Consider the following 71820-nt stretch of genomic DNA (forward strand, 5'->3'; position numbering starts at 1 on the left):
GACTCCGCTTGCTGTGAAGGTGGCTTTGTGGGCACCAAAGATGAACCTAGTTGGCAAGATTTTCCTCGAGGGTGGCAGGCAGTGTCCCTGGGCTTATTCATTTTCCTGCGTCCCTCATGAAATGACCCCAATAGTACAGTCTTCCCCAGGCCCTCTCTAAGGAAAAGCTTTCCAAGCTCTCTCCACGGGAACAGTTGAGACAGGGTAGCTGTGTAATTTTGCCCCTGAGGCTGTGTGGTGTGGCACAAGGCCGCCCACCCAAGAGGCGCGGCCCTCTTCCTTGGTGGTCATGTTGGGGGAAGAGAATCTGCACTTCCAGAATACTCACATGCCCAACAAGAGGCGTGTGCCCTGGCCTCCCATACAGAGCCGACCTCTCTCACCCTCTCAGGCGGTGGGACCCACATAAAAATGATGTGTTCCTGGTGAGGCGGCCCCCGCTCCATCTCACTGTGACCTCTGGTCTCACTTTCCAAGTCCTACTTATCTGGTCTGACTTTGAACTTTTTCCTTTCATTTGTGCAACTGTCAGCTCAAGGTACTTTCTGTGAACTGAGATTTTCAAGAGCCCTGCAAGAACTGTCCCTTTCCTCCCTTTTTGCATCTTGGTAAATTTAGACCTTTCTTTCCTCTTGAAATTTCACCTTCACCCATTCTCTTCTGAGAACCCATTATGGGCTTGACGTGAAAAATGGACTTCAGTGAAAGCTTATGAAATCATACTATATTTATGATTTTTCCCTTTGATATATTTAACCATTAGGCCATGTAAAGCTGTAACAGACTCGCAACCTGCCTTATAAAAACATTTCCTCGCAAGATCATGTTTGCTGAGATGGTTTCCTGCCTCTACAAGACAGATTTTTTACATGCCTTCACATTTTGTAATAAATATTCTTCACTCAGTGTTTTCGCTTCCACGTGTGGTACTGACTCCGGGGGATGTTTTCCAGTTAAGTGTGTTTCAGGGTCTTTATTCTCATGTTTCCCATTAGACTTCCCGTGCTTCTCCTGGCAGCTCATGCTGCGTGTTTTTAACGAGCGGAGTGTTGGTGGGAGCTGATCAGTGAAGTAAACCCACCCAGAGATCAATTCATCGGCCTGCTTTTACTTACTTAACACCACAAACCTAAACAAAGGAGACACCAATTTCAGATTTTCTGGCCTCATTTTAAGGGTGTTCGTGATACTCTGCACTCGGACGTCAGTCCTTGGAGACAGTGCACCTCACCGGAGGTCATTCAGAAGGTTTGTGATTATAGAGATGTTTCAGCATGGGCAAGCCAAGCTTTGGGGTCTGCTTGGAGCTTTCAGCTCCTAAAATAATCCTGTGAAGTAAGTAGAAAACAGATCTAACAAGGCTAAGTGATTTGCCAAGAGTACAATAAATCAACACGAGCCAGGGCTAGGTGGGTCTTCTGGAAACGAGTTCAGGGCCTCAACCACCTGAGGTGTGGCCCCAGGGCCTTCCTGGACCTCCCAGCCAGGTGTCTCCGATGAGCACTTGAAGACAGCATGGACTTCTCGGCTGGGAGGCCCACAAGGCACAAAACCAGCCTTTTGCTCTGGAGTGGATGCTGGGTCTGCGCACTCGACATGGAACCAGAGCTGCTTTGGCCGTGATCCCCTGACCCCCTTCGAGAGCACGGAGGAGGAAGGACGGAGAAGTGAGTAAACCAGCCTGACCCCAGTGAGCTGGACTCTCCCAAGGACAGTCTGTAACTGTGACATGAAACCCAGGGGACATGTGGCAAGATGGAGTGTCGGTGACTGTTTGGTGTTTAGAACCATGGGGAACCTTGTTTATTGTTTATGTGATTAAATTCTTTCTCTTCAGCTTACCATCAGGAAAAGTGCGCACATGCACATACACACACACTCACACGCGCACGCACACGCATGCACGTGCACACGCTTAATTAAAGACCAGCACGGCCACTGCCTCCACCGCTTCTGATGTGGAAATTAATCTAAAGACAGAAGACAGGACATAAATAAAGGGACCAAACAGACACACGGTTGTCACATTTGTTTGCCTCGTTCCTATTTACTCCCTGTTTCTGACTGTCCTGGAAAATTCCTCTGATCAAAAGGCTATCAGGACAAACCATCGTTATAGTGATTGAGTTTTCAAGTTTCCTTTGAATAAAAGTCCTGGAGGATCCCATGCGCAACAACCTGGACAACCTAGAATAAATGGATAAAATCCTAGAAATATACACTATTTTAAGACTGAATCAGGAAGAAATAGAAAATCTGAATAGACTGGTTACTAAGTCAGTAATCAAAAAACTCCCAACAAACAAAAGTCCAGGGTTGGATAGCTTCACGGGGGAATTCTACCAAACATTTAGAGAAGAGTTAGTATTGCTCCTTCTCAAACAATTGCAGAAAACTGAAGAGGAAGGAACACCCCCAAACTCATTCTAGAAGGCCAGCATTACCCTGACGCCAAAACCAAAGACACAACGAAAAAAGAAAATTATAGGCTAATATCTCCGATGAATACAGATGCAAAAATCCTCAACAAAATATTAGCAAACTGAACGCAACAATACATAAAAACGATCACACATCATGATCAAGTGGGATTTATCCCAGGGATGCAAGGATGGTTCAATAGCCACAAATCAATCATCCACAGGTCAAATGTGACACAACATATGAGTAAGATAAAGAATAAAATATCACATGATCACCTCATAGGTCATTTCGTGATTGAAAAACTCAACAAAGTGGGCACAGAGGGAACATACTTCAGTATATTAAAGGCCTTTTATGACAAGCCCACAGTGAACATCATTCTCAATGGTGAAAAGCTGAAATGTTTTCTTCTAAGATCAGAAACAAGACAAGGATGCCCACTCTCGCCATTTCTTTTTAACGTAGCATTGGAAGTCCTAGTTACAGCAATCAGATAAGAAAAATAGTAATAAAAGGCATCCAAATTGGAATGGAAGAAGTAAAACTGTCACTACTTGCAGATGACATGATACTGTACAGTCATGTAGTTATATAGTTATACAAAAAACTAATAGAACTGGGCTTCCCTGGTGGTGCAGTGGTTAAGAATCTGCCTGCCAATGAAAGGGACACAGGTTTGAGCCCTGGTCTGGGAAGATCCCACATGCTGCGGAGCAACTAAGCCCATGTGCCACAACTACTGAGCCTGCGCTCTAGAGCCCACGAGTCACAACTACTGAAGCCCACATGCCACAACTACTGAAGGCCGCGTGCCTAGAGCCCGTGCTCCACAACAAGAGAAGCCACCACAATGAGAAGCCCACGCACCTCAATGAAGAGTAGCCCCTGCTCACGGCAACTAGAGAAAGCCCATGTGCAGCAACGAAGACCCAATGCAGCCAAAAATAAATAAAATAAAAATAAATTTAAAAAAACTAATAGGACTAGTAAATGAATTCAGTAAATTTGCAGAATATAAGATTAATATATAGATATATGTTGCATTCCTTACACTAATAAAGAACTCTCAGAAAGCGAAATCCAGAAAACAATCTCATTTAAATTCAAATCAAAAAGAATAAAATACCTAGGAATAAATTTAACCAAGGAGATGAAAAACCTATACTTTGAAAATTCCAAGACATAGTCAAGAGAAATTAAAGATGATATGAATAAGTGGAAAAATATACTGTGCTCATGGATTGGAAGAACTAATATTGTGAAAGTTTCCATACTACCTACAGCAATTACATCAGGGAAATGCAAATCCAAACCACAGTGACATACCACCTCACACCTGTCAGAATGGCTACTGTCAAAAAGATAAGAAATAACAGATGCTGGTGAGGGTGTGAGGAAAAGGGAGCCCTCCTGCACTATTGGCGGGAGTGTAAGTTGATGCAGCCACTATGGAAAACAGCTTGGAGGTCCCTCAAAAAATTAAAAATAGAACTACCATATGACCCAGCAATTCCACTCCTGGGCATATATCCAAAGGAAACGAAAACACTAATTCAAAAAGATACATGCACCCGTGTGTTCCCTGCAGCATTATTTACAATAGCCAAGATAGGGAAGCAACCCAAGTGTCCACCATCAGATGAATGGATAAAGAAGATGTGATGTATCTATACAATGGAATATTACTCAGCCATAAAAAAGAATAAAATTCTGCCATTTGCAACAACAAGGGTGGACTTGGAGGGTATTATGCTTAGTGATACAAGTCAGAGAAAGACAAATGCTGTATGATGTCACTTATATGTGGAATCTAAAAATAAAACAAATGAATGAATATAACAAAACAGAAACAGACTCACAGATACAGAGAACAAACTAGCGGTTACCAGTGGGGATGAGGGGAGGGGCAAGATAGGGGTAAGTGGTTAAGAGGTACAAACTACTAGGTATAAAGTGAATGATACAAAGATGTACTATACAGCCCAGGGAATAAAGCCAATATTTTATAATAACTTTATATGGGGTATATTCTATAAAAATATTAAATCACTATGTTGTACACCTGAAACTAATATAATATTGTAAATCAACTGTGCTACAATAAAAAAGAAAAAAAATAGTGGGTAGAGAAATGACTGGTGATTTTTTTCTCACCGCTCGCCTGGCTTTCTAATTTTGTGGCAGGTGTAGAAACGTGTGGTGCATTCCTTCCCCTGGGTGGGGAGTGGGGGTCTGGACACAGCTACCGCCTCTGGGGCCCGCTGATCTGGGTTTGAATCCTGCTCCGCTCACCACGCTTGCTGTGTGACTTGTACCCAGTCACTGGGTGCCTCGGCCTCCCCATCTGTAAGGCGGGGGCATCAGGAGACGCGGTGGCTGTGAAGATGATGAATGAGCGCCCGGGCCCATGGAGCAGGGCCTGGCACACAGGGAGCTCTGCCCCGTCACTCCCTCTGCAGGAGGGTAGGACCCGACGAAACTTAGATCAAGACGCGGGTTGACAACGGAACGATTTCATCAGCACAAGTCACTGGCTCCGGTTCTCAGGCCGGGTTGTCGCCCAGAGGGCGGGGCCCGTGGGCACCCGGGACCCTCCTCGATGGCAAGCATGTCCTGTGATGAACACTCAACACACTCACAGGCGGAAGTGAACCCTGTGGTTCTGGTTCAGAAAAGGGGACATGTTAACTGGGACGTGGGTTTGAAATGCCTGAGGAGCAGACGAGCTGGGTAGTTGGTCTGAGTCACAAAGTCCGGGGAGGGCGGTGCCCGGTGAGTGGATGCCCGCATCTCGGGGGACCTGCAGGTCCAGCAGTGGGCTCTCCCAAGTGTGCATGCACCAGGGTGGTGCACAGGGCTGGGCAACCGTTTCCTTCCCCAGGAGGTTCCGTGCAGCTAGGGTGAGAATCAAAGAACATGGCCCCTGTGAACCTGAACCCCAGGGTTACTACTCACTGGCTCTGGAAGCTCAGGGAAATCCCTCAACCTCCTGGAGACCTCGGTTCTCATTTGAAAAAGAAGGAAGCAGTGGGAAAACGTTTACCCACAGGCTGTTGTGAGGATTTAATGGGATGATAGGGGAAGATGCCCAGCACACTCTCTGTGTGCACTTAGTGCTCACTGAGTGCTACATGCTGGCCTCATTTTACTGTTAACTTGAAAGTCAGTGGGTTGTGGAGGAATGGGGCCCGAGCCTATAACTCTTTCCTCCAGTTTTCAAAAAAAAGTAGAGGGCTTCTACTGAGAATCTGCCTGCCAATGCAGGGAACATGAGTTCGAGCCCTGGTCTGGGAAGATCCCACATGCCACGGAGCAACTAGGCCTGTGAGCCATGGCCGCTGAGCCTGCACATACGGAGCCTGTGCTCCGCAGCGGGAGAGGCTGCGATAGTGAGAGGCCCGCGCACCGCGATGAAGAGTGGCCCCAGCTCACCGCAACTAGAGAAAGCCCTCGCACAGAAACGAAGACCCAGCACAGCCAAAAATAAATTAATTAATTAAAAAAAAATTTTTTTTTAAAAAAAGTAGAAATCATCAACTAAGCAGAAAAGAGCAAGAAAAGACACCTGAGAATGAAGCAAATCTCCTAGCATATCCTGGAAGAATTACAGTCGCAGTGAAGGTGCAGACTGTTTCATTTAAAGGAAATGTATATTAATTGAACTCTGCAGAGTTTAGACTAGGAACATTGAACACTGTGGCCAAAAGCGATTCTGAGTTTCTTATTCAAAGTCAGAGTCGTTGGTACCAGCCTTGTTGGGACGGGAGCTTACAGCTTCCGTTTTCAGGACAAGTTGGGAGGGCCCGTCCCATGTGCAGCCCTTCTGCCGGGAAGCTCAGAACCCCCCTGGAGGTAGCCCTCGGGCAGACCCCTCAGTCACAGGGAGGGTCCAGGCAGTATCCCACCCCAACTAGAGATGTCTGGCTTTGCTTTGTGGGTAAAATCTAAAGGCCCTTTATCCTTTGGTGAGCGTTCTCATCTCTCCCTCAGGATGCGTGTGTGAGAGGGGATAGGGTTCCCTCTAAGTGTTTCCACCTGCACGGCCCAGAGCTCAACCCATCCTGTTTCAGTTACGGCCTCAAATAATACACATAAACACTTGATACGTCAGGGCAATTTATGTGGTCTGCTTGTCTGCGTTTCCCCAAGAAATTCCACTCAAAATTCTCCCACATTTAGAGTGGGAAGAACAAATCCATTCTTGGGGTTACCATGAAAGTATGCTATTCATCAAAGACATTCATATTCTCTGAAAGTATGGTGATTCACGTCTGTGTGTACATCACACTAACACCCACATTTACGAGAACAGTCGGAATGTTCCTGAGGGAGCCCCGCATCGACTTCTCACGGTCACCTGGGCTCCTGTGCGTGAGCAATGCTTCTCAGACTTTGCCAGAATGTCCGGTGCCTGTCTGTAAATTGCATATGTGAATTTCTACAAAACCTCTCCATTTTCCAGTTTATTCCTGAAGTAGTTCCCATACTGACATTTATATTCAAAGCGTTCAATTTAGTAGCATTAACTATGACCTTAAACTCTGAATCAGGAAAGGATTAATTTCTTATTCCTTGTTGTGCACACGAGTACAGGATTTTACGCTTTCAAAGCATACATGTATCGTTTAGCATTACAGGTCTTTACACTGGGAGAGGAACTCAAACATTACTTAGTTGGACCCAACAGTAGAGTGTTAACCGTCTTCCTCAGACTGAGGAATCTCACGCTCCTGCCTCAGTGCCCGGGGGTCCCTCCCTCAGAGGACAATTGCCTCTAGACAATGGGGGGGTTCAAATGTGAAAATTCGGGAGTCTGGGAACTGAGAAAAGAAGACGAACTTTCTGCCGGCGAGACTGTCCTCAGCCCCTGCTCCTCGCTCCCTCCTTTTCAAGGCTATTGTAGATGTTGAGCTGCACCCTGTCAGTGCACATCCTTTCCCATCCTAAGAGCACTCTGCTCTAAGAGTCTCTAAAACTCCCTGCAGGCCAGGTCCCTTGAGCTATGGCTCCAAACCCACCATTCGTCACGGGAATTGTGACCTCCTGCTTTCCAGTCTCCACGGCTTTGCGTGACACGAGATATTTCTGAGGTGCTTTGACTCAATTACGGGATCAACTTCATCCCCATTTAACTCATTATCAGTTGTGTTTTGGTTGATCTGATTTGGCCTCTCCCATTTTCAGATTTTTTTAAAAAATCTAATTTTATTTCTCTATGGATTTTATTTTTAATAATAAGTTCATAGCATTTTCCCAAAACCAACAATGCCACATAGAAAACATGCTTTAGACTAAGAAAAAAATAAACATACTTTTCAGTCCTAAAAGCAGAAGTTTATAACGGCAGCGGAATGCCTGTGATCACTGATTGCCAACGTTAGCTGGAGAATCTTCCGTTGCCATCGATGTGTCCTGCGTGAATGGACAATTAAACTGCACCTTCTCCATCAGAGCTCCCTTATTGCTTCAACAGCCCCCCTCTTCCGTAGCCTGCCCCCCAGGAGAGCGCTGGGAAGCCAGCCCTCCCATCAGAGGAGTCCGACCAGTGGCACCTGCTGGTTCCCATGGATGCGCGCCCCCAATGCCTGGTTCCCAATATGATGGGGGATCCTGCCGCCCCCAGGATCCTACTGCTGCCAGACCACCATCAGCCGCCCCCGCCCCGGCTGAGCGTTCAGAGTCCGCGCACCCCATCCCTCCACGTTCAGATGGGCAGCGCCCTGACCCGCCCCCTGACCCAGTGGGAACGCGCCACGTCCTCTGACGCTGGACACGAACACCAGCGTTTGGACGAGGTTGTGGCTACAAGGCGTCTCGTGTCCACTTTCAGCCGTCCCCTATGCCCTGTGGGGTCACTGTCACTCCTTCCTGTCTGCTTTGAAAGCTCAGGGGCCTCGGGGTCACCCAGGTGACCCCACAGGGCAGGCTCATCCCTAAGGGCTGGGGACCGAGGCTGAGAGGGGTACAGGGAGGAGCGGAACGGACTTGGGTCCTTCTCAGGGGTAAATCGGCTCCCTTCCTGGAATACTTGTTCGTAAACCTCCGTTTGGTGGATGGCGAAGGACTCGGTGGCTCTCTGTGGGAAAGGACGAGCCCCGCAGACACCTGGGCGGGACCTGAGCGCCCCCACCGGCGCCCCCGCGGCCGTGGCCCCCAGGAGCACCGGCCCGGGAAGGACATGGCTCCAAGGCCCTCTCTTTGTTCGGCTTTGCACAGCTGAGAAAGCTTGGGGTTTTCAAAAGAAATTTCACTAAAACATCACAGGAGGACAAACAACGAATGAACAAAGAAGAGACCAAAAGCATTAAAACAGCCTTCAAAATTCCGCCGTGGAGGCCTCAGGGCTCACCTCCTGCCAAGCTCGCCCGCCGTCCGGCAGGCAGAGCCCTTCCCGAGCGAGTCCCCCGCCTCTGCCCCAGCCGCTGTGTTGCGGGAGAGGGTCCTGCTGCCGAGGAGAGCGGGCATGAGACCAACGGTCGGGGCCACAGCCGCAAAATGCAGCCGCCCCCCGTCACCTCTGGCGGGCCCAGGACCACGCCTGGGAAGTGATGCACTTGGACCAGCCCCAGGGCCTTGGTCAGTAAGATGGAAATAAGCATAGTGCCTGCTGATGGGGGACGTGAGGACGGAATGAAAGGACACATGGGCAGTGCTGGGCACAGCACTGACCCCTGATCAGCCCTCCTGCAGGTGGGCTCTCACTGTCACCAACAGCCAACGTGAGCCTGACTTTCCTGCTGCCCCAGCCTGGCTCCTAATGGGCAGTGGCAGTGGCATATCAGGTGTGTGATGGGTGCTGGACCCTGGCCTGGGCTCTGTTCCAGCCGCCAGTGACCAGCCGGCCCTCCCGCAGCTCATGGGGGCCCCGCAGCCGACGTTATTTGTTCAGGAACAGGCACGGGACCCAAGTGAGATCCACCAGGACCCAGTAGACTCAACCCTAGCACTTTGGTTGGTCTGTTGGAAGGAAGTTTCTTTTTTTTTTTCTGCTGGGGTAAATGAGACTTATGTGGCCGGAAGATTCAGCCAGCCCCTTGAGACCACCAAGGGAGGGCCCACCTGACAAGTGAGCACCTGCAGGGGTGCAAAGCCGAGAAACAGAGACAATCGTTGGTGGTCACACTGAAGCTGGGTTTGCCCTTGGGCTCGGTGGCTCTGGGAGGCAGTTGTAGAAGAGTATTTGGTGGCAATAGAGCTGACTGGTAGCTGGTGCCTTCTCCAGCTAACACTCTGGCCTCTCCACCCTGTGTTCAAGCGAATAGCGGATCCAGATAAAATCATCCCAATACAATGTGAAGAATAAGCCAAAAGAGGACGAAAGGACGCGCATAAACATGACACATTTTTAAGTAGAAGGAAAGGAAAATTAGAAGCAAAGAGCAAAGAAGAATACACTTCAAAAGAAGAAACATTGCAGGCAATAAAAGAAAATTTTAGGAAAATACGTCTCCATTCTCTCAAATAAATTGAAGAATAAACAGATTTTGGGGGCAGTTGGTTGAGAAATACCCTAAAAAAGAGATACAGAGAATATCAAAGGAGATTGCGGAACCCAGAAAGGCAATTGAGGATAACAATATAACTGCTAACGGGAAAAAAATGGATAGTTTAGAAAACACTGGAATATACAGCCCTGAACACAGTCAGTAGTATGAGAAAATCACCCAGACTAAGGGAAATAAAAAGAGCTAGTGAAAAAAGATAAAATGAAAACTATATAAAGCCGGACAGAAAAGAACTAAACTGAGTATAATTGGTGCCTGAAGACTGAAGAGAATAAACAGGAAAGTAAAAGCACTCAAATATGATAGAATGAAGCATTTCTAAAATGAACATAAGACCTGCAACTGAAGGTGCAAAGGGCACACGTTGTACCAGGAAAAAGTAATGACCCGAATTACAAACACTGAGCCATATCTTGGTAAAGTTTTGGAGACTTGAGGATAAAGAGTAAACATCCAGCAAAAAGCAAGGCACCTGTGAAGATGAACCTCAAACTCCTCTTACAGGAACACTTGGTGCTTCAAGACGAAGTGAAAATGCTCAAGGGTCCAAAGGGGAAACGCGTGGCCTAAGTGTGACTGGCAATTTCTACACAGTTAAATTTTACTTCATCATATAAAAACTTAGGCGTATAACAGCCCAAAACATTTTTGGAAAATTACTTGGTGATTGTGTTTACTGAGAGAGGAATTAAACTAAAAAACGCAGGGATTCAGAAGGAGCAAAATGAAAGAACACGTGCGGACGTTATATATACAATTACAAGGAGGATCAAATGTACCTATTTAATAGGATCAGACCAGCTGTCAATTTTCCAAAGACTGTACTTTTTAGAACAGTTTTAGGCTCAGAAGAAATGAAGAAGAAGGTGTGGAACCTTCCTACAGGCGCCTGCTTCCAGCCCGTGCAGTCTCCCTGCTGGCAACATCTCCACCAAGCATGAGCTGTATCGACACACCATACTCGCCCAGACCCATACTTTACCTGAGGTCCACTCTTGGGGTCTACGTTGCATGGCTTTGGATGCATGTACAAGGACAGGCATGCATTACTATAATATCACACACAGCAGTCTCACTGACCTAAAAGCCCTCTGTGCTCCCCCTTCATCCCTCCCTCTTCTCCACCCCCAACCCCTGGCAGCCCCTGGTCCTTCTACTGTCTCCACAGTGTGACTCTTTTGGGAATGTCACATAGTTGAGATCATACAGTCTGGAGCCTTTCCAGACTGGCTTCTTTCACTTAGTCACATGCATTTAAGGTTCCTCCACGGCTTTTCATGAATTGATAGCTCATTGCTTTTTACTGCTGGGTAACGTTCCATTGTCTGGATGGACCACAGTTCATTGATCCATTCACCTGCTGAAGGACATCTCGGTCGCTACTAAGTTTGGGCCATTGCGAATAACACTGCAATCAATATCCATGTGCAGGATTTCGTGTGGACGCGAGATTTCAACTCCTTTGGATAAATATCAAGCAGCGTGACTGGTGCGTCACCTGGTAAGAGCACGTTTAGTTTCGTGAGAGCCCACCAACTTGTCTTCCAGAGTTGCTGCGCCGTTTCACACTCCCGTCAGCAAGAATGCGTCCCTGCCGCTCCATTGTCCTCCCCAGCTTTTGGTGCTGTCAGGTGTCCGGATTTTGGCGGTTCTCCTAGGAGTGTAGCAGTGTTGCATTGTTTTAATTAACTCTGTCAGTGTTTAAAACTTAATAGCAAGTCTGGTGACAAACAAATTATCAAGGAATGAGGAAAGATAAGGTGAAAAACTGAGAGAATTAAAGTGACATAGGAGAACATAAGTATTATACTTCTTCATACAGTAAAAGTAATTCTAATGTAGCTTAAATATCTGGAAATGCAGCTGGAAAGAGCCGGGAGGAAACTTCAGTGCTCTTATGTCCTCATATGTAATATCGGGGAATCTATAAAATTACATTTGTTTTTTAAATCCAAAGTTTAAAAAAAAATTACTGAAAGGGTAAATGAACGACAGGGAGGATGATTTTGGTGGCCAGAAAATTTGAAATCGGGGCGGATGGAGTTTTTACAGTTTTATGTCAACTTTAGCCTCCAGCTTATAGCTTATTTCTGTATTTATTTTGGTTTCACAGAACCGAGAAACTCCTGTTACATACAGATAATTCCCTACAATCGAATCCTTTTTAAAAAATTTAACAGCTAGGCTTAGACTCTCAGGGAGCTCGGATCAGCCTGGCCTGGAAGCTTGAAGTCCAAGTACTGAACGTCTGTGTCAGGCTGAACAACTACATTCCCAAGTGGACACACTCTCAGCTGAGAAGGAAGCCCTGAGCAGATTGCCCTGCCAGTTACCCAGTGTCATTTGATGGAAAAACGCCTTTCAAATATGCCCATTCAGCTTGGGCTGTCGTAACAAAACCCCACTGATGGCGCAGCGTAAACGACAGGCATACTTGTTTTTCGCAGTCCTGGAGACGAAGCCCAAGGTCAAGGTGGGCAGCTGGCATCCGGTGTGGCCCCTCTCCTTGCCGCCTCCTCACCAGGTGCTCACGCGGCCCAAAGCATCCTTGCCGTCACTCCTTCACCCTCTACGTAACTCACGCTGAGCTGCTTGTTTTCACCTGTCAGACTGGCAAACGTCGGGAAGCCTGAAAACGTTCCCTGTATTGTGCGTGTGGATACAGGAAAGGTCTGCTGCAGGTGGGCATGCGGTCCGGGACACCCTTGACAGTGGGCGCCTGAAACCCCATCACAGCTGTAACTCACCCGCCCTCTGACCCAGCAACTCCACGTCTGGGGATTCACCCCACAGGAATCCTCATCCCTATGTTCCATGAGGTCTGGACAAGCTTATTATTCATTGCATCCTTGTCTGGCAGCAAACGTTTGGAGAAAATATGCATGTCCCATGTGAGAGCGGTTAAATAAATGGGTGCTCGCAGAGAACATGGACCGTGAGATAAACAGGGAGAAACCTCACGCAGACACACGGAGCCATGCCCCAAACCCGCTGCAGAGCTCCCTAACAGAGCATGACTTAACAGTACGTGCCATTTATTTTTCTAAAGAGAGGGGAACATGCATAAAATATCTCTGAAAGGATAGACACTTCAAAGGCGGATCAAGGACAGGCTTGTCTTTTGATACATTTCTGGGTCAATTTTATTGTCATAATGTTTACTTTTTAAAATAATTTTTATCCCTTATTTCAAAGTTAGTTTTTAAATGTATGAAATGAAGCAAATAAAAAATATTCCTGGGCTTCCCTGGTGGCGCAGTGATTGAGAGTCTGCCTGCCGATGCAGGGGACACGGGTTCGTGCCCCGGTCCGGGAGGATCCCACATGCCGTGGAGCAGCTGGGCCCGTGAGCCATGGCCGCTGAGCCTGCGCGTCCGGAGCCTGTGCTCCGCAACGGGGGAGGCCACAGCGGTGAGAGGCCATCGTACCACAAAAAAAAAAAAAAAAAATTCCTTCGTAAGACTGGCAGACCCTGTGGGCTCTGGGAGGTTTGGATCCGTCATCAGTGTGGTGACTTCTGTGCTTCTTTGAGCCACTGATTTAGCCGTCAGGCCATGGGATTTTAAATCTACTGGGTTTATTTGATGCTCTATTAAAAATGATCTAATACATGAAAAGTTCTCCCTCTCTTGTCTTTGTTTACATAACAATAAAAGTCCCTCTCATGTACTGCACGAGAATCCCACAAACATGCAAATTACGTTTTCGCTGCCTGAGTCTCACTATTTCAAAGAGTAACTGAAAGTTTTGCCAAACCCGTCATCTTAACCAGCTGAGCTGTACAGACTTTATAATCCATCGTCCAGACGAATCAAGAACAGTGAACATCTTTTCTCGAGTTTGCATTGCATCGTTTCCAAGGGCCGTGTTGGGAGCCATTGGTGAGTTTCAAAGCTTGTTGGGTCACAAATAGCTTTTTGAGAAAATGAAGTACAACAGAACACAACAGAGTAGAAAATAGCCACGAATCACACATAATACAAGCGTATGTTCTGGGCTGTGGTGAAAATTGCGTTTCTTACATTCCAGGTGCTGAGGGTTCTGAGGACACAGTGATAACGGGACTCTAACCCTTTTCCAGCCCTAACAGGGTTTACAGTCCACGGGGGAGAGGCAGGCAGTACAGAAGCAAGAAAGAAATAAGCCAGAGCAGATTATAAACAGTGCCTGGAAGGAATGAAGGAGATGCTGGGCGGAGGTACTGGGGTGGTAACATCTTACTTACATGCAGGACCCGCAGACGGCCGCTCTGGGAGGCGATGTTTAGTTCCACGTGGAGGATGCAGGGAAGCTACGCGTGAAGGTCCCAGAGAAGCAGCTCTAGGCACAGGGCACGCAGGTGTGGACCCCAGGCCGAGGAACAGTAAGGGGTGTTCTAGGGATGGAGGCCTTGGGAATGTAGCAGGACAGGGAAGGAGAGAGATGAGCTGGACCAGGCCAGGAGTCCCGGGCCAGGGGAAAGGATCCGGTTCTAAGTTCAGCGTGAGGCTATGGAAGGACTTTCAGTTTAAAAATATCATCCTGGCTTCTCAGCCTCGGATGAACTGGAAATAGGTCAAGGTGGCTTCTCCAGGGGGCTTCAGGGGGGCGGAGAAGAGGGGTGGAGGAATCTGCCCTTGACTTGGAGGCGGGCTGGCCGGGCGCCAGTGCAGGGTAAGCAGCAGGGAGACGTCAGATGACCAGCCTCACGGCTTTGACGGCTGGTGACACCAGTGCAACTGGCTGCGTTTTTGTAGCCATCTGCTTGTCAACAGACTTGATCAAACGTCAGTGGCGTGACGGCGTGACGTGCGGTTAGCTTTGGCCTCGAGGACTGTGCTTCATACGTGACGTGCTAACTTCACTTCAGATGACATTCTACGCGTGTGTTCACTGTCACATTTAAATGTCGTGTATACGGTTGACCTCTGAACAGCACAACTTTGAACTGTCCACTTACGCGTAGATTTTCTTCAGTAAGTACATGTACGTACTGTAAATGTATTTTCTCTTCCTTATAATTTTCTTTGTTGTAAGAACACAGTAGATAACACACATAGCACAAAATACGTGCTCACCGCCTGTTGATGTGATCAGTAAGGCTTCAGGCCAGCAGTGGGTCATCAGCAGTTAAGTTTGTGTGGGGTCAAAGTTACAGGCTGCACAGAGGTAAGTGCCTCTGACCCCAACATGGTTCAAGGGTCAATTGTTCATAGATTTCGTATGACTTTGAGTTATTCGATCTATGCTGAAAAAACTTAGAGCCTTATATATGCAGAGTTTTCTTTTGACCTGATAGCTTCAAATGATGTTTCATGTTGGCAGAACCCATAGAGCTATTTTCTAAAACTCCATAAAATAGTAAGAACTTGAGCGATTTGATCATCTTGGAAGGTGACTCCTCATGAAGAATACGTTGTGGCTTATTCCTCGTTTCTCGTCACGTTGGCTTTACGTCCTGCGCTGGCCGCGTGGACACAGCTGGAACATCAGTGCTATGTGCTGTGATGTGTTACTGAGCTGGAGTCTGGTTAATCTTCCACATTCATTTTCAATTTTAAAAAATATTTTTAGCTTTTAATAATAATCTGTTTCTAATTTTAAGCAAAAATTTTTAAATATTTTAAAAATAAAAAATGATGAAAAAGTACCACTTATAAATATTAGAATGGAGATATCCCAGTCTCTCCACGTTTATAATAATTCTGTCCTATATATCATAGTGAAACAAAAAAACATTCCAAACAGCACTTAAATGGTACCTTATACCAGGACTTCAGGAGAACACGTGGTGCTGGGTTCAGCTATTATCAGGGAACAATTATGAACTGAAGAATTCCTGCCCGAGCAGGTGCCCTGGGCATCCTGGCCTTTAGTAGAGAGGATGCCCGTGGGCCGCTCAGGCTGAGGCATCCACGGACCTCCACTTAAAACAAGATCAGTGCAGGGTTGCACTTGTTAATCACCAATTTGTAGATACCAAGTTCAATTTTAAATATAGGTATTGGGAGAAAGCAAATTTTAAAAGGCTTTTTTTTACAAAAAGGACTTAAACTAGAAGCCCAGCCATTACATCTGAGGACGCTCGCTCTTTCCTTTGGCTTTCAAACAGTTAAAAATCTATTTTTCAAAATTAAATTGGAAGAGGATGTTTGCAGAACCACTGAAGCACATCTCACAGCCCAAATGTTCCAGGGCCATGGTTCAAAAACCACAGAAACACACAGTGCCTAGAATCAAGACATTGATAAGTTAGGAGGGTAGAGGGCATGTTAGAAGCTGCTCCGACGACCCCCTCCCAGGCCCCCACCCATCTCAGGGGTGCTCGGGCTAGGAGCCGAATCATGTCTGCAATTTCTGTGCAGTTTCAGAAGGGCGAGCGAGAGAGGGGGCGGCCCGGATGCTGCCTCGCTCTGACTGCTGGCCCTCGGGCAGATAGAGTCCCCCCGAGCTCAGCTGCCTCGTCTGCGAACACCAGTCCCGCAGGGCCGTTCTGAGCAGAAAATGAGGAGCACAGTGTCACTGGCCCCGGACACCGCCTGGCTTGTAGGAAGTAGTCACTGACTAGCAGACGTGTTAATCGATCAATCGGCAGGGAGTATTCTGTGTCCCCGGATGCAATGTCGAGTGTGAGAGCTGGAGCAACACACCAGGTGGCCCGCAGAGGCCTGGCCACCAGGAAGTCACGTCCACGACGGGGGAGGGTGGGGAACGCAAAGGAGAGGACAGCGGTCCTCGGGCCAGGCGGTCCTAGCCCCAGGCGGTCCTGGGGCTCAGAGTCGAGGGTTTTGTCTAAAGAATAAAGCACTGAGACTCGTATTCAAATGTCACGTGCTTGGTCCACTACTTCATCTCTGAGCCGTTAGTTTCTTGGGGCAGAGCTGGGCTGTGGTTCTCAGTTAAGGAGGGTTGGAGTTGGCAGTTGGGAGCTGGATTCAGATGTACCTGGGAGACACGCCTGGTCTCTCTGTATGTGAACTGAGCCCAGTGTCAGTGCGGTTCTGAAGGAAGAGACCATGGCCAGTGACCAAGATGGGAGAAGGGACTGGAGAACCTCCCGCACTATGTACACAGACAGCCCTGAGCTGAGGCCCAGCTGCCCCTGACTGGACCCTGGAGGTCTCTGGTTTTAACTGTTTCCTGTTCAGTTAGTTCGTTCACAAGAGTGTTTTCTTAAGTGCTTTTCACCCATGAGTTTCAACAGTTTTTTCCAATGATATTTAACCAACTGACTAAACAATTGTTTTCCTGAGTTCAAACTTAGGTTTTAAGAGCTATAAACAACACCTGATATCTACTAGTCCTTGAAATATATGTAGGTATGTGCAAATATGCATGTGTGCGCTATGTGCAGTGTAGGCATGTGTGTATATATGTACTTATGTGTGTGTACATGTGCATATATGTAGACGTGCAAGTGTGCGTATGTGTATACACGTAATTGTATTATGTACACATGTACGTGCACGTGTGTACGCATGCACACACGTATGCTGTGTGTGCTGCGTTGTAGGTACGCCACACACACGTGTATGCACGTGTGCATATATGTGTGCACGTGTGTGCACACGCGTGTGTTTGTGTGTGTGTGTGAGTGTGCGTGTGTGACCGCGTCTGTGTGTATGCGTGTACACGTGTGTATGTGCGTACATGTGTATACGTGTATGCATTGCATATAAAGCACTCTATCCCCCCGCCCCCCGAGACATATGTGGTTCCTTTTTACCTGCGTGAGAAACCCCTAGGCCCCAGACTCTGAACCCGTCCTTCAGCACAGCTGTCAGCATCCCCGCTCCCTTCCCGGGAGGCTTAACGTCTGTGGAAGAAGCTAAACTGCTTTCACACCTACGGAAACAGGTTAAGCAGACCTCCTTGTCTGAATTCCTCCTGGAGAGAATAGAAGTTAAGTGCCCAACGCCCAGGCCTGCCTAGGACTGGGGGTGACGGGCCTTGTGCCGTCCACATGGGGGACAGGTGGGTAGCCTGCAGTTGGCATCTGACCTACTGGATGCCTGTGTGCGTAACCCGAGTTCCAGAAGAAAAACAATCCCCGGGGAACCAAGCCAAGGGGTGGGGCTGAGGAGCAAAGGACGAGCCTGGACCCGGGCAGCAGAGCTCGCGGCCCCGTGAGCCGCCACCCGTGCGGCCTGCGCTGCTGCGTTTGCTCAGCGCTCTGGCCACAGGAGACACTGGATTCCCGAGGGCGGCTCCACCCGGCCCGCTGCGAGTCATCCCGTCCCCTGGGAGCCGGGCGGGCAGTGTGGGCATCCCGCCCCACACACCCTCGTGCCGCAGGCCCTAGCCCCTCACTTTCCGGACAGCTGCTGCTCCTGGCTTCACTCGGCATTTCTCAAGCCGTAGGGGGACTCTAAGTAGTCTGTCTGCAGGGAAGGTGCTGTGATCAAAAGGACAGGATGATTAAAAGAAGAGAGAGAGAGAGATGGCTGGAGTCCAGCTCTGAACGGTCTCCTCCCAACCATTTTTAAGTGTGCAGGTCAGTGGCATTAAGTACATTCGGGGTATTGTACAACCGTCACCACCGTCATCCTCAGAACTCTTTTCACCTTGTAAAACTGAAACTCTGTCCCCATTAAACACTAACCCCCATTCCTCTCCCCCAGCCCCTGGAAACCACCCTCTGTCTCTGAATTTGATGATTCTAGGGACCTCGCATAAGTGGAATCATACGATACAGGCCTGTTTGCAATTGGTTATGTCACTGAGCATGATGCCTTCAAGGGTCACCCATGCTGTAGCCTGTGTCCGAATTTCCTTCCTTTCTAAGGACAAATCGTATTATATTCCATTGTGTGGATAGACCACATTTGTTTATCCATTCACCCACTGATGGACACATCCCAGCATTGGATATGGTTAATAATGCTGCTGTGAACATGGATGTGCAAATAACTGCTTGCTTTTTAAATCCCATCACTACTGAACAAATCTCACCACGTGACATTCAGCTGCCTTGTCAGGGTCCTCAGAGCCACGGTCAGGTCTTGTCTGTTGTTTCTTTTTACGATGACTGTGGTAGGTGATCCTCATTAAAGATGGTTTTGATTACTCCTTCCGACTTTCCGGAAGTTAGGATGGGTCATTAACTGGGGCTTTCTTGAGAATTGTCTTTCCGGTTCCCTTAAGGTTTACACTAAAGTTCTGACTCGTATCAGGGATGAAAATGTTGATTGAAAATGAGTTAGAGTGATGTGTCTAAATGAAGAAACAAAAATAAGAGTTTGAATATGTGTAAGACAATGATGCTTTCTTGGCTAGCTGAAATGGGTCTGAAAGCCTAAATAATCAAAGATCTGGGCAAACAAATGTAGGAAGGAAGGTTTATATGGGAAATTAGCAGCAGGGGAACACAAGACCAGACAGGAACTTTCAACCTAGCAAGAAACGTAACAGGATATTTATGTAATTTCTTAAAAGCACACTTTGTTATTTTTTAAAAAAAAACATGAAATATGTATCAAAGTATAAATAACCCACGAGGATTTCAGAGTTGGTATAGCTTTTCCTCACGGTGATGAACAGGAGCTTTATGGGCCCAGCGTTTACCTGATACTAGAAGGCGCGTAATTCTTGCGTCCTGGGCAAAGCGGGGCTGGTTTGGATGCTGCGGGCAGGGTTCAAATCCCTATCTGCTACCGGGGTCAACCACTTCCCCTTCCTGAATCTATTTCCATTACTGTAAAATGGAGAAAATGAGTTTTTATAGAGCTCACAGGGATATTTCGAGCATTAAATAGCACGTGTTTTAAAGCGTCTGGCCCACGGCCTCTCCTTCCCATCCCTGAGAGGTGGGTTTCACTGGTCAGCCAATGACGCCTGTGTCGTCAGCGTTGAAAAAAGTCATTTCGTCTGAGCCAAACCAGTTCAGTTGCTAAGTAAGAAAAAAAAGCTACTTTCACAAATGAATGATTCAAGAAAGAGGCCCCAGCAGATGTGCCTTTGCTTTTCCACCAAAGGTCTCCTTCTGCTGGGCAGGTCAGCACGCTGAGGCCAGCTATGTGAAGGGAACTGTGTGAGGATCTGTTTTTTCCTCTGGGTTCTTTGGCATTCGGTCTTTTACCAAAACACGTGTGTCTCTGGGGCATCCTTTGGTCCCAGCTGCATTTAAGCGAACCCCTCCCGCGCTGTGTGGTTCTCTTGGGGGCGTAGCTGTCCCGTGATACGTACAGCTGTGTCGACATTTTGCCTTCCCACGCCGCTTGCAGCTCTTCGCATCGTGTACACAGCGAGGAAATGCAGGATGCCGTTTAGTGGAAACGCTCTGGTCCATCCACTTCTTCGTATGATAACCTGGAGACGTGTCTGGTTGCCAGTGCTGAGCCGTGAAGCAGGTACCTTCCTCGGGAGAGAACTGCTAGGTGTGGAACATGGGGAGGACTAGCCCAGAAAACCGGGACAGGAATCCCGGAACCTGCGTCCTAAACTCCTCTTACCCCTGGCCGCTTGCTGAATGACAGCCACCGTGAGCGAGCCGTCCTGAGCGTGTAACACCGTTTCTAATGTCATTTATTCGGTGCAAATTGAGTACAACTGAGCGGCTGGTGCAGGGATGCCAAGGACGGACCAGGGCGAGAGCCTCCCTCCCCCGACACCTGTCTGGGAAGATGGATAGTAAACAGTGGGTCACAGGTGCGTCAGGGTCCCGATAGGATGAAGCCCAGGTGCTACAGGACCACGGCTTCAGCCTCATCGACTAGGAGGTGGACTGAGTGGGCCGGCCTCACGGAGGATCACTGCGCTGAACCCATCTTGCCCAAACAGCTAAAGCCTACTGGAGACAATTCCTTGGGAACCCAGTCAGCACACCTCCTGTGCAGGGTGGTCTTGGGTCCCGGGCTGGGACAGGGTGGTGGGGTCTCGGGGGATGCTCCTCGGGCCGGCCGTGTCCTCCACTCCGAGGTTCCCAGACTGGGAGACCAGTGGTCCCTGTGATCCAGGCAGGGAGGTGCAGCCCCGACCTGCCCACTCCCTCACGAGGTGGGTCTACAGGGGAAAGAAGGTACCAGGTGCCCCATTAGCATATTTTTAGAACAACTGCCGGCAACCCAGGCTTTGATCTGCGGGCTTTCTTGTCTGAGAATGCCTGCCGTCCTGGCAGGAAGTCAGCGGGCTGTTGACTTTACTGGCAGATAAACAAGCCTCCTTTGACCCACAGAATATGGCAGAAACCGATTTCCTTCCCACCGCCCGCGGCGTGAGGCCGCCCGAGATGGAGGAAGCAGAGGGCTGAGCGTCGCGTGGATTCAGAGCAAAAGTCGGGGCTAAGCATCTAGAGAAACGCTCCCCGTAGAGGCAGGAAGGAGTGGAGGGCGGCAGAGGCTCTGCACGACTCCTCAAGTGAGGCCGGGGGCAGTCCAGGAAGGAGAGAGGGATGGACCTGCTCCGCTGGACGCGTGCTTTGCAAGCACTGACGGCCATTTCCGCGGCGGGTTTCCACTCTGCGTCTGCTCCATCTTATTTGGTGAAATGATTGTAAATGAACTTGAAAGACAAAGGAGCATTCGGTGACGGTGTAACGGGTACATTGAAAACTAAGACTTGGGCAGATAATCATAAAAGCAACTTCTATTTCTGTCCCTCTTCTACCCACTTGAAGCTGCTCATCGAAGTTTAATGGTAGCGGCCCCCGCTTCCCCTGGTGAAACGTCGGGCATCTCCATGACGTTCTGTTCACTGTTTAATAGAAAATCCCACCAATACCGTAAGATATAAAAGCAAACTTAATTAGGCAACTACAATGCTCGGTCCTAATGGTAAACAGAACTCTGGACTTGATGCTCCATTAAATCTCCAGCCCTTCCCCCAGCCGGGGGGGTGGGGGCTGCCTCAGGGGTTGGGGCAGGGGAGAGCGGGCCGGGAAGGGGCTGGTTCCTCTCTTTCCTCCACTTTGCTCATCAGGCTTCTGACCTGGCTGCGGGCAAGGGCCTCCAGGGCACGGCGGTGAGGAAGGGTAAGGAAGTCTGTGTCCATTGATGCTGTCACACAAGGCGTCAGGGTCACTGAACCTGGAAGGTTGTATCTTTGTATCCCCTGTGGGCATTTCCACGGGTTCACGGGGGAGGGGCACAGAAACATTTGCTTGTACTTCTCCAAATGAAGATGGTATCTTTTCTCTGAAGAATTCCAGGAAAATACTCAAATGATTAGGATAATTTTATTCGGCGGCAAAATTGAGGCCATGTCAACAGAGAGCAGGGAATGGGTTACCCGTGTGGACTTAGAACAGGGACCAACCAGGTTGGTTCATTGTCTACCTCCTGGAGAATGGCCGGCCCAGCTTCTGTGTGCGTGGCTGCCGTGTCCCTGTCCCTCTCCTGCCTGACCCTGGCATCCCCTGGGGAGAGTGTGGCCCAGCCTGTGGCCAGGATGCTGAGAACGGGAGGGCCCTCAGTCCTGCCAAGGAGGGTGTTTGTGGCATGAACCGCAGAGCTTCGGTCCTAGTCTCCTGTAGGAGTAGTGAGTCTCCACTTTGGAAATGGGAGGATGTGACGACAGCATAGGATATGGGGGAATTTATGAGGCTAAGGATTGAAAGTACCCTTCACGTAGCCAAGGTGAATGAACATGAATTCCTTCCCTGTTTCTCGAAAAGAGCTCACCGTGAACGGGTGGCATGAGCACCAGTCACTGGTTAGGATGAATCGTGCTGTCAGTATTCAGAGTCAGTTGCTTTGTAGATTAACCAGGGGGCTATGGGTTCATCTGAGCCTTTATCGCCATCTGACTTCGCTTTTTGAGAAAAATGTTACAAGTTTTAACCAACTGTTTCTACATGAAATCTTGGACTAGAAACTGGCAAATGTAATGTGTGTGCGTATATATATATATGGGGAGAGAGAGAGAGATTACATATATGTGTGCTCTCTATTTATCTATCTACCTAGATCCATCGGTCGATCAACAGATAGAATTTTGTTACCAAAATTCCCAAGCCCTTCTGCTCAAAGCCCCAAGGAAATAAATGACATTAATTAGAAAACAGATTGCACCCGTATCAGCTATCTGACGGGTCTTCAGATGAACAAATACCCGAAGAACACTTAAGAGGGTTGGGTTTCTGCAGGGCAGCCTGGAGAACGGAGGGGTCTTGTCCGGGCTTAGTCTGGGCTGGAACCGGCGAGCCGGAAGCTCCGGGTCCATGCTTCCCCTCCTGGCGGATCACCTCAGGCTGCTGGGGAGGCCCATCTGTGCAACCTGGTGACACCACGCGGGGCCCGCGGTCTGTCCTGCCGGGTGGGGTGGGCAGAGCTCGTGCAGGGCAGCCCCCAATGCCAGGAGCGCTCCCGGGAAGAGCAGACCAACCCTGGGCTTCCCGCGGGCCGCGCGCTCCAGAGCGTTCTCTGCGGTAACCCTGATCGCAGAGGCCTGGGACCGAAGGGCCAGGATTTGTGGCGTGGTTGTCTGGGGTGCAGCCCCCTCCCCTGTCTCCTTGTCAGTTATGTCACCCGCTTGTCCCCCCAGCAGCTGTCCGTGTGCCAGGCAGCCCCACCCCAGTCTGGGGCCCCGGCCTCTCTCCCTTCTGTTTTCCCATCGGAAGCCAGTGACCGTGGAATGCGGTCTGTTCGGCCTCAGTTGTGTCAAGTGGAGTCACTGCCTTCGAGCCGGTGTCACCGGGAGCGTCCTTCTCTACCACTGCAAACCCCTGTGGACTTGCAAGTGTGTCCACTGTTTCCTGACAGCCCTTCTCGTAGAGAAGCGGGACAGGTGTCTGCCTGGGGTTGAGGGAAGGGACAGAAGCCAGGGAGCCGAGCTCTGGGACGTCCCGTCTCCAGTTTCCCAGCCACTCGATAGACGGAGCCTGGGGAGTGGGCCTGGCGGGCGTGACACCTACCGGGCGCCCTGCACTTTCACAGCTGCCTCCTGGCAGAGTTGCCGCCCAGCTTGTTCAGCAACCACTTTAATCATTTTTCTAAAATCTTGACACTTGCTCTCACGAGCAAGTTGTTACAACAGGTTTCCGTTTCTGCCTTCCCTTGTTTCATGCACACACACATACACATGCACACACAAGGCACACACAGGCACACACGCACACACATACACAGGCACACACAGAGATGCACACACACAGGCACACACACGTACACAGGCACACACACACACATACACAGGCACACAATGCACATATGCACACACGTACACAGGCACACACAGAGATGCACACACACAGGCACACACACACGGCCCCTCCCTGAAGCCAGCCAGGCTGCACACTGACTATTCCAGCCTCTCCTGCAGGACAGCCCTGTCCTGGCTCAGCCCGCCCCGCCCCCTCCACCTGGAAGAGGGCACAAGGCGGCCATGGCCTTCCCCCAGCCCCCCCTTTCCCCCACCCAGCCGGCAGCTCGAGGGGCTGTGGCGTCGCCTCCAGGCACCACAATAGCAAGTCCCCTCCTGCCCTCCCACAAAAGAAAGAAAACATCCTTGCGCCCTGGCCCTCGGCCAGCTTTCCAAAATAATTAAACTTCCCTCACGTTCAAAGAGACTGTTCTCCAAGCCCGCGGGGCCTCCGCGGCCGTGACCGGCCTGCCCTCTAGACCCTCCGATGACACGGCCGGAGACCCGCAGGCTGACGAGCAAGCCTCCCGTGACCCGTTTCCTGTTGTCCGGGCGGCTGAGGCCTGTGGGTTCAGGGACGGGGGCGGGGCCGCTGCTGAGGCCAGAGGTGCGTCCAGGGTCATCGGCCCCTCGGGATGGGCTCAGCGCGTCTCCAGGGCAGCGTCTCTGGGCTGCTCTGCTGGCGCCCCCTCAAGTCTGATGCTCAGCATCTTCTCCCCGTTTCCTCCTCCTGGGCCTCTGGCCTGTTGACAAACACCACCAAGCAGAAGCCCCATTAGGCGTGGGAGCCCGGCTCGCTCACCCACTGCTGGGGTCGGAAGGTGTCGGTGCGGGAAGAAGCGCAAGGTCTTTGCGGCCCACTTGCCGGCTCAGGGGGCAGCTGGCGCTGACCACGCGGGCTCTGGGCAAATACTGGCCTCCTGGAAATAGGAAGGAAGCTATTTCCAAATACTCGAAGCTCAGTTTCTCCACCTTTAAAACTGCGGTGACGTACATGATCGTTTTGTTTCGCTTTTTCAAATTACAGATCATCTGTGCAGAAGTCCTTGTGCTGCGCTTGCTACAGAATGTCATCAATACGGTCTCAGCGTTATTATCGTGCAAAGCATGTTTTCCGTGCTTTCTGTAAATTTGCGTGAACTGGATCATGAAAGGAACTCAGGACAGCGACAAAATGGTAGACGAGGGTTGATCTTGCATTTTTCAAAACACTGGAAAATATACTTCAATTTAAAAAAAAATTAAAACCTTGGGGGACTGTGAAAGAAAATGAATGTTGACTTCTGTTGGTGCTTGGGAACACCAGGTGTTTGTGTTGGGTACCTAGCAGCTGAGTAGACGTAAAGCTTTTAGGCGGTAGAGTCAAGGAATTCAAAACTAAGGACAGGAAAATACGTAGAGGATTTGAATAAAATTCCAGCATTTTGAGCCCCAAATGCTCAGCTCCAGGGTTTAGCAAAATAAGCATTATCTTTGCTCTCCATCCCAAGGATGTGTACATTTCATTTGACATGTTCATCTGATAAGCTTTTATTGAGCGCCTGCTGTATGCTCTGGAGACTCAGCAGTGAACAGAGCTGACAGTTTCCGTGTGCTCTCGATGGTTAGAGTCTATGACTGTGGGGCTTTTGTAAAAGATGCTGATTCCCGGGCCTGGCTGCTGGAAATGGTGACTCAGCTGTGGTCGGAGCCAGGCTTTATTGTTCCTGAAAGCCCTTCAGGTGCTCTTACCTGCAGCCAAGACTGAGTGAGCATCTCCAAGGAAGGCCCTTGTCGGTCCTGTAAGGATGCTGGAGTTTGTGCTGGTGAGAAGGCAGGACGTGGAAGGTTTTGAGCGGAGGGGCACTGCGGTCTGATCCGCGTTCTTACCGACGTGGGCAGGCTGGAGCAAAGACAGTACTCTGCAGACAGTAACTCCTAAGAGTTCTCAGCACAAAGAAAGATGCGCATTGTTTTCTATATCTTTGATTTTGCATCTACATGAGATGACGGATGTTCCCTAAACTTACCGTGATGACCGCTCCACGATGTGGTAAGTCAGACCGTCACACTCTACGACACCTTATACAGAGCTGTCTGTCAATTATATCTCAATAAAACTGGACAAAAAAATAAAGTGTCTCTTTTGTGAATAGAAAAAAAGAAATGCCTAAAATGCCTGACTTCACGTCCCTGGGGGATAATGTAACGCCAGGGTGACGCCCGAGCCCCACACCCATCCCCCTCACCTCCGGGCCGGGATGCTGTGAACCCTGCAGCGCTCTGTGTTGAAGCTCGGACTCTATTCATGCCTCTGCACTTGGCTGTGAAACCTATCTTTTCACAGATTATTTTTTTTTAAGATTTTTTTTTTTGATGTGGGCAATTTTTAGTCTTTTTTGAATTTGTTACAATATTGCTTCTGTTTCATGTTTTGGTTTTTTGGCCACAAGGCCTGTGGGATCTTAGCTCCCCGACCAGGGATCGAACCCTCACCCCCTGCATTGGAAGGTGAAGTCCCTAACCACTGGACCGCCAGGAGGTCCCTTTTCATAGATTTTTAAGATGAGGGATTTTAAGTCTGTGACACGCAACTCATATATTTTGGGGGGTGGGGTTCCAGAAGATTCTTTCTTTTTTTTTTTTAACTTTTACTTTGTATTGGAGTATAGCCGATTAACAGTGTTGTGGTAGTTTCAGGTGCACAGCAAAGGGACTCAGTCGTACATATACATGTATCCGTTATCCCGCAGACTCCCCTCCCATGTTTTTAATGGTGTCCTTTTGCAATATCCTTGCCGTTCATGCTCCCCAGCCTTCTGTGACAATGGAGGATGGAATTTCATGGGCATTTTGAAAGAAGAAAGAGACGAAGAAAGTGAGAAACCAAGTGACCGCTCAGCCTGCGAGGAGAGCAGCCGTTGGTTCCAGTCGCCCGAGTGCTGATCTGGGCGACCCACCCGGAGCGTCTGTGCCGTTGGGTGCCCAGGTGGTCACCGTGAGTGCCCGGAGGGGACGACCGCCTTGTAGGTCAAGCCAGGCTTTCTGTGTCATTTTTTAGGCCGGGCATCGGGAAGTCTTGGCCTGCCTTTGCTCCTAAGTGAGGCCTCCGTCTGAAGACACAGACACAGACTCAGTCACTGCCATGGCCACGCGCTCCCGTCAGTGTCCTTGGTCGTCCACGGCCACATGCAAGCAAAAGAGACGGAGCTTTGCCCTTCTCAGCCCCCTGGTCGCTTCCGGCGTCTCCCCGCCACCATCACGCCCAGATGCTGGCGGGAGTCGGTGGCGCTCCTGCCAGCACACGGACAGCGCAGTCCACACCCACCTGGACACGGTGCGCCGCGCTTGTGCTGTTGCCACGTGACCCCTTTGTGTTGGGAGAGGAATGAAGGCCTTTGTGGACTTGAGGTGAAGTCGAGCTCAGACAGTCCCAAACGCAGGGAGTTGTGTTGGGTTCCAGAACATTTTCTCACGGGTGTGTCGCTTTTGTATCTGAATGTCGTCACTGATGGACAAATCTACCCCTTCACACGCATGTGTCTCGAACCTATACTGCCTCTGTCTCCACAAACTGGCGCGTCCTGGGCTGTGAGCTGGATTATAACCCAGATGTTCATTCTTTTGAAACCCGCCCCTGACCTGAGCACTGCTGTCTTCATGGAGTCCTTCGTGGTGACTTTATTGATGGAATTGAGAGAACCTCACGCAAATCCTTACGCACTTTCTGAGTTTTTAAAACTTTACGTTTTTGCCCCCAATTTAAACAGTTATTCACAACTCTCCAGTGACATGTGATCCTGAGAGAAACCCCTCCCCTCCCACTCAAGGAATCAAGTCTCAATTGTGGCAAAAAGTCCCTTTGCCCTTGGTGGCCTTACATGGAAAGTGATTTGATCGCTGACTTAGCAGCAACAAGAAAAGTAAAATGTCTCCTATTGCAGTCAGCCACCCACCAAAACTGTGATCATGTGATGCTTAATTTTAGATATGAGTCTTACATTCCCTACTCCAGTCGGGACATTCCTCTCAACTCTGTTTCAGGAGCCTGGGGTGTTTTACTGTGAGTTTGGTTTTGATTTCTAATCATAAGGAGCAGAAGAAAAATGAGAAAATAAATGACAGAATTTATAGAGGGAAAATGAGATCAGACAGAAGAGAAAAGCATAGATCATGAAGGTAATAAAGGAAGAACAATGACATCGGAGATGTAAAGCCCCGTAAGAAGGCTTGTAAGAGACTCAGGAGATGCTTCTGAGGCCTGGGAGACTCAGTGTAGAGTGTGGGGTGGTGGATGTGATGGTGAAACTCCCCGGAGGCGTCAGCAAACATCAAAACTTCTCAGAAGACGCATCAGGGACACGAATGCTGCTCTTCTGATTCCTTCCATGGAGGGACGCCCGGCTGGCACTTGGGACATTTTGAGCCCCGTGATTCTCCACCGTGGGGACCGCCCGAGCCCTGCAGGATGCTGAGCTGAACCCACCGGTGGCAGTAACCCCTCCTCCCACTGTGATGATCGAGCCTGTCCCCAGATGTGGCCGGTGTCAACTGCCAACCTTGCCCCCGGTTGACGAGGGCTGGCCTGTGAGATGGGGGGGCAGTAGGGAACAGACATGCCGGGGAGGTTCAGGTAATTCTCTTCCGTGTCCCTGCCGTGTCAGGGTGTCTGGCGGTGGGTAAGGGGTTATCCTGATAGGACTTAATTTTGACTTGGCTTTGAACCCCCCGCCCCACCCACCGGGATGTGCATCCCTCCCTGTTCCGCAGCTGGAGGAGGCCTTCAGATCAAGCTCGTTTGCCTTTGACAGTCAGCCTTTGATCCCACGGATCGGGCTGCTGCCCTGCCCTTTTGTGAAGGGCTCCAGCTCTGTGGTCTCCTCAGTGCCCAGGTTGCAAAACCCAGGTGTAGGCAAGGACTCAGACAATAGGAAGACTCATTAGCAGCCCTTTGAAGTGTGCAGACAAGGCCCAGATGAGGCCTCCTTCCTCTCTCGCCCCAGCCCCATCCAGTGGGAGCTGGAACAGTTGGGGAAGAGCCCGTCTCCGTGCCAACCTTCATCTCAACACTGGGTCCAATATTCCGTTTAACGTCTCCAGCCCCCCTTCCTCTCCGCCCTTAGGAGCTGCCTCTCCTGGCCTGGTGCGCCCAGCCCACCCGGGGCCCCGCTCACTGGCACCCAGGATTCCTGATATATTGCCCTCGCTCTGGGAAAGCGAAATGTGTAGACGTGCATCCTGGAGTGTGGCGGCCCAGAGAGGCTGCGTCCATGGCCTCACGCACCCAACACGGGCAGGCAGGCAGTTATGGGTAAGAGGAGAGACCAGGAATCCCGTGTTGGCTGCACAGGGTCGTTGTGGAGGACGAGGCTGACGTGGAGTCCACCTCGATAGCCTTGAAAGTCAAGGGCAAAGCAGCAGGGTCCCCTGGGGCCTCAGGACACGGATCTGTGATGTCTCAGCAGGTGTCAAGTGTCTTCAGTCTCATAACCGACCCTTCCTTAGGAAACGCTTTTGAATGTCATCCCCGCAAACGCTCCCTGGGGAGGGACTGGCAAGGAGCTTGGGGCCACGACCTCCCGTGGGCCACCCGGGAGGTCACGGCCAAATTTGGAAGCAGGGGCCCCGCCTCGCTGGGGGTCCTCACTGGTGTTTAGGGTGGCGAGCCCACCGTTCTCCCACACGGGTCCATACGGGGGTTAGGGGGCATCCACACCCGACCGCAGGGACCCATGTCACACTGGTCCCTCCAGATCCTAGGACAACGCTCCTGGCTTCAAATGACATGGTCTCTCCTTCATGGCAAATCTGAAATTAGTTATTCATAAGTATTATTTTTATTCCCAATGACTAGAGGTTCACTGCTGAGGGGCTTTTGAATATATAAAGAAGCAAACCAAAACAGAAGAAAATCAACCACCAGCCCACACTGCTATGTAAAGATCACTCTTGCTAACATCTTGTCTGTATTCATCCAGTTCTGTCATTGCAAAGATGTACATTTTTTAAGGAAAAGTCATTTACTACTTCTCCTTAAGTGAAAATCACAGCACACCTTGGAAGGCATCACCAGGTGGTACGTGATTGCAGTCTCAGAGCGACGACCCTTGGACCGCCACGTGCATTCACTCGCCCGGGAGTTTTCAAAAATATGGATGCCTGGGTTCTGAGCTCAGAGATCTTTTTTTTTTTTTTTTTAATTGGTCTTGAGTGTGGCCTGGAAATCTGAATACTTGAAAGCCCCAGACAATCACATTGTGCGACCAACCTCCGCTGAAAGCCTGCTCCTGGGCCTTCCGGCTAACGGCCGCTTTCGCAGGCCGGCACTGGCCTTGTTGGACCTGACGGCCACCGACACTCCTGCCACGTGAGGAGATACTCAAAATACCCGGCCAGCAGGGACTCGAATGCTTTCGGCAACGTTGGCACGTAAGCCCACGAGTGGAGCAGCAACTTGAAGAATTAAAACATAGGCTGTGCCCATCCCGGCCCAGCCTCCATCCCCACATCCCCCGGGAGGAGGTGGGCTTCAGGGACAGGCCAGCAGGTGGGAAGGCAGAGCGGGAGGGGGCTCTGTGCCTGAGGCTGTGGGCTCGAGCCTGCAGGGTACGCGGCTGCCCACTCCTCCCGAGGTGCCACGAGGGGGTGTCCGGCGCGCCTCGGACGTCCCCAAGTGCTGGGTTCAGGGTGGGACTCTCACTTGCCATCAGAAAACGCTAATTCCCATTGCTAGAGCATTAAGTCTCCTGGAAGGTTGTGCTTTTGTTTTTTAATAAACAAGATGGAGATTTTCTGGGTGTGCTTTCTTTCCTTTCCTGCTTGTCTGAGGCACGTGCGGTCCCGAAGGGGCCCACGGTCGTTGGTGCCCCAGCAGCTTGTGAGTCACCGCGAGCTCCCCTCGCCTGCAGGTCCCTCACAGGCAGCGCCGAGGTCTGAGGCCGGGGCCTCTGTACTGTCCTCCTTCCTCATGGTCTCCGTCCAGCTCACACTCTGAGGCTCCTGTCTGCAGAGGAAGATGCTGTGTGGTGAGCACGTCCGAGCAGGACGCCTAACCGTGGGGCCGCCCAGGGTGCTGGGCGCGGACAGAGCGCAGCCTGACGGCAGTACACACAGCCTCTTGGTTTGAGTAACGTGAGGGCAGAGTGTTTGCCCCCCTGAGCTGCTGACCCAGGGGACAAGAAGCAGATAAAGCTAAAACCCTTTGGAACCTGGTGCACGGACGGTGGGAAGTGAGACGGTGCAGCTGCTGTGGAAACTGTCTGGCGGTTTCTCAAAAACGTAGACGCACTGCATGATACGGTGACCCCACTCCTGGGCAAAGACCCCGAAGAACTGAAAGCAGGGTCTTGAGGAGATATTTGTGGACGTGGGTTCACAGCAGCTAAAAGTGGAGACTACCCCAGTGTCCAACAACAGATGACGGATGAACAAAAGGTGGTCCACCCACACAATAGAATATCACTCAGCCTGAAAAAGGAAGGAAATCCTGGCAGAGGCCACAACAAGGGTGAACCCTGAGGACATGATGCTCGTGAACGAATCCAGTCAGAGAGGACAAATCGTCCAGAAAAGCAGGACTCCACTAATATGAGGTCCATGAAGGAGTCAGAGCCACAGAGGCAGAAAGTAGGACTGTGGTTTCCAGGGGCTGGTGAGGGTGGGGCCTTTGTGTTTAATGGGGTTAGAGTTTCAGCTTTGCAAGATGAAAACGCGTTGGAGACGGATGGTGGGGTGGCTGCACCACGTTACGAATGCGCTTAACACCACTGACCTGTCACCTAAAAATGGTTAAAATGTGTATCTGACCATAATTAAAAAAAACCCAAACCTTGCTTTTGTGAACCGTACACAGAAAGCAAAACAAAATCCCCCCGACGCAGCAGAGAACTGCCTTTGTTGCTATACGTGTTCAAAGAAGGAAAGGCCAGGCCAGGCCCGACCCGTCGTAATAGAAGGAAAGGTGTTTTCCTCCCGATGCTTTGGTGGGAGGAGTCGACACTGGTTTCTCTCTCTTCGTTTCCTGTTCAGTTTTCCCATTTCACTACTCAGTGGAGACACGCGTTTTTCTTTTCTTTTTCTCCAGAGACCCAGACTCAGAAAGGGCTAAAGAGAAAGAGGTTCCATGTCGGCCCCAGGAAGGCGGTGGGTCTGGGAGTGGCTGAGAAGGACCCCTGCTAACTCTTCCCCTGTGACTCCACCAGCCCCACTTCATCAGTTCTTTTATCAGTTCTTTTATATTTCTATACCTATATCTTTATCTGTAATTAGATGCTTTTACCTTTAAACTACATATTTTTCCACTGAGAAAGCTAATATTAAATCTGAAACACTTTATAATCATTATAAAAGCTAATATTATAATATGAAACATTTTATAATCATTGTCATAGAATTCCTGAGATATAAATTCTGTTTATTTTAGTTTCAGTGGTAGATGGGAAACTCTTGAAAGCAGTGATTGTTCTAGAGAAGAGTTGTCAGGAGGGGGTGGGGATGGCTTACAGACAAACGCCCCACCCAGATCCCCACCCTACCCCTCTCACCCTCCAGATCTGGATGTAAAACCAATGACCCCGTGGGCTGAGGAACAAGTGTCCTGACCCCACCACACTGGCTGCCTCCTCGGTCCCCTCCAGTGCATATTTTCACATAAAATAGAAAATGGAAGCAAAAGGAAGGGCAGAAGTTTTAATTTGAACACTATTCTGATGTTAACAGAATACTTTCCTCTCCAATCTGTGGTCCTCAAAAGCGTGTAGAAAAATTCTCTTTACCTTAAATGTGTGTATTAGATAGGACTGACTCAGCTATGCTGCAGTAGCAAATAAGCCCCCAAGTCTTACCAACATGATAGCAGTTTATTCCTTTTCCACATCACAGTTCCTTCCCCTGACGGTGATGCTACCTGGAGGGCACGACCCCCGAGGTCACGGGAGAGGACATGAAGGGCTGGCCCAGGAGCCTGAGCTGCCTCAGCCTGGAAAGGACCCAGGGCACATTTGCTCCCATTTTCCGGGCCCAGGCCACCTGCACGGTGGCTGGAAAATGCCACCTCTCAGACGTGTTAACTGGGCGGGTGAAACACGACTTGCAATTGAGGAAGTGAGTTATCACCAAAACCTTAACTCAAAGAGAAGTTACAAACATTAGTTTCAATTAGAAATTTAGCAAATTGTGCTGCATTTTTAAACTTAGGAACTTTAAAAACTTTTTTGCACATACGTCACATGGTTTTATTTTCTTCAGCCGACATTTGACTCCTACACTGATACATGCATGCTCAGAGACCCTTCACGCTGGACTTTTTCTCAAGGACCTTGTGTGCTCGTGGTGACGTAGCTGCCTTTTCACCAACAAATGTTCCCGTTTGCAGGAGTTCCAGCTCTGCAGGGACTGTCTCCAGACCACGTGTGTTTTTGTCAAGCGTGCTGTCATGACTCCCGTGTGAAGGGCTTGCCTTATAAAGGAGACATAGAATCACCTAATTCTAATGGAATTTATCTGACTTAGGAAACAAAGGCAGGGATTTAGCTAGAAATTGCCATGAGTGGCTCCCACAGAAATCCACAAGAGGGCTGGACCCACACGTGGTCCGGCAGGAGCCCCTAAGTCACTGGCCCTCACCCGCGTCTGACCTTCCCCTGCACCGCTCTCCCATCCTGAGTCACCGCCCGGGCAGCTCTCCGGCAACTCCGTGCAGACACGGAGAGCAGATAACACACTTTATAAGTCAGCGAATCAATGTCAGTTGTAGCTTAGGGCATGTCAGGGCTGTAGGAACAGTATAAAGTTATACAGGGTGTGAACGAGGCACAGAACAACAGAGACAGAGGCCGTGTGTTTTCGTATCGGTGATTAACAAGGCAAACGCACCCTCTGTTGATGCTGGGGCCGTGCCAGCTGCGGCGGCATGTGGGTGTGGGAGCCCCTTTGCAGTGGGAGCTGGCGGCAAGGGCCGACGTGCAGGAGCCACCCGCGAGCCCTGCGGCAGGAGAGCCGGTCCCTCGCGGGCCTCACCCTCCTCCCAGCGGGCCACCCGCACAGCAAGAGCGCTCGGCCTCCAAGGCCCGTGAACAGAGTTGTGACACGCAGGGGTCAGAGAAGGGGGCGTAAGGACAGACGCTGGTGCGACCACGCGGGGACCCATGAGGGCGGCCCACGTCACCAGGCACTTTTGTCCGCGCTCGGCCACTTGCTCTCAGTCACCCTGTAAAGGAAGCGGGTCCAGGCTGGGGGCCAGTGCGCAGCCGGGCAGCGCTCGCGCTCCGAACCCAGCCTGAGCTTCTCCACCTTCATGCTCAGCTCTCCTCGCTCTGTCACAGAGCTGATGCTTCCAGGTCCTGGGCAGGGAGGCCCATGCGGGGTGGTGGTGACTGGAGAGCCGGTCACACCTGCCAGTGCCACCTCCACTACCTCCCTCCGTCCCGCCCTCAGTACAGACCCCGAGCGGCCTGGCCTCCGGCTTCCGGGAGAGCCAGCTGCCCGAGTCCCGGACGTTCTCTGGCCTCATCTGACTTGTCTTTTCAGCCGCACACTGTGAGCTGATGTTGGCTTACAGGTGGCAGCCGCTGCCCTGGAGTGTCCCTGGGCAGAGAGTCAGACGGAGGATGGGTGGGAGGCCAAAGGGGGGGCAAAGGAAGTGATGAAGCACACACGTCTGCTGGGAGACGCAATCTGAAAACAGGTTCAAACCAAGGAGAGGATCAAAGGGGAGCCACGCCCATTTGTGGTGTCCCTGCAGAAGAGGGACCAGGGAGGCTGCGGGCAGAGCCCCGTGACAGGAGGCTGCTCCTTGGCTCGACGGATGGGAACAAGTTGCTAGAGATAAAGGCAGGTAAACGGAGAGGAAATTGCTGGGTGGGGTTGTGTAAGCAGGCTTCAGAATGAAAAAGAAGGAGAAGATGGGGTGGCAGGATGACAGCCCTACAACTCCCAGCATGCAGTGCTCCAGCTCCCGGCATGCAGTGCACCCACTTTGGGCCGGGCCCTGGGGAGGCACTTCCCATGGTTACGCCCTAGTTAGGATGGGAGCAGGGTCACCAGTTGGTGACATGCTCGCCCGAGGGCCCCACGAGGTCGGGCACCCCCTAGAGTCTGACTCTGAGTCCGTCCTTAATTGAGGCGTGACCAGAGCGTGCAGGAATTCCAGCCCCCTGGTGGCTTCCCGTCCAGGGGTGATTCCACATCTGCACTGAGTGGACAAAATCTTGACCAGAAACACAAAGATACGGATTTTATCGATGTCTGGTCACCCATCGATTCACCACGGATCACCTTCAGAGGACTTGCTAAATAATCCACAAGAGTTCCTCATGACTCTTATCCTCAAGGAAACTGGGGAGATAAGATTGACACCAAAGAGACAGGAGCAAACAATGACACCACCGGGTCAGGACCACCCGACGTGGTGGCCAGGGGGCCACCAGCCCCATTCACACAGCGAGGGTGCAGGGAGCTACCCCGTCAACTTTCTCAAGGAAATAGCAAATTCCAGGTTCAGAGGAGCTGCTCTCGCCGCCACCATCACCTGGATGGACAGGGAGCCAGGGGACGGCAGCATATTCTCAGCCTGCAGACGTGGCCTCTGCTTCCCGGCCCTGGGCGTCCCCCAGCGTTTCACGTGGAGTGGAACAAACTACAGGGCAAAGGGGAGTCTGAAGAGAATACATGTTCCAAAGCACCTCTTCACGCCTCCTGATCTGATGCTTCCCAGGCAGGCAGTTAGTTCCAAGGGGACAGGCCTGGGCCTGCCATCCCAGCAGAGGCCAGGCTCCTTCCAGAGCCGTTAAATGATAACTTGCAATGATTTATCCCTCTTAATTTACACAGCCACCCTCAGAAAGCTCTCTAAATGCAGGCTAGCCTGTTATCTTAAAAATGCATTCAGCGGTAAAAAGCACAACGGAAGCCCTTAAAGCCATAAGCTAACAGGGTAAGTTCCTCCCAGGTGACCAGGGAGAGCCCGCCCTGAGTCCTGAGTCTGGTCCTGGCCAAGGCCAAGCGCCGGTCACGGACACGGACACAGCAGGGCATCTCCCGGCCACTGTTCCCGGAGGTGGATTCGGTCAGGACGGTGATGTGCGCAGTGCTGTACTGCGGGGACAGGGCAGGAGCCCTGTGGCTCAGGCAGAGCGTGAGAGCCCTGCGAGGTTCCCAAGTGCCAGGGAAGTAAAGACGCTACACAGACAGCAGCTGGACCCTCACACCGGCACCTCACTTCGTAGCTTAAATAAATGATTTCCCCATCGCTTAGCGGCAGGCTGTAAGATGCTGGGGCAGGAGTCCGATTCCAGGGTCCCATCCACGTGGAAGACACTCACTCGGCCACAGAGGGTGGGCAGGCTGGCCTCCTCTGGCAGGAGGCTCAAGGCTGGTCCAGAGCAATGTTGGCCTAAAGCCCCTGCTCGTCCGGCTGGAGGGCAGAGGAGACAGACGTGTCGTCTACAGCTGGAAGGACAGACAAGCGTGGGGCTGTGGAAGATGCAGCAACTTTGGGGAGAATCCCTCACTACCCACGGCGTGTGCATCCAGTTTTGGGGGGTGTGTGTGTGCGTGTGCGGCTGACTCTCCCTCTATCCTCTGTCCGTCAGGGCCAGTAGCTGGTGAAGCTGGACGAGCAGAAGGAAAACGTCCTGAAGGTGAAACAAAGACAGACAGAGAGACTCACAGAGGAAGATGTCTCCGTCATAACTTCCTTGGAAACACAACTAACTTGAGCTGACAGCGAAACCCAGGAACCCCGAAGTCGGCCCTTTGGGACAGGACATGCCTTCCTGCATTCTCCTGTCTACTTAGCCGTAGTGGTCTGTGTGTGGAACGCTCTGGAAAGGGCTCCACCGGTCCTAAGGAGGCGTCCCACCAGCCTCCCCAGCCCAGAGCACCCCTCCTCCTGGGAGGGTTTCTTTCTCCAGTGCAGAAGTCTACTCACAAGCGAGGCCGTGTTCTTGCACGGATGGGCTTCGTGGCGTGTCTGTGGTCACAGCCACATCACCACGTGGCACGGGATTTACATGGAGGCAAATGCGCTGGACGCATCAGACGTGAGGATGGGAGGGAGCAAGCAGACCGCCCACCCCGCCCGAGGGCCGGCCAGCCACGGTCCCTCCCTCTGGGGGCACGCGTGTGTCCACGTGCTCAGTCAGACCGCAGCCCCCCTCCCACCTGGGCACAGAGTGTCTCAAAGGTGAACGAAGGTGCTTGCACTGCATTTCCCAACATCCAGCGCTGAACTGAAGGGCTAGTTTCTGGGTGCTTATGCGGCACTTTGCAGGGAATTTTAAATGCCGCGTCCCCATAGGAGCCTCTAGACGCGGCCTCCTTCCCTTCGGTGGCCGACGTTCTTGGGCGGTGACACTGACCTGTCCCGGAAAGGTGAGAGCAGGACTCTCCCCAGTCACGCAGGACCTGGATGCTGACCTGGTGGATCCTCGGCGGCCCGGCCTGTGATGATAAACCAGAGACAAACGTAACGAGCGCCAGTGTCCCTGTGCCCAGTGGCGGTGACTTGCGTTTTCCCTCTTTTCCATTTTTCAAAAGATAAATCGCTCGGATCTGTTGGCTCAAGCCCCTCTGTCACATGTCACATGGAGGAGCCAGTGTGGACAGTGACAGGGACGGGTACCTCAGCCCCGGGACACCCCCCTCACAGCTGGGCCTCCCAGGGACCCGCTCAGAAGTTTGGGAGCCAGGGCGGGGTATGGTCTGCAGGGTCCCGGAGCGTCTGCTCTGCCGTCCAAAGGGCGCGTCGAGGCCAGGCCTCCCGCCTGCAGGCTCTCCTTTCTGGGGTTCCCGCCTCACCTCCCGGGGCCCACACAGCCCGATGAAACTGGTCCCCAGGCCCCGCCCTCGCTCTGGGCTTATCCTTCAGATGCTGGCAGCCGTGCAGTGTGCTCAGGATGGCCCCCCAGGACTGTGCCATCTTTGCACTGGGAGTCCACACCCCGGCACCCCTGGCCCCAAAGCTGCCTCCTTGTGCAGCTGGTGACACCCCAAGAAATCAAGCCCCCCAGACAGTCCAGGGGCAGCGGGCAGCAGCCGGACTCCAGAGAGCACCAGGATTAGGGGCAAGAGCCAGACCCGGAGCCGGAACGCAGCTGCCGCCTGGTCCGCCTGATGGGCACCAGGCCTCAGGCTCCGCGGGAACAGCGGCCCAGCCCCCAGGACTTTCCCCCTTCCTGGGCGCCCGCCCCCACACCGCCCTGGGCTCAGGAAGCCTGTTCACCATAACATTTCTGTTTCTTCCTCTAAAAAGGGCAAGGGAAGCCCAGGCAAACAGACGCACTCTGGGGCCATGTGCTCCGTCGTGTGCTCCGTCAGAGCCACCAGAGGTCTGGGGCCGTGTGCTCCGTCGTGGGCTCCGTCAGAGCCGCCAGAGGTCTGGGGCCGTGTACTCCGTCGTGTGCCCCGTCAGAGCCACCAGAGGCCGCCCGCCGGGTCCGGCACGTGGGCTCTTGGGCACACCCGTGAGCAGCATGGACAGGCACCTCGGGGTTTGGAGGGGCCGGGCTCTTTCCCAGCCGGGAAGCGACGTGAGCTGGGCCTTGACCAGAAGGCTGTCGATAGGCTCGCGGGGTCCAGGTGACATCTCAGGGCTCAGACGGCCTGCACACAGCAGGTGCTCAGTAACCTGTGTGCTGAGAAGGGGGAGTAGCTGTGTCTGGCAGCAGGTGTCACCATCGGAGCCCCCAGCTTCAGGCAGCGGAGGGCACGGAGCGGAAGAGCGGGGTGTCACCCGGAAGCCGCGTCTAACCGCCCCGGTCGGAGCGGACCCGCAGAGCAGTGCTTTCAGGCACCTCTCCCCTAGGCTGTCCAAGAGGAGGGCACTGCCGTCCCCTGGCAGGACACTCTGGAGTCACCCTGTGCCAGAGGCAGGAGAGTCTCGACCCCAAGAGCCCTGCAGACGCGGGCTTGCCCTCCAGTCACCAGGGGGCTGGGACGGGCCTGGACGGACCAGGGCCCTCTGACCCATCTGCGCTCACTCGTTAGGAGCCTCCTAAGTGCTGCGCACTGCCCTTGGCCCTGAGGACACACCCATTTATTCAAAGAAAGACAAGTCCTGTGTCTCGGGATACACGCTTTCCCTGGAGGGGGCAGTGAGTACATTTTCTTATAAAACCAGGTCCCGGGGTGTCCCCCATATGGTGACGTCAGTGGTGGAGGCTGTGACCCCAGCATCCCCTCCAGACCCGCAGGCGCCTCTGGGGGTCGGCTGGCTGTTTGGGGCAGCACCCCAGCTCTAACCCCGGGAGGGGGGTCCTGCGAGCACCAGTGCCTGGCCAGGGGGCAGAACTCAGGCCTGGTGCCCAGAATCTAAGTCCTTGCAGGGCCGGCCTCTGGGAAGCAGAGAAGGAGCTGCCCCTGCTGGGGAAAGAGGCAGGGGGACAGCCAGCCCCCCTCGGGAACCTGCGGCCCTGAGGCTGCTTCCAGGACCACACTTGGCGCTGCTTCCCACACCTGGAGGAGAAGCGGAACGGCCACTCCCAGCTACACCGTGTGTGGCTGGCTGTAGGCAGGGTGACCAGCCGTCCGGCTTGCCGCTGACGTGGGGCTCTTAGTGCTAAGCCTGGGATGGTCCCCGGCACACAGGACAGAGGGTCGCCCAGGGCAGGGTGGAGCCTTGAGGGCTGAAGTGTTTCTTCCTGCCGAGCTTTCTGGTGGAGAAGGTGATTATGACAATGTTTAAACTTACGTGATAGGAGCCAGTTATCTCCAGCCAGTCAAAGCCCCACCCTGCACCTTTGTGACTCAGTGACAGCGCGCGGGCGCCGGGTTGAGCTGGACCTGGAGGGGCCCAGAGCGCCCCACCCTCTGCTGGGACAGCACCCAGCACACGGGGTCCGAGGATCCCTCCCCTTGAACGGAACCAGGGACCCAGTACGCTGTACGGGCTCTGACGTGACCGAGGTCACTGGTTACCTGGATACCTTGTTGTTTCAGGAGCCAGGTGTATAGGCGAGAGGATGCTCCGGAGAGGCACGGTTTGGGGTGCCCAGACCTCCTCTGGAAACGGCCGCACTGATCTCAGGATGGTCCCCACCGTTCCCACACCGGCTCAGGACCGGCCAATTCCCTTCTCCCCCCAGAACGTGACGTGTGGCCACAGACACCGCAGCTCCATCCAGGGGCCGGTTAGTGGCGACTTCGTAGGGCCTTCCTGAGATGCGGGATGCTGGGATGAGCCTCTTTTCCAGGGGTGGCCACTGGGAACCTCCACACTGACAGGTAAGCGGAGGAGGCTGGTTTGCAAGGAACGTGGACACTGTGGGCACGTCCAGGTCAGACGGGAGGGAACAGGCCAGCACAGGAGGGAGGGGAGCGGAGCCCGATGGCTTCCTGCTGGTCCCGGAGGATGCCCACCGCCGCCCAGCGTCTGCAGTTCACACACGCCCGGGGGGATTGTACCCCTCACACCGGACGCACCCGCAGAGGAGGAACTTGGACGTTGCTTGTTCCAAGCGTCTCTCTTCAGTAGTTCTCCCAAGGCTGCTACGTGGCGGACGGGGCTTCCTTCTGCTCCCCTGTCGGGAGGACATGTGCAGAGTCAGAGTTCATGTCCCTTTGCCTCCTGGTGTCCTGAACATGCGATAGAGCAAAGGTGGTGTGAAAACGATGTCAACTTCCAAACATCGCTTACCAACTAAAAACACGCACGCAGATAACCAACGTGAGCTGAGGTTTAGAATCAGTGAGTAACTATTTCTCTTTCCCGGGCATCCCTAATTCAGATCACTGCATTACCACATTTGTGTAAGGTTAGAATATGCTCGTCGGTACCCGGGAGACCTGGGATCTGGGTTGTGGAGGGCATGCCTCACGTTTCAGAAGTGCATCCCGTGAAATCTAGGCTTGGAGGAGAATAGGGGCATTTCAGTGACTAGTTCAGCCGCTCGGGTCACCCGAAAGACAGGGCCCTTCTGTGGGCGTGGAGCCCGGCCCGGCCTGGCCAGCCCACCCGTGCTCTGAGGACCCCGGGGAAAGAGGAGCAGTGGATTCAGTGCGGAGGAGCGTGGGCAGGGGCTGGGAAAAGGGCAGAGAGCGGGCCTCCCCGGCCTGTCCCATCCAGGAGGCTGGCTGGGGGGCAAAGTCCCTGGGAAGAGGCAGAGCCCCGAGTACTCTGGCTCTCCTGGGCCGGGAGCCGGCCAGCCACGGCCCCGGGCCAGATGCGGCCCCACAGTCACTGCTTCCGTGACGTCTTCACAGAACACCCACGCGGTGTGTCTTGTCTTGTCTGTGGCCCCTTGGCTACAGCAAAGGGATGAGCAGCCTCAACAGAGAAAAGACATTTGCTCTCAGATCCTTCTCAGAGGAAAGGTCGCGGGCCCTGTTCTCGACCCACGCCGAGTCAAAGCATCAGGACGCCTGCAAGTGTTCTGGAACTTTCTTCTTTGTGACCAAGCCTGCTTCAGGCTGGACGTTTACGGGAGTGGCGGGTTTGGAGTTAAGAAACTATTATCAGAGCCCTTCCCTTGGTCAACACTGACGGCTTTCTCAGATAAGCCGTGAGTTTATTCCCAGGCCCCCCTCGGGATCTCGTGCTTTTCTGGGGCGGGTGCAGCGTCCGCTCAACTATGCCACAGTGGCCGAGGCCAGGGGAGGGGGGACGCTGGGACCACCTCGCCACGACCTCCCCACAGCCCCCTTCTCTGCTCTGCGCGGGACGTGAAACCAAAACGTCACAAAGGTCACCACTTCCCCCCTCCCAGGAGCTCGCAGTCGTACTAATGGTCCTGGTAACTCTGCAAAGGCAGTTACAGGCCCCCTTCCACAGGGCGGGAGCCGAGCAGAACATCGCGCTGTACGCAGATCTGAAGCAGAGATGAGTAATGGAGCAACTAGAAAACAGGGAGAAGAAAGCCTTTCACTTTCCGCTCTTAGGAGGATGTTTCTTCAAGGGATCAGGAGATATTTTAGCCAAATTTAAAAATGTTCCAACAAGACATCAGTGCAATTGAGAGGACCCCTTAATGAACACATTCGGGGATGGAACGAAACCTGCTGACAGCGGGGGGCGGGGTGTGTGGCAGATACACACGGGGACTTGCCCGAGGTCTGTCACTCCTGTGTCACTGGGGAGCGGCACCCGCAGCCTCCACTGAGGAGGCAGCTGGGGACAGAGGTTGTAGGAAGCTACAGTTCCCTGGAAAGAGAAACACTTGAGAAAAGTTTTGAAGGCAGCGAGGTGGCCCTCGAGGGAGGTCTGGGTAAAACACTGTTCCTGCTAAGGCACACGACGCGGGGGGTGGGGGGGCATCGTCACTGAGTCTGAACAAGCCTTGGAGGCAGGAAGACGCAGGGTCTGGGCAGTAGGTCAGAGCGCGTCTGTGGCAACAAGCGGCCCCCGGCCAGCCGCCCAGGCCTCTGCTTCCCACCCCGGGACCCTCAGCTGCGGCATCTCCCAGGAAGCCGCCCAGCGTGGCCCCTGAGCTGTGAAAGGTCATTGCCTTGCGTTTCTGCTTCAGACTTTCCAGACTGTGAAACTCTAGGGGACCAGGGCAGAGGGAACGGAGCAAAAGGGGAAAAGGAACAATATTTGCCTCTACTATCGTGAGAGATTACCGGCCGAACCCTCAGACACGGCGATTGCTCAAGTGTTTAACTATTTTTTTAAATAGCAGATACCAGTGTGAACCGGTTTGGAGAAAGAGTTTGCCCGATAACAGCTCTGCCATTTGCAGACTGTGAGGGAGAGATTCCCAGCTCCTCGGCCGGCGCTGAGAAGCCTGAGCTCCGGGGATTGGGAGGGTGAGGCTCTGTGAGCCGCCAGCACTCAGCACCGCCAAGCACACCCACGCGGACCGCCTCGCCCCCCGGGGGTGCAGGCAGCCCTGAGCCTCTGTCTACAGTTGGGGTGCACGAGACAGACTTGGCGGCTTCGGCTGCCCGGGCCCCGGGGAAGATGCTCTGCGCGCAGAACCGAGGTCTCTGAACACCTTCTCTGCTGCCCTGACTCCTGCCAGATGTTACTTCCCGATGGACCTCGGTTAAAACATTTCACGTTTGGACTTGGAGAGATTTCAAATCTTTTCCTAAATGTGACTGTTTCTGACACAGATACTTTAAAACCAAGGGGGTCCAAACTGATTAAAGTTACAACCAATTGGGACTCCGGACAGTCCGTGTCATCGGCCAAGGAAAGAGATTAATCGGATTGAATAATGAGTTTCATCTGGATTTGCCTTGCCGTCTGCTACAGATGTTTTCCAAATCGTGTAGTGTGAGGGCGGGGCTTCGTGGAGGGGAGTATTCGCTATTGTAACAAAAGTAACATGTTCTTATCCTTCCAAAAAAGGTAAATCTTTCCCCCAACGTCCACATCATGTAAAACAAACGCATGGAGACAAGACAGAGCAAAAGCCTTAGAAAGTTGTAGGTGCCTCTGAGCCGTAAATCCCCCACGTCAGCCTGTAGACTTTTCGAGCATTGACGCTTGTTCAGTTAACACCTGACTGTCTCTGAAACTGTGAACACGCACAGGTTCTGATAAAGAGAACATCAGACCAGGAGGCGAACCTGGAGATCGCTGGCTTCGATCCACCAAGGTGGCAGGTCAGAGAAAGGAAGCCACAGGGGCTGGGTCTCCGGGTCCTACCCCAGGGCCTGTCGTCGTGCAGGTGGCGAGAGAGGCCAGGAGCAGAACCAGGGGCCGCGACCCACAGCTCATCGTTCTTCCTGCTGTCACGTGTGGCTTTGCAATTCCTTCCACTCTGTTTTATTTTGGTTTATTTTATTCTATCTAGCGCATTTTTCATTTCATTTCCATTCGTGTTTTGCTTTCGTCTGTGTCCCAAAACACCACCACAGTAAATCATTGCAAGGTGGATAATATTTTCTCATGGGAACAATGATAAAATCGAGGGCCGTGTTTCTAATCAGGAATGTAACGTCGAGCAGATGGCATACACGAGAGACAGCTTTAATAAGGCAAAGATTAAACAACCACAACCTTTAAAACAATTTTCATGTCTCCAAGCCTCAATTACCTCATCTGTAAACTAGTTATAATAGTGGGGTCATCTCGTAACACTGAAGGCTTAGTGGAGATCATGTAAACAAAGAACTTGGCGGCGCCCTTGAAGTCCAGGGATACCCTTTGTTCACTGTCAGGTGCCTGCAGGCACTCGGCACATTCGTTGGCCGTGACCCCCGCAACAGTGTTAGGAGGTGGGCGCCATTGTTAGTCCCGTTTTAAGCCTGAAAAAATAGATGCCCGGAGACACGAAGTAAGTGTCCGAGGCACGAGGCCAGTAAGCACGGGGCCGGTGAGCACGGGGCCGGTAAGCACGGGGCCAGTGAGCACGGGGCCGGTGAGCACGGGGCCGGTGAGCACGGGGCCAGTAAGCTGGCATTTCAACCCAGATGATGTGACTTCACAGTCTAAAGGCTCTACCCCTGTTCTGCGAGCAGAGCTGACGTGTTAGAAATAATGTTAATATTTTGATTTCATTTAAATACAATAGTTATTATCCGTATCATACAGGGCAGCATACGTGTGCTGTGAACATCATTTCACAGAAGGCCTCATCAACTCTCAAGGTAGTGAAACAGCAAAGCAGAAACCTACTGATCATGGCATTGGCCCCAAACTGATAGATAGGGGACACGTGTCCAGTCATGTAGGAGCACTTTTTACGTTATATGAATATATGACCCATATTATCATCAAATATGGTCCAACGAAATATGGGCTCATGTTTCCTTTTTTCTGAATAAATTTCAGACTCGACATAAATCGTCTGAAAGCATTGTGTGGGGCCGGTGTCCCACACCCGCTGCTGTTGCTAAGGGCGTCTGAGCTGCTGCTTTCTGTGAAAAGCATGTTTTTTTAATTATGAAAGATGTGATTGTCCTGAAAAGGATAGAGAATGAAGTACCATCTCCTCACACCTCCACCCAGCATCTCAGACCCCAACGTTGGATAAATTTCAACACTGTTTCATTAAAACTCTTAGGAAAATAGGAATCAAGGGGAAACTCTTTAACCTGAAAAGCGTAGCCCTAAATATCGCACGATTAGCCACACGCCTCAAGCACTGTTCCCTTTAAAGGCGGACGTGTCGAGACGAGAGTGTCCACTTTGCCTCCTGTGTCCTGCGACGCTCGGACCTGCGGGACCAGCCACGACGGGAAGAGCCGGAAGAAAGCACAGACTGGGCTGTCCCCACGTGGGGGTGGGCGTGGGCTTTGCCGTGGTCAGTTCCTAGTTGGTGGGGCGTTTGCTGGAGAACGTGGCTCGTGTGACAGCAGTTCTGCGCTTTGGTTGCCGTCTGCACTCGGGGCTGCAGCCACGTGGTCAGTGTCAGGCCGTGTCCCATGGGTGTTGGGCCAGAACGGGCTTCTCCAACTCGGGGATGCAGAGTCCCCAGATACAGTGGAGGGGCTGACCCCGCTCAGCGCGTGGGCAGGCCCCATGTGGACACCGTGTCACTGCACACTCTGCCACGACACGTGGGGCCCGCCAGGCCCAAAGTGTCCCTGACTGTCCCTGAGTTGCGTGTGGGGCAACGCCAAGGACTATCCCAACGCGGCTAAGCCGCAGAACCATAGGATTACTGGCACCTTCGGGTGCTTGAATTTCCCGGACAAACTTCCCACTTGCAGCAGGAGCCCTGGGACGGGGTGCTCGGCCTCTGGGGATGGGCCCGCCCAGCAAGGGGGCTGTGATCTGCCGGCTCCCACGCACGGGGAGGTGTCTGCAGGGAAGCTAGAGCCCTGACTTCTTTCAGCATCACTTACCAATTCCTTCAACAACGACCAGTCCGGTGCTGCCGTTCGAGCCCCTTGGGGTGAGCCGGGAACTGCTGTGAAGCGCCTGCCCCAGAGCCTGTAACCAGGTGTGGTGCGAGCGGGGGGCTCCCACTTTCTCCTTGGAAGCCCGTCAGCTTCTGCTTTATACACATTACATGACGTTACTGGCCTGATCCCATCTCAGAACTGAGTATTTCCCTGTTACTTAGCGACTTAAAAAAATCTCTGATAGCACTCCTTTACCCGGATGTTTGTCTCTCCTAACGCCTCGATTCCAGCTTCTGTGTCTTTGGAATCTACCTGGGCCTCCTTCCCGGGGTGCGGGGCCCCTTCCGGGAATTCCCAGGGGAGACCCAGGCCCGGCGCTGCCTCTCTCTACGGGGAGGACAGACTCCTTCGTTGCTCCTGTTCTTTGGGGTCCATCCTTCCTGGTCTCACGAAGGTGGTTTGCAGTCAGAGCCCTTGGTTACTCTGGGGCCCCAGGCCCTCGCCCGGGATCCCGGTGCCCCTGCCAGTCCCCGACCCAGCCCCCTCTGATCCCTGGAAGCACCCCAGCCTTTCTCACAAGCTCAGCTCCACGTTTAAGAGAACGTTTGCTAATGCGTTCTTAGCACTTCAAGATAGTCGCAGCTGGACAGATTTCAGATTACTTATCCACCACATTTCTGGAACCAGAGAGCTTTCCTGAGACTCGTGCTCGAAAGCCAGGAATGACTCAGCTCTCCTCACCTTCGGCCGCTCTTCTCTCTAAAATGCATCCAAGGACTGACTCAACCCCCCTCCAAAACGCGCAGCCATCTGAGCGCTTCCCGCGCGGTGGGCAAGTCGTGGAAACGGGGAGGAGCCCGCGGTCCCTGCACAGCTGCTGACGGGGCAGCAGCTTCCCAACAGGAAGACGCAGAAGATGCAGGTGTCTCGCGGGGTCACCTCTGCCCCACAGCGCCCCGGGTCTCACAGGAAGAGGCAGAGCATAAATGCATACAGTGATTAAATCCCAGGCCGCGCTAGTTCCGCAGCCTGAAGATTTATGGCCCTTTCAGACCAGAACCAACCCCAGTGCCTCCTGTCAGGCCTTCTCTTCTCTCTTCTTCCAAAAGTAAATATCTTGGCGTTACAACAAGTGATTTTACGGACAGTTTCTCCCCAGATCCCAGAGCAGGCTGATGGCAGGACCAGCTTTTCACACGTCTTTCAACAAAGCCCTTCGTCAATGGTCCCACCCTTGCTTCTCTCCCCACGCGTGTGCGGTGTGAGCACGGACACGCAACTGTAACACACGCACACACCAGACACACAAATACACACCCGCTGCACACACGTGCACACACGTGGACATGCACGTGTGCCTGACCCCGTGACCCAGGACCTCTTGCACCTGCTACTTTCTCTGCTGTTGTGTCTTCCCTCGTGAAGTCATTATAAACGTATCTACCGAGGGCCCCTGTTCCGGCGCATCCGGGGATGGGAACGTGAGTGAAGTCAGCTGTCGAGCGCCTGCCGTGTGCTAGGCTGTGTCCTGGCTGCCCCTCCCCCCCGGGAGGCGGATCATGATCCCATTTGACAGGCAAAGGACTTGAGTCTCGCAGAGAACAGTGAACCTGTGAGCGACTCACAGCCCCTGACACGAAGTCTGCTCTTTCCGTGCTGGGGCAAATCCTCCACATGAGCCAGATGGAGACTGGCTTACCTGCGGAGCCGTCACTGACCCTCCGCCCCGAGCCCATGGCTCGGTTCAGGGTGGCTCAGGCTCCTGAGACGGGCACCTGCCGACACGCCTCTGCATCCAGGTATGGACCACATCCCGTTCATCGCGGCGTGGTCGGTGCTCCGCACAGCTCCAGATGCCTCTGGCCATGCTGGGTCCTCAAGCCTTTCACCGAAGCCGCGTGTTCCGGGCAGGGCTGATGTCTCAGGATCGTATAAACAGAGGCTGGGGCGTCTCCCTCTGAGCTGTTCTCCTCTCACCTTCGCGCCTCACAGGAAGCACCTAACACGCTGTGCCACGCCTTGGGCAGGGACATCCCAGCCACGGGCTCATCAGGGAGGTTGTCCTCCTTATCTGAGGCACAGCCGTTGTACCCGGAATGCAACAGTTATCCATATACTTCCTCTGTAAAGTCACAGCTAAAATTTAGTTCTCAAAATCAAGATGAATTCTGCTCAATAAAATCCATTTCTAAAACCTTTTCAAAACCTAATAACCGGTGTTCTAAACCCTAATCTTCTTAGAATGCACGTTTCCTTCAAACCACTGCCCTCTCGCAGTGAACCACTGGGTAAGAGACAATCACGGCAAACGCATACTACATGCTGCGCGTGCCAGACGCCCGCACCAGTGCTCTCCAAGCACTTTCTGCTTTTCATCGTAACCTGTGGGTTAGGTGCTACTGTCTTCATCCCCATTTTACACGTGAGGAAATGCATCACAGGAAGCCTACGTTGCCAAGGCCACACGTCTGCTAACTCTGGAGCTCGTGCTTTATTTCTTTAATTTCTCATTTACGTGGGCAAGATATTCACCCGGCTCGAAAATCAAAACCATCTAAAAAGACCAAGGCTACCCCCAGCCCAGCCTCCTGCTTTGTCTCTGACCACCTGGACCCCAAGTCCCACCTGCAGGCGCAACTTCCACTGGTTTCTGCAGCGTCCTTTCTGAGCTGTAGATGTCAATGCAAGAGGTGCGAATACGTTCCTAGGTTCCTCCCCTTGTTACACAAACCGCAGGTGCTGCGCTCGCCCGTGTGCCCGGTTAGCGATCTCCCTGCCGGACCTTCTTCCTCGGTTCATAAATGTCTCTCGTCTTTCACGCGTGCGCATGCGCCCGCTGGACCTGCCCCAGCCCGGTAACCAGTCCCTCCACGGAACCTCGGTTGTTGCAGTTCTTGCTACATGCACAACGTTGCCGAGAATAAGCCTGATGCCCATCTTTTCCCATCAAAAGATAAGCATTTTTATGATGTTCTTAGTATTGATGAATCCCCTCTATATTAACTGACCAATTTGCACACTTTCCTGCAATTTGAGTAAATGCAGGAAAATAAGTCATTTTCTTACAGCCTCACCAACAGAACGTATTGTTAAGTGTTCTTGAATCTTTGCCCATTTTGCAGGTGAGTCTGTGTTCCTTGTGTTACCATGAGGATGAGTGGTTTCTCATGATTTCTTCCCATGAGCCATAATATTCACATCGCCTGCCCATTTTTCAGTTGGTTTGTTGGTCTTTTTCCTGATGAAATCCGGGATTTCTTTAACCATTTTGTTATAGCAACTCCCAGGAAAAATGGAGACAATATTAATGAAGGGAATTACCACAAATATGACATTTTATCGTAACTGTTTTAGGTAAAAGTTAAAAAAATCTCCCTGATTACTTTTAACATTAAACTCTATTCATCAAATAAAGTAATTCATATTAAATGCTCTACGAATTCCAGCCCATTGGTTATTCATTAATATAATAGGAAAAAAAACATTTAGAGAAGATAACGTAAAAATGTAAATAATGAGATTAAGATTCAGACCCTGAGAATTTCACAAACAACAGGTGATTAATTTGTTCCAAGAAGCTTTCATCTGTACTCAGCTCATCCATGGCCTTTTCAATAATGAGGAAATAAAGGAAAGTTAAAAGCTTTCTCTTCTGTCACCTTTCTGAAGCACAGTGCCAATTATATTTAGTGTCTGAATTTCTCGGGGTTTCTAAAATACTGTGTAGTTTTTTATTTTTGAAGCATTCGCAAACTCGTCATCCATTGCAGACCATCTCCTTAGAGACGTGACTGAGGGGTTGCCCGTAGCAACCGTCCTAACCCTCCGGACTGTTTATATCTGCAGCCCTCAGATCTCAGGCAACGGGTTGTCTTGGACTGTAGGTGCACAGAGCTGTAGGAAACATGTTTGAGTTCCTACCCCGTGGAGTACTGTGAATGCCGGAGCTAACTTACAGCGCCTCTGCTTTCCCTGGCCTGGGAAGGAGGGGCGGAGGGCAGGGTCTGGGGCGCTGGCCTGGAGGCAGAGCAATGCCAACGGCCCTGAGCCTCACAGACCGACGTGCCAGCTCAGGCCCTCGACCAGGCCAGTGTGTGCGAGCCTCTGGGCTCACTTGGTCATAAAAAGCTGGCAGAGCCAGGACACTGCTCCGAGAAGGACACACTCGCAGTGACGTGTGTCGCCAGGCAGGACGTACTGAGTGCTTAGAGCGCACGGGCTTTGGGGAGAAATTCTGGAGCCCGCAGGGGCCACCGTGGAACAAAACCCCACGCCACCAGGTGATCGGGGCCCTGGCCAACCCAGTCCCAGCAGGACTCAGCGGCCGCTTCCCTGCTGGAGGATTTGCAAGTGTGGGTCAGGCGACACTTCCTTATCTGCAGCTGAGTTTACTGACCAATGTGGCCTCAGAAAGAAGGCCAGCTTGCGCTCCTGTGATTCTGCTGTATCAAAGCAGATCCCCATAACTCCTCTCTGTTGGGAGCTGAGTCGCCTGCACACGCTCTGAAATCCCCGACGGGCCCCATCTCCGCACAGGGGTCCAGGACCGGGTCATCTGTCCTGTAGCCACAAACACACTCCTGCGTGGGTCAATACGAACTCGTAGTCGGGATGGTTCTGGTTCCGGTTCAGACGGGAATCGGTCTGTAACGAGTGGAGGGTGACGGGGACCCTGCCCCCTCGGAACTGAGCAGAAGTGCAGGGCCTTTACAAAAGCACGGGTAGCACACGGCGGCGAACTACAAACACTCGTCCTCTTCACACTTTGCTTTCATGGCTAATGCGTCCCTTTAAACCCGAAATGCAAAGCTAGCCTTTCAGGAAGACTGCCCTGTGCTCGCTGTGAGGGGCCTGGAAGGCCAGGCGAGGACAGGGGTTCCCGGGCATCCGGACGGCCATCCTGGTGTGTCCCTCGAGGACACTCATCCCCGAGGCCCGGGGACAGAGGCACACCTTCTGGAGGAAAGCTTTGATCTCAGCTCGGAGGGAACAAGGCCCGACCTTCCAGACTCCCCTGTGCAGCCCAGCCTCCCTTCCAGGCCCTTCTGCCAGCTCTGTCCTCACCTTGTCAGCCGTCGAGGCTACTTCGTTCTCAGGGTCCCCGGCCCCGACTCGGGGCTGCGGGGCCCGGGGTCCCCCTCCTTCCCACAGCCTCTGCTCCGCTGCGACACCCCAGATGCCAGGTCACTTTCTCTGAAACTCCCCCGTCCACCCCAGATTTCTCCTGGTGGCACGTGGGGTCTGAGCTCCCTGCTGGGACATGGGCTCTGTGGGCGCAGAGACTGATGGCCCCTGACCCCGTGCTGTCCCCGTCCTGTCCCCGTGGGCGCCGACGAGGGGACTGAGCCACCTGTGCTGCGTGGAGACCCTGAACAAATTGCTGGGTGAACGGGTGAGTGAACCCGGGACTGTCCACACGCACACAACTCAGCATCAGATCAGTGACCATCAGCATCGACTACACTGCTCCTTACTGCCTGTTACCTTTGGGGTGTTTTCCTCCCACCCAGGTTCTTGGAAATTCTATTGTGGAGGCAGTGGTCCTGAAAATTCCTCTTGTCCCCGGACCAGGGCCTTTGCGGGGTGACTCATACCCCCAGGATCAGAGGCGCGTCTCACGCGGTCCGCCTTCTGACCCAGTTCTGAACATCTGTGTTGATTTTCCTTTCTTTCTTTTCTAAAACTCTGTTTGGCCCACGGCGTAGTGAAATGAGAGGCTTTGCATTGCGTCCCGAGGCTGAGGGACGCGCTGTACCCACTGCAGCTGCAAAGGGCCCTGGCGCCGTGGCTGCGCCTAAGAAAACGTGCTTCGTCCTGTGGCCCGAGGACCATAGGAAGCAGGGAGCGAACCCCAGTGTCAGCACAGTGTAAGGGGGGAGCACCTCACACCCTCCCAGAAACAGGCCTACACCCCACAAGCACACACACCTGACAGCGGTGTACGTCCCACACGCGCACACACCCCCGATGGGGACCTGAGGCTCCCTGACCCTGAGCAAGGGTCTCCTGGAGGCCCCTCTCCTCCTTGCCTTCCCCCTCCATTCCCCCATTCGCCCCCCTCGTTCGACACGGTCTCCCCTCTGACACCCAGGCTCTCCGTCGCTGAAAATTCTTCAGTCAGAATTTTCTGGGTTCCAGGCACGGGGCTGGGGGCCACGACGTGTCTGCCACCCACCTCGCACTGAGAGCCCGGGGACCGGGACCCCCAGAAGCGGCTCTGAACTGCCGCTGGTCCTGGAACTTGTGTCCCCCTGGCTTCCGACAGCTGTCCTGATGATTTCAGTGTCTTATCACCCAGGGCCGTCAGGGACCCATTCTGTAACCAGCCCTCGGCCACTCTCAGCCCTGGGTGACAGGGAACAGTCCCTCCGAGTTCCGGTAGGTGAAGGCTCTCTGGGGTCTCCTGCAGAACGGAGCTGGTCGGGGCCTTTTCCAGCCTTACCTGTGAAGACCCAATTCCGTGGTTTCTCAGACCCTGTCTGCGCTACCCGCCATGCTGGTCTGGCCCCTCTACTGGACCTTAATGATCGGCCTGGTCCCCAGGAAGTGTGGTGTCCCAAGGGTGATAAAGGGTGTCTTGTAAGCAACGGGCCTGGGGACTGTCTTCAAGCAAACGAGAGGGTGCTGGCCACCCACAGGGAAATCAGGTCCGCCCTGCAGACCCAGCAGGTCAGGGAGTCCGGGGGCGTCCACCCAGAGGCCTCCGGTCCACGTCGGGGCCGCGCCTTCTTCCTGAGTACCCGGCACGATTTCCTGTTCCTTTGTATGCCTTGCCACTTCTTGTGGCCTCTCGGACATTTTACGTCACCTGGTGGAGGAATTCGGGGTTGTGACTTTTCCCTCGGGAACTGTTGTTGTTATTGTTCCGTGTTTATTTGTTTAGTCACTCTCATTGTGTGGCACTGACGTCTCTGCTGAGGTTTTTTCCTTTCTTTTGACTTTTTTGAAGCCCAGCTGCCTAGGAGCTGAGTGATCAGAGGAGGACTGGCCAGCACAGGTGATGACTCGCCTCACCCCGGCACTCCCAGTGCTAATGCCTGGGGCGGGGGCCGGGGGCACCTTCACCATCTGGGCGGCTTCACGGCTGCCCAGCGGCTGCCTCTGCGGGCCTCCCCTTTCTCCCGTGTCCCCCGCTCCGTCGACCAGGCGTGCGTGGTGGCTCAAGGCCCCTCTGGTCTCCACACGTGCGCATGGCCTCTGGGCGACAGGAGTTGTGGGGTCTTATTAAGCCCCCGTGGCTGGTCCACCTCCTGGAGTCCCTGGTAAACACCAGCTAGTGCCCCGCCCACTGCCCGCCCTGCCTCCCTGGAGGCCGCTGCCTGGGGGAACAGTGCTCCGGGCCCAGCCAGCCCTCCAGCGCCCGCTCCCAGCTTGGAGCTTGGAGCCCCTCGGGCAGAGCTCAGTTTTTGGAGCGCTCAGATGACCAGGACAGTTGGTCCAGCATAATCGTTGCTTTGGGGGAAGAGGATTTGTCGCCCTCCCATGCTGGAAGTGACTCTTGCCAAGTGTTTTAATCATCGTCTCACGGTGGCGCCCACTCCGAGTAGAACAGACAAGCAGAGACCAATTCTGGCTCCTCCACTGCACGGTTCGCAGCTCCCCGACCCCCAAACACACTCGGCAGCGGAGGCAAAGGCCTGTCGCATTTGGTGGTTTGAAGGCCATCGGGGTCTCCACTCCACGTCGGTACCTGGCCTGGTGGCTGCTTCCCCTGCGGGTAGATGTGGCTGATGGCAGGGGCCCGACGGGGGCTCTGGGCTCAGCTGGGACCTTTCCTTCTTTCCTGAAGCCACACTGGCAAGGAGGACTGTCCCCGGCCTTGCTCTGGGGGGCGGACAGCACCCAGCCTCTTTTCCATACAAAGATTTTCAAATAGAGACTGAGGGTTACCTTTTTAATCCCAAACCCCAAAGTAAGCTAATCATAACTAAAAATCTTTTCACTTTTATAGACACAGAGAATATATTGGTAGCTCTCAATGCAGTTCAGTTCATTAAAGGCCTCCTGATATTTTATGTTCAAAAATATTTATTAATTTACATTTTCCCTTACTATCTTATTTAAAACGTCTTTAAAATCGCTCAATAGTTTTACACTTTTACCCAGCAGAACTCTGCAGCTTATAATTGTCCGCCAATTCTTTTTTGTTAGAACTGTCAAACAGATACCAGGGAGGGTCATAAAGCAAACATCGCTCTAGATGTTTATTTAAAGTTATCTTTTGTTTATTAACGATACCTGTGAAGTTCCCAATTAATACAAACAGGCTCAAACTAACAAAGGATCAAGAGTTTAACTATTACACTAGGCGCTTTTTCACCGTGTAAAAATAGCACTTTATCATTTAAATGGAACAATTAACACAATTTCCTTTTGATGTTGATTGCGATTGTCAAGAATTCTAATTTACTAATGTAATCCATTTAAATAGATTTGATGTACCTCTTTTCAAACGCTACACTCTATGCAGCAGTGCACAGGGCACGTACCTCTCCTGCGAGCCCAGCTGTTCCCCTCGGGCCCCTAAGCTCCTCAGTTGTCCCTGGCCTGTGAGCAGAGACTCAGGGCAAGGCCCTGACTGGGTCAGGGGACGGGGTGGGGCATGAGCTGCTGGGAGACCGTGTGCGGTGGGTGTAGGGGCTGCCCAATCCGCTAGATCCAGACGCAGTGCCCGAAGATCTGCTTAAACCCCAGTTTCAAGTCTGCTTTCCACACGGCAAATCCCATGTCTCTCAAGCTAAAGGATCATAATACACTTGTGCTGGGGGCAAGTTTAGAAATCGTTCAGTAAGTGCTATTCTTTTCGCAGATGAGGAAACTGAAGGCCCAGAGAGGTGGCCGCGCTGGCCTGAAGACACACAGTGTCGGTGGCAGAATTAGACTTGTTCCCAGGGCTGCTCGTGTCTAACCAGAACCCCTTTCCCCTCCGCCAAGGCCTCCGAGTCAGGCCCTCTGCTCTCTGCACCTCTGATTTTCTGGAAAACTCACAGCTGGGAGGTGATTGCCTTGTGCGGTATCCCCAGCTCCCTGGACAGAGCAGGGCCCCTGCCTTTCAGCCACAGACCGGAGAGGCAGCTGGAATAAAGGACGCATTTCACAGCCCCCAGCTGCCCCGGGAGCCAGAAGGAGGAAGCAGGGCAGGAGACCCTATGTGAGTAGGTGGGGAACACGTTCCAAAGGCGGAAAGCTCTGCAGGGAGTGGCTGGTCCCCTCCGCTCACCTGCTTGACAAACACGGAAGGTTTATACAGAGAAGCCGCGAACAGCTGGTGCGGTGATGACCCCTCACAGCCCTCACACACGCTCTGGAAATGCACGGAGGTCTCGAGAGGTTGCGCACAAACGGGCAGCTGGCGGAAGGGAGTCTGGGTCTCAGACATTCCACGGAATTGCACAGACACCTGAAGTCACGGCCACGCGAGGCCAAGAGCAACCTGGGGTCCCTGCTCCCTGCGCAGGAAGACCTGGCCGAGAAGGGTCCCCATGAAGAGGGGCCGGCGCCTCGGGCCCTGGTAGGTCCACACGGCTGGCTCCTTCGGGGTGACTCCAGCAGGTCCGGTCTCTACTGCTGGTTCCTGGAACCCAAAGAGGTGCTTCCCCGGGGCCACGCGCTCATCCAGCTGCTTGTAGACTGAGCGTCAGCTCTGTGTTACGGGATCAACAAACACAGAGATTTGCAGATATTCCTGCCTGACGACACCCCCGACTCAAAGAGGGCCTGACAACCGCCCCCTGGGGTCAAAGCCCCTGGTTGATTGTTTCTTCCCCAGTGGACCTATTGGAAGATAAATTACAGGCGACAAAACAAGACCTGGTCCTAAGCGGGTGGTTCTTTGCTGAAGGACCCCATGTCTTTCAACACCCCTGTTAGGACACGGCTTTCTGCCCGGGGCCCCTCCTGCTGTCCCAAGGCAGCTCCACACCTTGGAAAGCAAAGCCCACGTTATCACAGGCCCAGAAGTGTTCTTTTCTTTCAGCCAATAGTACGCGCTCGGGCTTATGCGACTCTGTACTAGAGTCACACGGGTCATGACGGCAGGAAGCTCAGGACCACGGACTGTGGGCCAGGATGCCGGCCCCCTCGCCAGCCTGGTTCTTTGACAAAGGAGGGCCCTGGCCCAGCGAGGTTAGGGGTCACTGCAAGACGTCCTGGCCGGGTGAAGGCCGAGGAAGCCTTTGAAGCTACGTCTTCTAAGCCCCAGCCTTCCAGTCTGTGGCCTTGATGTCACATGACGTCGAGGCCAGAAGTAGGGACTTACGAACAGACGTAGAAGCAGGAAAGAAAGCACAATACTGCCCTCTGACAAATGCTCACGTTTTCTTTGGGCCAATCTTCTTTGCAATTATCCTTAAGTAAATATCCAGAAATAAATTTTAAATACAGCCCCGTGGTTCTTCCAAGGAACTGATTAAAGGAATATTCTGTAAGCGAGGAGGAACATCTTATTGAACGTTTCTTGGAAAACACAAATATGATATGAAACCGTAAAACTGCACTTCATCGTGTATCTTTCCTGCTTGAAAAACCTTAGTGACGGAAAAAAGGGGCCTCTTGAGGGATGAGGGCAGAAACCCATCTCATCTTCGGGGAGCAGCTGCCGTCGGTGGCGGGGGAGACGTGAGCTGCAGAACAAAGAGAAAGGCGCGGGGCTGGAGCCGAAGCGGGGCGTCTCTTCCCCGGGGGGTTGCCCTCGACCCCGCTGGGGCATCACCTCTCGGGGGCCGCGTGTGGCTGTTCAGGGCTCGCCTGGGAGGCCTGGACAAAAAGGGGAATTTAAATGTGGTCGTTTGGGGGCCAAGATGCGTGACAATGCGGTCGGTTCCCGAGCTCAGCCTGGTGTTTGGGGGGCTATGTGGGGCTCCGGTGAGGCCTGTTTCCTGCGAAGTGACACAGGGACCACCGGCAGACGGTGTTTATAAATCCAGCGGCGGGGCCGACTGATCTCACAATGGGCCGGGTCACACAAACAGTTCATTATTCTACAAACAGACACGCACAGGCGTCCTCCGCCAACAGGCTGGGCGGTGACCGTGGGAAACGCCCCGCCGGGGGCGGGGGGGGGGGGGGCGGGGGGGGTGGAGCCCGCCCTGCAAGCGGCTCGAATGTGGCTCTAGCCACAGAAACATGGCATTTAACTCGAGGCTGGTTTGTGACTGCTCCAGATAGCTGAGATAAAATTAGGACTGAACGCAGAGCTCTGAAATTTTCTAATTTGGGGGTTAATCTATTTCAACAGACTCTTGGCACGCATGTGAACATGTGTGTCCCTGAGTGTGTGTGTGCACCCCTTTGAGGTTTACTTACTTGGTAGCATTAATTCTAAAAGGACACGCCCAGGGGGATGTTATGAGGTAACGTGTTAGAATGTCGACATTATAAACGGAATTTCTGTTTTCCCAGTAATTGCAAGCAGGTGAAATTAACTATGAGGAAAGAGAGAGAGAGAGAGAGAGGAACAGAAATAAGGAAAACCAGCTCTGGTTACCCGAGATGAGCACCAATAAATACCATTGTTTCACACCCTGGGCAGGGTTTTTGGGGGCAGAGGGGTCAGTAGCTTTCAACCCAGTACAATCCGTTCAGCACTCATTTGGCACAGATGCAGTTTGGAAACAGTGACGACTTCGAAGCTAAGTAGACGTAAGGAAATGAGTTGTAGATCAGTTGGGAGTTGAGTGACTTCCCGAAGGGGCAGCTGGCAAGCCCTTCGCTTGTGTCCAGACACCTTGTGGGGAGGCGTCATGAGCAGTGCAGAGGGGGTGGGTCCAGGGCGTCAGAATCGCCCCGTGCTTGGGGTAAAGCAGGTGCACAGCGAACAGACTCTATGAGGCCACGCTCGGTGACAGAAGCACAGGCAGCTGAGGCCACAGCACAGCGCTGCAGGTGACAGCACAGCTGCACGCCGGAAGGCAAACGGCTCACAGGACCTCACGTCTGGCAGCATCGAAGCCCCCGGAGGGGCGCTCAGAGCAGGGGCCGGGGGGGCACGCTGGGGGCTGGCTCCCCGCAAAAAAAGAAAATCAGTTTAAGAGGAGACAGGGAGCTCTTACTTGGCCCCAAAGTATAGATTTTGGAGTCAATTTCAGTCTGAGATCAGATTTTTCAAAATGCATTTGGTTTTAAGCAGGCGGGTGACTTACAGGACGTGTCTTGGGGACTCGGACACCTGGACTCGGCGGCCGCGTGGGGAGAGCTGGGCCCAGCAGGCCTTGTGCGTCACCCAGGCCCAGCGTGCCCAGCACCCATGTTGATGCCTGTGGGAGCGGAGCAGGGAGAACGGGGGACCCTCAGGAGATGCGGACAAAGCCCGACAAGAGCCCGTGGCCTTGACATCCTGCGCTGGCGTCCCTGAGACCCAGGCTCATCCCAGGATCACTGCGCAGAGGGAAGGGGGGCTGCGAGGGAGGGATGTGGCCCTTCTCTCTGGCCCCAGGGCCTGCGTGAGGACCGATGTGTACAGAGAGTCACTGAGTGTCTGTCGCACCAATGATCGAATGTCCGAACAAGGGGACCCGGGAGCCCAGGGCCAGGCTGCAGAGAAGCCACGGGCGTCGGTGCCCTCGGGGAGCAGGGACAGTGCAGAGTCTGCTGCCCCCCGCCCCTGAGGTCTCCTCACCCAGCCCCCTGCTGCAGGCTCCCCCGTGGGTTTGGGCAACGGGAGGCCTTGGTGGGTCTGGAAGCAGGAGGAAGGGAAAAGCTAGGGTATTTCTTCCTCTGTCTCTGCTATAATTCTTCAGAAAGCAGGCGGTTGGAATCAAAGCTTGTTAAACACCCCGAGCTGGTGAGAGTGTGGGACAGGCCCTCACGCCTGCTCTGGCGCGGATGCAGGTGGCACCAGCGTTCTGAGGGGCAGGAAGTGGCACCCATCACTGTTTAGGAGATGCAGACCTTTGACCCCAGCAATTAGAAATCTGGAGGTTGAGAGTCTAGGAACCTAAGAATCTGTGAATTTATCTAGAGTCTAAGCATCTATCTCACCAGTAGCTGTTTTATACCCACAGGCATTCAGGGCTGTCAGAGTGAGATTAGAAACAATCCAGCCGTCCATCAGTAGGGGCAATCTGAAATGAGTTACAGTCTGTCCAGACTGCGTTACATTTGAATTCTCCCGAAAGCACGAAGTAGATCACCTGTACTGACGCGGCAGGGAGCCGCCGGCCTGAGAAGGTGATGCTCCCGGGGGAGTGAGTACAGGCCCCCCGCCCCATCCACTCAGGAGGCCTGAGAAGGTGATGCTCCCGGGAGAGTGAGTACAGGCCCCCCGCCCCGTCCACTCAGGAGGCGAGTGCTTGTCAGCTCACGTCTGTCTCGGCAGCAGTGGCGTTTTCCGCTTTGAAAATCATCTAGGATGTGAAGCAGGGGCGTCCTTCTACCTACATCTTAGTCGTGGAAACTCCAGTTTCAGTCAATGCTCTTAGGTAGAGGAAGAGGAGAGCCCTCAGTCTTTGTGCATCTTCTTAGTCAGAGTTTAAACAGCTGCTGACTCTCACCAAGTATCTTACCTGAAGGAAAAAGTCATCCTTTCAAAAAGCTCAGATCTACATTCAGTTGCTACAAAATGGAATGAAATAAACCAGCTGGATTCAAACGAAGGTCCCTGAGCTGCTGCCTCCGACGGGTGGTTCGCACAACACAGAGATGGGCAGGGCCAGACCCTGGATTGGGGTCTCGGTAAAACTCAAGGTCTTAGTTTGCGTAAAGTCATAAACTCATAGAGATGACAGATACTCTTAAGATTTTTTTAAGCAGTTTGTTTGTGGATCTCTTTTACGGCCGTCTTGTATTGGTGGGCCTCCGTGATGGGGTTGAAGAAAACTTACACTTTTCCCAGGAACCTGTTTCACTTCCAAAAGCACCTGGAACAGGGAATTCTCCCGAGCTGCCCCAGCTTCTCATCTCAGACCTAAAAGGACGTTTAAAGCTCGCCATTTGTACAGTTAGACGTTAACTGAGCAACGACTCACCAAATCTCCTCACTCGTCAGTTTATCATTAGAGCTGATGGGATTGCTCGTCTGCACCAGGGACTGTGCCCAGGTGAGAAGGAAGCCCCCGAGGGGCGCTGGGAGCGGGCGCGAGTGGAGAGTGGAGGAGAGGGGGAACCCCCTCAGCCCCGGGGGCGGGGGCTTTGGCTGCAGTCTGGCTGGGAAGTCTTCTGTCTTGACTGAGCCATGAAGAATAAACACTCTGCACTGAACAACCTACCTCACTGGGCCGTCATCCAGCACCCTTTTCCAGGCAGGCCTGTTTGCCACCTCTGACCAGAGCTGTTCTCCAGGGCGGCTAAGCCTCCCTGAGCTTTTGTTACCGATCTGCGGGCACGAGTGTTGCTCCCCAATAGGTTGTCAGCGTCCCAAGGGTGGGAACCGTGTGGCATCCGCTGCTTTGCAATCTTCACGGCTCTCAGCTGAGTGTAAAGCCCACGGCCGGTGCCGGGGAGGTGCTGACTGGGGTGAGATGGTCCTCACGGGCCACCCCCAGCTCCCCCTGCCCCGGTGCGTCTGTGCAACCCTGTATCACACATCACGGCTGCTGTTAAATGTACCCGCCGAGCGCAGCTCAAACACATCCACCAGGGCGGGGGTTTCAGACTTGCTTTACCGCCCCCCACGGCGAGAAAGATGTTTCCAGCAGCCGTCACGCATGCATGGAAGGGAAACTCCCTCTGTGTGATGCGCACGTCCTCACTTAATCTGCCTTTCTGTTCTGACCTATAACTCCTATTCTGTCCTATTTCATTTTCAAAATGCCAGAAGTAGGTCCACCGAAAGGATGTCACAACCCACTAGTGATTTCAAAACGCTGCTCTCAGGGCCCCTGACGTCTTGGAGCCCCGTGAGAACCTTGGGTTGCAAACCTGAGCAGGACACAGACCCATCAGCCCCCAGGAAGCCGCCTTTCCAGGGGGTGGAGCAACACATTAAAGGTAACTCACATACATTCCCATTAGCGTTTCCAGAATTAGCATGTTTATGCAATTGATGTTTCTTTTTTTCCAGAAAGCTATTATTAAATGAGCGGTGCACATCACACCGTGCTTTGGGGATGATACCGTCCCCTAACTGCTGTGCAGCACGTCCGAGACTCTGAATACGCCACGTGGCACCTCGGCTAATTGCAGAAGCAGCTTGTTACGCTCGGCCGGCAGCTGCAGTGACCCCCCCTCCCCTGCCCGAGTGGCCCATTCCCTGGAATCTAAAAGGAGAACTTCAACCCCAAGCCTCCTGTGCTGTTACTACCAAAGACTGGAGCCGGGGTCAGCCGCTAAGCGAGGGATCGCCAAGAGTTTTCGGGAAAGAGCCAGAGAGTAAATCCTTAGGCGTTGAGGGTCCTGCGTCTCTATCACGACTACTGAGTTCTGCTCCTGTGGCCACATACGCAAAGGAGGGGGTGATTTTGTTCCCACGAAGCTGTATGTACGGACACCGAAGCTTGAATTTCATATCATTTTCACATGTCATGAAACCTTCTTTTGACTTTTCTTCAGCATTTGAAAATATGGGAACCATCCTTAGCCTGAGGGCTGTAACCAAACAGGCTGGAAGCTGGATGTGTCTCCAGGGCCCGTGGTCTCCAGCCTCTGACGCTGGAAAATATTCCATCTCCACTGTGAGCCTCTCCACCTCAGGCCCCCGGGAACCCTGGGTCAGAGGCACCAGGCAATTTTCTCTCGATGTCTGTGCCCAGGACGGTCACATGGAGAGAATAAAGAATTGTTTACAAAGAGGCGGTCACTGGGGGCAAGAAGCCTTAAAACAACTATACTGTTCACAGAGGAGGGGAGGTTATAAACGGAAGGCTGGCAGGGGTGTCCCCCACGGGTGCTGTGGGCACAGCTCCTTTCAGGATGAAAGGCTAAATCCACCTTTGAAAACAACCAGGCTCGGCCCGTCATGTGGTTTACCAGTGCCAGCTTCCCGGGACAGACCGTCCCCTGCTTTCACAGGGCTGATCCCGTCTTCGTGCGGGTGGGAGGCTCAGGACCCGATAGGCGGTGAGCGGGATGAAGGCTTCTGTCACCAGATCGCTCTGATCAGTGATGCCGGGTGGTCAGGGCCCACGGGACGCAGCTGGGCCTTCTCCCAGGCAGGTGCCGATGACTCAGCCACACACGCCCCCACTTGCTTCATCTTTGCTCTTTAATTTACCAAATTAATACATGCAGATTTTAGAAACAAATCCAGCCAGTTCCGAGCTAAGTGGACAGAAGACCAGCCACGTCCCCTCCTCAGCCATTCCCCTCGCGGCCCAAAACCCGCTGCGGCCGCGAGCGGCGTCCTATGTAACCCATGTACGTACGTCGTGTCTGTGTTTGTGCCATTTTTGATGTGCTTTGTCCGTCTTTCATTCTTTGTTCCTTCACCTTCACGGGGTTCCGAGGCCAAGCACCCGTGCGTGTATATTCGCCTGTGTCGTCTGCAGGGCGCGTTGTCCTGACCTGCCGCCAGGTGAGCCTGGAGCTTGTACCTTGGAGAATCCCCAGCTCTTCTCTCCAGAAGCAGCCAACAGGGTAGCTGACCTTAACTGCATGTTTGGTTGTGGTCCACGCGCTCTGAGTCAGCCACACCTTCAGACCAGAGGGAGTGTCACCCAAAGGCAAATTCCCACCGGCTGGCAGAGAGGGCCTTGCTCCCGGGGTCCTCCCACGGGGCGCTTTTGGTTTTAATGCTTCTGAGATGTGTGTTAACGTAAGCCCCCTGGTCCTGTGATATCTGTGGTATTTGGGGCAAATTTGACTTGAGGGGATTCCTTCAGAGTCAGAAACCTTTGACTGTGTCTGCAGAGACAGCCGCAGAGAAGCTTTAAAAAAGCTTTATTGCGGTATAACGTGTGCGCCTGTATACAGTTAACTCTCTTGAGTACACATGGAATGGTTTCCAGTAAATTTATAGAGCTGTGCAGCCTTCACTCCAACCTCATTCTGGAACGTTCCCATCCCCCAGAGAGGAGCCTTGCACCCACTCGCGGCCACTCCCCTTCCCAGCCCAGGCCCAGGAACCACCGATCTGCTTCTGTGTCTGCAGATTTGCCTTTTCTGGAAATTTCATAGAGTGGCACCGCACACCACATGGCCTTTAGGGAGTAGCTTCTCCCACTTAGCGTAACATGCTCGCGGTTCATCCAGCCTGTAGCAGGCGTCAGTACTTCATTCCTTTTTATGCTGAATGATACTCCACGGAGTGGCATGGAGCAGTGCGCATCAGTTCACCAGTGATGGACGTTTTGATCGTCTCCACTTTTCTGGCCGTTATGCATAAGTCTACTGTGCACATTTACATACAAGTCTTTGTGTGGAGAGGTGATTTGGACGTTTTCATTTATCTTGGGTAGATACCTAACAGTGGAATTGCTGGGTCATGTAGCGCATCTGTCTGTAGTACATCTAACAGTGGAATTGCTGGGTCATATAGTGCGTCTGTCTATAGTACATCTAACATTTTGGGCAACTGACTGCAGCAAATGTCAAGTCTGTATCTTTGCTACTTGCTTTTAAGAAAGACCTTGGGTCACAGGACCTAACGGGAAAGGAGTCGGTCAAGCCCACAGCAGGCCAGCTGGGGACAAAGTCCTGATACCTTCCGTCCTTTCTGTCCCCCTGTCGCCCCTCATTCCTGCCCCTGGGGCTTCTCCTGGACTGAGTCAGAAAAGCAGTGTTCCGGCTGGCCAGGCCTCTGTGCACCATCTCGACCCCGGCCAACATAAGGCGTTTCTAAGGGTAAAGGGATCTACAGACGCACACCGGGGCCCCCCTTCTCCCCAGGAGCAGTGACCACCACTGGGAGATCAGAGGACGGAGTATTCAATGCGCCTGCGTCTCTCTCCCTGGGGAGACCCCAGCAGCGTCACTTACCTGCTGCCCCTTCACTATGATGACTCCAGTGCCCCCCATCATGGCTTAGATCTTGGGGTGCAGCCCTCCAAAGAGTAGGTGCCCCTTCTCTGGGGAGGGGATGAGTCAGGACGAACCCTCCTTGAGGGTCTCCCCAGACTGGCACGGCGAGTGCGAATTTCTCTACCCTGAGAATCAGACAAGGTCAAGAGAGAATTTGACTGTAGGCGGGAAAGTTCCCATTTGTGGTGAACATGGGCTTACAGCAAGGAACCCTCTGCCGCTTCCCTGGACTCCTAACCCAGGGCTCCTACTGTCCCGTGAGCCCGTCTCCCCAGGAAAGCCCTTCACACCCCGCCTGAAACATCACCCCTGCGCCCAGGCACAGGTGGCTGCCTCCCCGGACCCCTGCAAGGCCCCGGCGTGTGGGCTCCACGGGTTCCCGGCTTCAGCCGGGCAGGAAGTCGAGTCCAGGCTGAACCCCTCACACAGCGGGGAGCGGGGGGTCTCCAGTTCAAGGCACTTTCCCACAGCGCGACTGTGTGTTTTGGCTCTGCTGAAACTCTCAATTGAGTTCACACTGAAACACTAACATTAAAAGATGCTATGTGCAGCCATGTAGGAAGTTCAACTTTAAAAATAAGCTTGTCTTTCAAGTCCAAACATAATGTTTTGGGGTCATTGTGGTTCAAACCCGTGAGAAAGGAGTCCCTCTGTGTAGAGGCAGCTCTGCCTGGGTGGGAGGGGGGCCTCGGGGTCCCCGCGATGGCTCAGAAGCCCGGGAGATCCGCTCCCGCCTGCATCCCTCTCGGGGACCCCTCAGGATGCCGGTCCGGGGGCCAGGCTTCCGTGCGGCGTCTGTAGCAACAGAAGGAGGGAGGAGAAGCCAGGGCAGCCCCAGGACGGGGCAGTGTGTGGAGAGGGGCTTCCCGCAAGCAGAAGGGACGTCTGGAGGTCACAGGCTCACCACACTTGATAAAAGAGGCTGTGACGACTCGGGCTCCTTTTCCGCACGATTCTCACCCAGGGCGAGGGAGCAGCTGGCGGCTCAGACATGTCCACACAGCAGCTGCGGAGCCGGATCCCTGCTAGACGGTTCCGCTGGAACTTGAATGGGCGACGCGTGACCTTCTGAAGGTCGGAAACCCTCTGAGAATCTCAGGCTGGGAACGCTCTCTCCAGAAAAATCTACACCAGCTCCACATTTTCACAAACAAGTCTGGGGGCTTCACACACGCCGAAGCCACGCGAGAGCTCTTTCTCAGAGTCGTGTTTTACACTCTTTTTACAATAGAGTCCACTTTCGGGAAATGAAAAATCTCCTCCACTCCTTTTAATGTTGATTGCAAAGCAGTCCACATAGTGTAGCTAAAAGAAGAGCAGAGCAGGGAGACGAAGCCCTTCCGGATCACGGGAGCCCCTCCCCACTCTCCGCAAGCCGCTGCCCTGCAGGAGCGCAGAGACCGCGCCCGAGGCAGTAGGAGTGGCTCAGGTCACAGGGCGACTGGGTTTCATCCTCCATATGTGATCGGGGCTGACCTCCGACAACCTGTAAGGACGGAACTGCACGCGTGCATTTTGTATTTGAACTTGCCGTGGTCACACTTAGAAGGACCTGACCTGTCTTCTGACCTCTTTTTTCCTCCTGGTTTCCCTGATCTTGCTGTAATTTACAGAGTCTGCAATACACACAAAGTAAAGAATTCACATGTAGCTAGTAGTTCATTCCACCTCTGGAAAGAGACGGGGCAGGATGAGGAAGTTAATGGGTCAACTGTCAATAAAACTTTTTCCAAAAAATACCTTTACATAATTTTACCATTTTCTCAAGCAAAATAAACCTTTCCCTTTCCTAAGAAATACTGATTGCGGAGAACTGTAGCAGTTCATTTGATGAGTATGGTCATCAGTTATTAGGTAATCACTAGTCAGAGAACTATAAACAAGAGAAGGACACGATCATCCTCTCCCACCTTGGAACTGGGGGCATCCCTGCTGGGAGCGGTGGTCCATGGTGCACGCAGAACGGGAGGGAGGGAAGGCAGCGGGGACAGGAGTGGACTCGGGGCAGGTGCGCTCAGGTATACCTGCCAGAACTGCCGTCACACACACAGCTGAGGAGGGACTCGGAGATCCAAGATCTTGGGGCTTATGTTCAATTGACCTGCATTACTTTATCGATCCTATGAATTAAGAATTTAATTTTTCTATCTTTCACTGATAAAAGCACTAGGAAATCAAGACGCAAAATTATTTTTCTAGGATTTCACTGTTGTTGGAGCCTGAACCAGGGTTACTATTCATAATATTGGCTCTTAACCTTAGAATCCTACTCCCAGGAATCCATCCTAGAGAAATAATCACACACACAAGGAGCCACGTCAGAGCTGTTCATGCAGCAGAACACTGGAAACTGTTGACTGTCCAGCAGGAGCCTCACGTCCCAGACTTCAGACCCTCAGTTTCCTACACCATCATCAACTACCTGTATTTTTACTCACTTTAACACTTTCCTTTACGTCTACTTTAAACCAACTACCCTTCTTTTTACTTAGCTTCATTCTAAGTAATAATATCCAAGACATAATAGGAATATGCAGTATTCCTACATATTTTTCTCTGATATACGTTAGCATTTAAAATTTTTTCCTGTAGAATTCATTGCAGTTACCGTGTTGTGATAACAAAAGCGGTCATTCTTAATGTGTCAAATCCATTTGTTAATTTGAATAAAAACATATGATCCCCATCAAACAAACAGAAATTCTAAATCTACTTTGAAGTTGAATCGATCAAGAAGTATCTATTTGGAAACTATGTACCTACTATCATATTGTACCAAAGATAAGGTTGCTGTCTTCACAGAGTAGTTGGATCACTGGTAATCAATCAGTAACCTAGTGAATGTTCCAATATTTGGGGACATACTGGAAAACTAACAAATTTCTCTGGATGTGGTTTATCTTATAGATCTAGATGAGATTAGTTTGGAAAAGGGGCCTCATTTAGTTCAGAAAATCTTCAGAGTCCAGTGTAGTTCTGGGCTAATCAGAGACTAAAGGAAGTTGTTGTTTTTTTGTTTTTTTTTTGCGGTACACGGGTCTCTCACTGTTGTGGCCTCTCCCTTTGCAGGGCACAGGCTCCGGACGCGCAGGCTCAGCGGCCATGGCTCACGGGCCCAGCCGCTCTGCGGCATGTGGGATCTTCCCGGACCGGGGCACGAACCCGTGTCCCCTGCATCGGCAGGCGGACTCTCAACCACTGCACCACCAGGGAAGCCCCTAAAGGAAGTTTTTAAGGAGGAGTAAGCTTGGAAGTCAAGCAGTCTTATTTTGAATTAGCATATTTAAAAAAAAAGATATGGAATTAATGATCAGGTATCAGTTCGGAATTTCTGGACTTCACTCCAAGCCCAAGTGACCACTGACATTTTATCTCCTACCGTGATGACACCTTGATGAGAGGCGAAAGGCATGAGGAACACTGCCAGCTATAAAATAAATTGTACTTCAATGTCTATGCTCTCTAAAGATAAATCTTTTGTTAATATAAGAAACTCACTGAAACAAATGAATGCTAATTAACATTGCTATTAGAATAAAAATATTTATTTGTATGCTAGCTGAAATGATCTTACATACCACTAATGATACATGTAGCCTAGGTTTGATAGCTTAAGGAAACATCCACATAGCAAAATATTACTCAGCCATTAAGATTAGCTTTTTTGGTACGGGAAAATGTTTGTTAGGATGTTAAATGGGGTTCAAAATACAGCATAAACTAAATTGTATAAAAATACATATATGAAAAATTGAATGTAAATACACACAAATGATACGGTTGGTAATCTCTAGGTGGTGAGATTAATTACTTTCTTTTTTTTTTAATTTTACGACAGTGAGTTTGCATTACTTCTCAGTGGGGGTTTATTTTCAAGCCTTTTATGAAGCGTCCATTTGATGGGTCTGTGAGCTGGACGTTGCCCAGGGCCCCTGTGATACAGAGAAATGGACCAGGAGTGAGCGAAGTGCGGACACTCCCCAAACGCTGTATCTTCCCCTCGGTTTGGAGCACTTCCTGTCCCCCATTAGGGTCCTCTGGTTTCCCAGTGACTGAAGCTGGGAGAAACAGAATAAGCCCTCCTGAGGACTAACAGATGTCCAGTGAGACTGCATGATTTGATTGGATCGTCAATAGCTGAGCCGCCTTGAAAGCGAGCCCCGGGGCGTTTCACAGGGTTCTCCACTTTTACAGATGGGCCCCGCCTGGCCTCCTAAGACCCACGAGAATCAGAAACAGATGAGGAGTCAGGCCTGTCCTCACACATGAGAACCGTGGACTCACCAAAATCTCACAGTCCTCGCTGGGAAAAAGGCCGTCAACCTGTGCTCATAACAATCACCTCGATGGTGACGCGGGTGACGATGGATATGACGGCGCAGGAAAATACGGTCACGTTCGTGAACTGGCAGTCTGCTGACACAGATGACAAGAATCTACCTCTGGGGAGCCAGAGTCTGTGCTGGACGTAAACGCTGGCCACCAGGGCTGCAGCGGCCTGGCCCAGCCCCGGGGATGAAGGATAAAGGACAGAGCGTCCCGGCCTCGGGGGCTCTGGCGGAAGCTGGCGGCCCTCAGATCCAAGCACTGGGGCTAAAAAGGGCAACTGTTTTTTCATAATCACATTTTTCCACGTAACAGATTCTTCTCATTCTTCTGTGGGTTTAGCTCTTCCTTTTCCCAAAGTCGTAATTACCAGTTTCACATCCTAACACTGAATAGCTGGAAAGCCCAGTCTGAGTAAACCATCTCTACACGGGAAAACGCAAGACGCTAATAAGGGATGATTTTGATTTAATTCATTGTTTCGCGTCAGTAACAATCACAGAGACCAATCATCTTTCCTGAGGTTTTAATGGGAAACAATGGTATTTTAAAATTTCAGTTATTATTTTAGAACCAGACTCAGAAAGTTGAAATGTCCAAAGAAACCATCTAGATCTAAGCCAGAGTCTCTGTCGAAAGCTCACTTTGACTGAGGAAGGTGCAGGATCCCTGAGGAGGACTCTAAGGAAAGGTAAAGGGAGGTGCCCAGGCTCACGCCCCCGCCTCCTGAGATACAGACAGACACCAGCGAGCACGCATGCACACACATCACAGCCCTGCACACACGAAAACGCACCACCCCAGGTCGTGTGAATCACCGCCAACACGACTGCAAAGGCCCCGAGGTGCCGAGAGCCCCGAGGGCCCAAGGGGGTGGGCCAGGCCTGGCTCTAGGCCAAGGGGTGTCAGCTCGCAGAAGGTAAGAAGCGGGTACTTTCTCGGCATGAAGGGTGCCTGGGAGGAGGTGAGGAGGCTGTCCTGTTCTTGGACTCGGCCGAACACTGGCCTCCGGCTTAACCAGCCTCAAGAGCTACAGCTGGACTTACCCCTGTTGCCGCCCCTGGGGCCTCCGGCTGGTCAAGGGGGCACCATTCTCTCCCAGGCGACAGCACGAGCAGGGCAGGGAGGGGAGACCCCAAGCCGGGTCGCTGAGGGTCCCCCACTCAAGCTTAGCTCAGGGTGCCGCATCTAGCCCCCGTGGCCTAGCAGTGTGGACTCCCCGTGCCCCACAGATGACGGCCCCCGTGTGCTAAGCGTTGGCACACGGCGACCACAAGACTTTTTTGTTTTCTGAGGGTGTGAAACGCGTCTCAGTCACTTTTACAACCTGGAAGTCCTTTCTGTACAGAATATCTGAAGCCTGTACCACGAACCTGGAGAACTGTGGCCGGAGTGGGAGAAAGGTCTTCGCAGCGAGGCCGGGCCAGGCTCCCCAGGGTGTGGTCGGCCCAACTGCCTCATCAGAGCCGACGGCCCCCCCCGCGTCCAGAAGGCCCTCCGGGCTGTGCAGGTTGTGTTGGGAACTTCGTCTCCCGGCAGTGGGCTGGGTTCCCAGCAGAGAAAGGAGGCCCTGCTGACTCAGGGACCCTCCGCCATCATCTCCAACACAGACAGCCCCCGGCAGGAGCCCCTGGGCAGGGTGGGGGCTGCACCCTCCTTCAGCCTGGGTTTCCCTTTTAGCCACTTGCATAAAGAAAGGCCTGGGAACTCTTCGCTAAAACAGCAAATCAGAGGACAAGCTTTATAGGAAGCTGGTGACACAAAGGTTCTAAAGAGCGTGTCAGACACTGTGGCAGGTGAGGAGGGCCCACGGCCTCTGGCCCAGGGAGCGGGCGCCCCTGCACCTGCGATGTCCCCGAGGTGGGCTCACTGAGGCCGGGGGAGGCACCGCCCCGGGGGGCCTGCAGCTCCTGGCTGCCATCCTGGGAGCAGCCCTTGTGGAACAGAGAGACTCTGAAGGGACCTGGATGTGGATATCTGGGGACAGACAGGTGCACCCAGATCTAGACGCGAGCCCTCCCGGCGGGACGGCCTCCAGAAAGCAGGCTCAAGTTCTGGGGACCTGCTCACGCAGTGTCTCTAAGGCACCTCCCAGACCCGTCCAGCGAGGCTGCCACCTGCCTGCGGGTCACCCCGTCTGCTCCCTCCTCGTTCTGGTCGCTTCCCCAGTGTTCCAGGTCAGCTGGGAGGCTGGTCTCAGATGGACATGATTCAACAACTTTCCCTGGCTCACTGACAGGTCCTGGCACCAGGGGTGCCCCAGAGGAGCACAGACCACGAGTGGGGCGTTCCCAGCTCCGACACGGAAGGCACAGCACCCAGCAGCCTGCAAGGCTGGGAGGGCTCACGGAGCAGCCCTACGTGTAGGACGCTGCAGCCTCTGGGCCAGAATCATCGCAGGCCGAATTTTTAGTGCAGTTTACACTTAGAATTTAGAGGGGACTTAATGCTCCACCTAAGAATGTCTGTGTTCAGCGTGGACCTTGGGCTTAGACTCAGGGATGTGTGTGTGTGTGTCTGCATCTGTGTGCACCCGACACCCTAGGGGCCTATGAGACCTGCCTGGCCTCTAAAATAGTCTCACCTGAACCCCAAATAAATATATATCTGCTTTTGCAATTCGAGATTCATCCCTTGGGCTTAAACATTAAAGATGGGGTTTAGGGTGAGGAGAAGAAGAGCTGACTCCTGTCAAATGTAAACAGCCCTGTCTGCTTAATCAGTTTCTTTCTTTCTCAGGATACAAGCGCCCTGCTGGTCTTTCACGGAGAAATAGCGACCGTCCGGCTGGCACACTTTGTGGGAGAGAAAACTGATCCCTAAAGGGAGTGAGCATCTACGATCGGCAGGTCTGGGAGGAAAACCAGCCCTCCTGGCACACAGGGGGGCCTTTGTCATCCCACCCGTAGCATCTGCCCTTTAGCCCAAAATACAGGGTCAAATCAAGTCAGTTCTCTCCTGATTCCCCAGTCCTGGGAAGCTTCTTCCTTAACTCGGAGTCAGGAAAATGACGCTGCCCTGGGCATCCACCACATTCAAGGGGCAGGAAAGGAAGCGTCCTGCACGGGGTGGGTGTGGGAGCATGAGGCCCAGACCTCACAGATGACCTCAGGGCTCGAAGGCGGCGAAGTCCAGTTCTGTGCCGAGTAAAACCACTCAGCACCCGGAGCTTGGCATCTCCACGCTGGTTCCCAAACGAGGTTCATCCCCACTTCTACTTCCCGTGTTTATCTTCTCAAAGTACCAACTTTTAGTTTTATTGATCTCTGCTATTGTTTTCTTCATTTCTATTTCATTTTTTTTCTGCTCTCATCTTTATGATTTCTTTCCTTGTACTGACTGAGTTTTCTTTGTTCTTCTTTCTCTAGTTGCTTTAGCTGTAAGGTTAGATTGTTTATTTGAGATTTTTCTTGTTTCTTGAGGTGAGATTCAATTGCTATAAACTTCCCTCTTAGAACTGCTTTTTCTGCATCCCATAGGTTTTGGATAGTCGTGTTTTCATTGTCATGTGTTTCTATGTACTTTTTAATTTCTTCTTTGAGTTCTTCAGTGATCTCTCGGTTATTTAGTAGCACACTGTCTAGCCTCCATGTATTTGTGTTTTTTACAGTTTTCTTCCTATGATTGATTTCTAACCTCATAGCGTTACAGTCAGAAAACATGCTGGATATGATTTCAATTTTCTTAAATTTTCCGAGGCTTGATTTGTGACACAAGATGTGATCTATCCTGAAGAATGTTCCATGTGCACTTGAGAGGAAAGTGTGTTCGGCCACTTTCGGATGGAATGTCTTATAAATATCAATTAAATCTCTCTGGTCTATTGTGTCACTTAAAGCTTGTGTTTCCTTATTTATTTTCTGTTTCGATGATCTGTCCACTGGTGTAAGTGGAGTGTTACAGTCCC

The sequence above is a fragment of the Stenella coeruleoalba genome (genome assembly GCF_951394435.1).
Source record: "Stenella coeruleoalba genome assembly, chromosome: 10".
NCBI classification, from domain to species: domain Eukaryota; kingdom Metazoa; phylum Chordata; class Mammalia; order Artiodactyla; family Delphinidae; genus Stenella; species Stenella coeruleoalba.